General features: G+C 56.9%; 4 protein-coding genes across 11 annotated transcripts; 2 read left to right on the forward strand and 2 right to left on the reverse strand.

Annotated features, from left to right (window-relative positions):
* Positions 1-27,442: 27,442 nt before the first annotated feature.
* Positions 27,443-32,760, reverse strand: FBXO2 (F-box protein 2). Its single transcript, XM_069477332.1, has 6 exons — positions 32,642-32,760; positions 29,421-29,789; positions 28,902-29,031; positions 28,744-28,839; positions 28,159-28,297; positions 27,443-27,921 (listed from the first exon to the last, which is right to left on the reverse strand). The coding sequence occupies exons 1-6, from the start codon at positions 32,661-32,663 to the stop codon at positions 27,787-27,789; spliced, it is 891 nt and encodes a 296-aa protein (XP_069333433.1). The 5' UTR covers positions 32,664-32,760; the 3' UTR covers positions 27,443-27,786.
* A 119-nt stretch (positions 32,761-32,879) lies between these two features.
* On the forward strand, positions 32,880-39,395 carry LOC138389154 (F-box only protein 44). Of its 5 annotated transcripts, XM_069477333.1 has the most exons (7): positions 33,194-33,242; positions 33,886-34,018; positions 34,166-34,460; positions 35,623-35,749; positions 35,892-35,987; positions 36,095-36,230; positions 38,295-39,395. In XM_069477333.1, the coding sequence occupies exons 3-7, from the start codon at positions 34,196-34,198 to the stop codon at positions 38,436-38,438; spliced, it is 768 nt and encodes a 255-aa protein (XP_069333434.1). In that variant the 5' UTR covers positions 33,194-33,242; positions 33,886-34,018; positions 34,166-34,195; the 3' UTR covers positions 38,439-39,395. The 5 variants fall into 5 exon arrangements, with proteins under 5 accessions (XP_069333435.1, XP_069333434.1, XP_069333436.1 ...); XM_069477334.1 differs by lacking the exons at positions 33,194-33,242; positions 33,886-34,018 and adding an exon at positions 32,880-32,907; XM_069477335.1 differs by lacking the exons at positions 33,194-33,242; positions 33,886-34,018; positions 38,295-39,395 and adding an exon at positions 38,046-38,284 and having other exon boundaries at positions 34,037-34,460.
* An 805-nt stretch (positions 39,396-40,200) lies between these two features.
* LOC138390451 (F-box only protein 6) lies at positions 40,201-46,978 on the forward strand. Of its 2 annotated transcripts, none has more exons than XM_069479349.1 (7): positions 40,201-40,263; positions 41,491-41,579; positions 42,472-42,767; positions 44,726-44,852; positions 45,375-45,470; positions 46,399-46,534; positions 46,738-46,978. In XM_069479349.1, the coding sequence occupies exons 3-7, from the start codon at positions 42,503-42,505 to the stop codon at positions 46,975-46,977; spliced, it is 864 nt and encodes a 287-aa protein (XP_069335450.1). In that variant the 5' UTR covers positions 40,201-40,263; positions 41,491-41,579; positions 42,472-42,502; the 3' UTR covers position 46,978. The 2 variants fall into 2 exon arrangements, with proteins under 2 accessions (XP_069335450.1, XP_069335449.1); XM_069479348.1 differs by lacking the exon at positions 40,201-40,263 and adding an exon at positions 40,491-40,907.
* A 605-nt stretch (positions 46,979-47,583) lies between these two features.
* Positions 47,584-60,351, reverse strand: MAD2L2 (mitotic arrest deficient 2 like 2). Of its 3 annotated transcripts, none has more exons than XM_069479354.1 (9): positions 60,205-60,351; positions 52,613-52,664; positions 52,408-52,526; positions 50,344-50,415; positions 49,713-49,813; positions 48,846-48,940; positions 48,448-48,521; positions 47,872-47,964; positions 47,584-47,645 (listed from the first exon to the last, which is right to left on the reverse strand). In XM_069479354.1, exons 2-9 carry the CDS (start codon positions 52,650-52,652, stop codon positions 47,604-47,606), a joined length of 636 nt encoding a protein of 211 aa, XP_069335455.1. In that variant the 5' UTR covers positions 52,653-52,664; positions 60,205-60,351; the 3' UTR covers positions 47,584-47,603. The 3 variants fall into 3 exon arrangements, with proteins under 3 accessions (XP_069335455.1, XP_069335452.1, XP_069335451.1); XM_069479351.1 differs by lacking the exon at positions 60,205-60,351 and adding an exon at positions 53,115-53,166; XM_069479350.1 differs by lacking the exon at positions 60,205-60,351 and adding an exon at positions 53,097-53,152.
* Positions 60,352-67,723: the final 7,372 nt, after the last annotated feature.

Here is a 67,723-nt window from a genome sequence, read left to right on the forward strand (position 1 = left end):
GAGTAAAAGTCTCCTCCACTTAATTAGAGTCTCGAACATCACAGGAAAAGGGGGCAGACCGTATCTAGCACTGGGGAGAAGGAGGCAAGGAGTACAAATCAAAAGGAAAAAAAATCCTCCCGTGTCTACGCGGCGGCCTGAGGAGCGGGCCCGGCACCTGTCCCTCTTCTGCAGGGACAGAATCCAGCGCCTGCAGTCACCGCAGGGCTGAGGCTGGCAGGGGAGAAATATGCAAAGATACCGGCATGTCATATCCATGTCCTCAAGACACAAGCGATAAAGTCTAATCTTAAACTACAAGGGAAGCTGGAAGGCGGAGGCGGAGGCAGTGAGTGGGGAAGCAGAGGTGAGGTTAGGGGCTCCAGGAGGAGGAGGGAAGAGCTGAGGCGGGGAGGGCAAGAGAGACAACTGCGTGCTCTCTCCCGTACCGATGGCCTGGCCTCACTCCCTCCAGCCACTTTGTCCTGGGTGCCGGACACTTGGCATGTGTGATCTCCTTTAGCCTCACAGTAATAACCCATATTTGGTACAGGTGAGGAGATGAGCCTCAGAGAGGTTAATGAATTTGCCCTGGGGTTGCCCAGCCAGTGAGCGACAGAGCTGGGAAGCCAGCTCAAGTCCCTCTGATTGCTGCCAGGCTGAGCCACCGGCGCCTGCCATCTGCACAGCAGCTCTGCTGGGCTCGTCCTCCCCTCTGCCCTCTGCCCTCAGCCAGTGAAGCAGCCTTCATCATCCTCGCACTGCACAGATCTGGAAACTGAGGCTCAGAGTAGCCAAAGGCGAGTCTTGGCCAGGGCCAGGGCTGGGAATTGAACCCAGGCCCTGGGACCCAAAGGCCCATGCTTGCCTCGTTCCAGGGCACAGACATCAGGATAGTTGATGGTTGAACCAAAACACACGGGGTTCGGCTGAGGCCCTGGGGGCGGCATCTGCGCCTGGGGCCCTGCAGGTCCTCTGCCCCAACGGGTCCCTGCCAGGCTCCCCGGGGTCTCTGTCTGTCCCCCATGTCACTGCCCCCCAGCTGGCTGGAAGGTCCAGAGCCCACCTGCACCCCTCCCCCTGGAGCTCACAGGAAGACGTGTGGGTGACACTGTTGACACACAACCCAGGTCAGCCACACACACAGCGACACCAACTGCTGCTGTTTTGAGTCTTTCCCACGGGCGAGGCCCCATCTAAGCCCGTAACCCGGATCACCCTGTTAAAGACTCACTCTAACCAAGTAGGTACTATCCTCCTTTCAGAAGTGAGGAAACTGAGGCATGGGGAGGTCAGGCTCCAAAGTCACTCGGCCAGTCAGCGGCTCAGCGTCCACAGCCGGCTCCTAGCCCGAGTGTGCGTGGGCCCCGCGCTCATCCTGTAACAGCAACAACCGCGGCCAGGTGCCCGCCGAGCGCCGAGCACCGAGCACCATCTACGCCCTTCACCTGTGTCGCCCACAGTCCTCATAGGACCCCCGAGGGAGGTGCTGTTGCCATCCCCCGTGTTATAGGAGAGGACTGGGGCACAGAGAGGGAGCGTGGCTGGCTCAAAGCCACACCGCCGGAGGCAGAGCTGAGATGCAAACCCAGAGAGAGCAGCTCCAGGGTCTGTGTTTTTAGCCCCTTCGCCCTCACGCAGGGACCCTGGGACCCTCGAGTCACCCTGTGGCCCTCCCAGGCTGTCCAGCGGAAGCATTTCCGCCTCATCCGCCCCTCCCCTCCTGAGCTCTTGCTCCCCTACCCCTGCCCGCCAGCTGCCCACTGACTCCTGCAGGCTGAGCCCCTCCGCCGCCGCCCTCCCTCCCTCTCCCCTGTGTGCCCCCTTCCCGCTGCGCCCTCTCTAAGGACTGGAGCAGACTCAGAATGTCTGAGCTACAAAGACCTGGCAAGTCTCCACGCCCACGCCCATTCTGCAGGCAGGAAGACCGAGGCCCCCAAAGAGGATGACCTGACTTGCCGAAGGCCACATGCCGCTCCCACTCTGCTGGACTCAGGCAGCCTGCTCCACAGCCTCCTGGTGCCACCAAAGCCGGCACTCTCATCTTCCCTACAGCTCATCCCCAACAACAGCATGGAGTGAGACCTCCTGCCAGGGTCCCAGGAAGAGCTCCCAGCAACAAGATGCTCCACCGGCTGGCAGGGCCGGGTCCCCATATGGGCCACCTGCCGCATGAGGCTCGCGGCCCAACCTGGGCTCCACAGCTACGGTCTCTTGCCAACTGTTTGCAAGACATGTCCTGTTAGCTTTCAGGCTGGCAGGGGAGGCACGCCCAGGTGTCTCAGCCAGGAATCAGTTCCTGTCCCTTTTGAGGGACCAGATTCCTTAGGCGGTGGTTCCCAGGCTCTGAACCAGCCACCTTGGAATCACTCCTCAAATATAAAGCTTCCTGGGCCCCACTCCCAAAAGAGTGTGACCCAACAGGTCTCGGGGAGGGCCCAGGAATCTGTATTTTAAAAGCCCCTGTCACCACCCATGTAATTCTGGCAAGTGGGCTTTGGAACCTCTGCTCAGAGCTCTTTACTCACAGGAGGTCAAACTTAGGGGCAGTTTAAGGACCTTTTAGCCCACCCATTGTACAGATGGGAACACCGAGGCTCATAGGGTTTGTCCTCAGCCACAGAGTGACTCAGTGACAGGGCTATGACCCAAATCCAGGTGTCCTGGCTCCCAGGCCAGAATGCTTACCCTTTTGTTAAGACTTCTTGGGGGACAGCAAGAAAGTCCTAGCTCAGGGCAGGAGGTCATGCTTGGCACAGAGCAAGACCTTCATGGAAAATTGTCACACAGGAATGGAGAGCATTGAATTAGGGACAGATGCCACCTCTTTCTGCTCATCTCTCCCCCATTCCATGAGGTCCTGGTGGGGCTTAGTCACAATGCTCCGCACAACCCATTCATAGGAACACATGCTGTGTGGGTGTGACGCTAGGCCAGGCTGCACAGAGCTCTCAGCCCAGATCATGCTGATTGGCTCAGGCACGAATACCTGACCCAAGAAGACCAATCAGAGTCTCTCCTGAGATTTGATATTTGAACCCTGGCAGGGAAGCTCTCTCTTCCTTTTGGGGAACAAGTTGTAGGGGTGAGACTTGGCGCTACCAATGCCCTTCTTCCCTAACACTTGGAGAAAGCCCATGTCAGAACACCCACAGGGAAGCAGACTCAAAACATGGAAGATGGTGTCCTGCGAATAGCATCTGGGCTCCTGGATCTAACCTTGCCTGAAGCTGCACAAGCCTGAACACGGAGTTACATGAACTGATAAATTCACTTTTTGGCTCAAACTAGTTTAAGGCGGGGTTTCTGTCACTAGCAACTGAAAGAGTGCTACCAACAGAGAGGCTCTGGGCAGACCCGTTTGGGGGCAGGAAGTTTAGCTGCCCTCAGCCTCTTCCCATGTGACTTTCTAGGGAGACCCTCCACCCCCCGCGCTGGTGAGGCGTGTGTCGGTCCATGAGGAAGGCACGGAGTCTTGGGAGAAGCCACCTGAAGACAGACGGCCAGAGGGAAACGCACCGGACTGACAGCCAGAACCTCTGGGTTCCTCCGCTCCTAAGCGGCGTGACCTTGACCAGGCAGGTAACGTCTCCGCGTTAATCATGTCTTTTATTTGCTGTGCTCTGACACTTTGACACCAGCGGCCCTTGCTGACCCTGGAGGGTTAGCCGGGTCCCAGAGACGGCAGACAACTTGCCCGTGAGCCCACGGCCTTTAAATGCAAACCGCCCAGTCCAGAGCCCACACCCCGTCACCTGCTCCATCAGGCTGTCATGCTCCACATCACTGTCCAGCTGGCCTAGTCACCCAGGGCCAGCCCCCTGTGCCCCGGAGCCCACTGAAATTATTCGAAGTAGCCGACCGTAAGCCGGCTTACCCCGCCTCATCCGTCCCTCCCCCTGGAAACCACAGTACAGGCTCTCCCCGCAAATGCCCCCACCCCTCTGCCTCCTGGCTGGCCCCTGTGCTTCCCTATGCGGCACCCCCCCCATGGCTACAAGTCCCCTCCCCTTGGGATCTGTGACTATAACAAACTATCCTGTCAACAGCAGTTGTCTCCTAATCTGCTGGCCTCACCATACCTGAATAGTAATAAAGCCTGTATTTGTAAAAGTCCTCTGAACCTCAGTTTTCCTATTTATAACCCAGGGTGGCAGCCACCCACCCCGCCTCATACAGTCTCGGCAGGAACCAGGCGTGATAATGTTGTAAAAAGCCTCAAAACTACAGAGGGCTCTGCCCGCGAGAGACGGTACGTTCAGCCCCAAAGACGGTCTTTCAAGGACACCACCGTCAGATTGCCTTGGAGCAGGTAGGGCTGGAATTATCATCCCACTCTCCAGACGGGTAAACAGAGGCACAGCAAGGTAAATGACTTGCTTGAGGACACACGGCTGGTTTTCCAAATATCCAGGACACGGGAGAAGTAATCGGGGCCAGCTGGGGTTAACCAAGGAGAGCGTCTTGGAGGAGGCAGAGCAGTGGGTAGACAAGCACACGTCACATACATGCATATGCATGTACGCACGCACACACACGTGTGCACCCTCTCTTCTGCCAGCCCTGGCTGAATGAAGAATGCATGCGGTGTAGAGGACTGGCTAGACAATTTCCCTGTCACTCCCGCTCCTAATTTCTCCCGCCTCGTCCTTGGACACAAACGGGAATCTCTCTTAGGTTCACAATGAGGCCCCTTCTGCAACGGGCATTGTTGCCACAGCTCCCCACGTGACCCTCCCTCTCCCCCAGCTTCTCGGTCGCCGTTCTCTCAGCCCAGCGAAGCCTGACAAATCCCTCCTGCAAACGTGCATGTCTCAGGCTCAGCACAACCTCCCAAAATAAAATACAAACCCTTATGAAGTGATTTCAGGTGACTCACAGCGTTCTGTTTGCAGCGGCATTTCCCGCGTTGCTTTCTCCCCAGATCCCGAACATTCCTCATCTGCAGCAGCCATGCAAGACAAGTCCAAAGACAGCCAGGGAGGCCCGCTGCTTCAAAGACCCCAAACAACCGGACCCCGATGATGAGACGCTCCCCTCCTTCCCACCAGGCCTGTGCTGGAGGCCGGGGAAGGAAGACATCCGGTCTCTTGTGCAGACAGTGACACCACTTGTAGTCATCGTGGGTGCAGGTAATCGCTGCTTCCCATACGCCCACACTGTTCTAAGCACTTTGCATTTCTTCGCTCATCTAGTTCTCACACCAAATCAGTGGGACAGGTATTGTTACTGTGCCCATTTTACAGATGGGGACACTGGCAAAGACTGAGACATTCTGACGATCCAAGATCAGCACCCTCCCACGGCAATGATCACTGGAGCAGAGAAGTGGCTGCCCCGGTGGGTGGGGCATGCTATTCCAATTTGCCACAGTCCCCACCACCCCCTATTGTGTTACACCCGTCTGTCTGGCTCATTTAAGTCATTTGCTCTGGCCCCATGGGTGTCTGAGTTTGCAGCCCCTACACCACACTGCTGCCCCCCGTGGTTCCTCCACTCCCATCTGGATCTTAAGGAATAAGGATTCAGGGCTGCAGATCTATAGAAAGCTCCACCCTTCCTCTTCCTCAGACCAACTCCTCCAGGAAGCCTTCCCTGCTTAGTCTTCCACTCCACAAATGTCTGAGCTGAAAGGAGGTCGTCTAGTTCTGACCCATCAGTGACAGATGAGGGCACTGATGCTCAGAGAGCCGGGAAATGCTGCTCCCCTTGGCCACACCCCTAATGGCCATCAAGTCCTGTCCGCCAGCAAGGCCTCCTTGCCCGTTCCTGTCTCTGGGGGAAGCAGGGCTGGTGTCGTTCTCGTGCCCATTTTACGGATGAAGGAACTGAGGTAGCACGCTGGGCCTCTCTTTGCAACGCTTGAGGCTGCTCTCGCTTCCAAGGGTCAAGGCTGTTTTCCCTCCCATCATTCCCGGCTCTTCTGTCAGTCCCTGAGCTCTAGGACCAGGTCTGGGCCCCTCAGCTCGCCTGGCAGAGGGCCTCAGGGAGCCCTGGCCCGGTGTCGCCCCTAAGGCTCCCGCCCGATATTCCAGCCCGCCGTCCTACCTCCTCCTTGTCACATCTGCCCCAGCTACACGCCCCCTCCGGGCCCAGGTGGGGCCTGGATTCTGCCCCTAATTTCCCAGCTGAAGGAGCACCCCAGAAAGGCTAAGTGTGACCCAAGGTGACACAGTGACTTCTGGCAAAGCTAGGATTGGTACCTGACCCCAATCCCTATCTTACCATGTTTTTCCCTCCACTCTGTGACCATTCCTCCTGCTTGGACCTCCCTCTGGGGACCCTGACCACCTGGGAAATGTCCCCTTTTCTGAGGTGGGCAGTGGAGTCTTGGACCCACCCCAAGACAGTCATAGTCATTCTCTTAGGGCCTTTGATACACATGCCCTGGCGGGTCCCTCAGCGCCCCCTCCCTCCTACTCCCAGCACTCTGTCTATCTCTGGGTACCCCCAAGGCTGTCCATACAGCTGTGCATGTTGTGCACTGCTCGCCCGGCATGGCCACGTGCTGCAGTGCTAATTGTCACTCACGAGGCATCGCCACACGTCCTGTGCGGTGTAGCTGCCAACTGCAGGAAGTGCCACAGCAGCTCGCCGCGCCCGGGGACCGGGGAGCCTCTCCTTCCCCACCACGAAACTCCCTCCAGCAACCCGGAGGGGCCACCAGGACTGGCAGGAAAGGTCCCCTGAGTAGGGGAGACCTTGCTTGGCCATAATTAAACTCCACTGCTGTGCAGGCTGCAGACAAAAGGGAAGCCATAATGGGATTACAACTGTCATAAATTAAAATCATAAATTCAATAAAAGCCGCCTCGGCCTCCCTCTGGAAATGGTTGGCCCACAGCAGCTGGCTTTGATAGGCATAATGGAGGGGCCGAAGGAAGAGAGGTCAGTGCCACCAGGCAGGCTGCAGGCTCAGCTGCTGCAAGCCCAAACTGGCTGGCGCCAGATCAGGGGACCCTTCTCCAGAGCACACTCCCACAAGTGCGGGCCACGACAGCCAGCAGTGCTCCGGAACCAGCAGTGGCTCCCTATCATCCCTCAATTTAATCCAACCTAGCTCTTTACCAACTTCCTGCCTTAGGATTTGCTGGCACACACCTCTGCCACCCATCACCTGGGCATCCATCAGATGGCCTTTGGCCTCAAATGTATGGGGAGGTAGAAAAGGCATATTTGACACAGGTAAGTTCTGGGTTTGAATCCCAGCTCCAGCACACGCAAGCGACAAGAGCCTGGACAGGCATGTGTGTCCGGGAGCATCCTCCCTCCTTCCCACCCCGAGAGCACCACCCAGCCACCCCTTGCACGTCCTCTCACCCTGCACTGTTATCGGGTGCCGGCGTGCGCAGACTCCACGCTCATCACTGGGGAAAGGGCAGCGAGGCAGCGAGCTTGTGCCGCCGACGTTCCAACAGGGAGACAGACATAAATCCATGAATAACGGACTGTAATGGCCGAGGGGCCACACAGGAGACCCAACCACGTCGGGAAGGAGGCACGTGGTGAGAGAAGATTTTCGTGAGGAACTAAAGGCTGGAGCTGAAAGCTGAAGGATAAGACAAGACAGAAGGGTAAGGGGGCCGCGGAGACTCCCAGCCCGGGGAGAGTGCGTGCAAAGACCCAGGTGGAGCCGCAGAGGGTCCTCGTTTTGTGCAGCCTGAAGTTTATACAGCTTGGGTGGGGGGCGAGGGCTTTAAAAAAAGAATGCAAAATTAGGCATAAAAGTTAGTGTTTACTTAGAATGGAAAAGTGTTAAAAATGACACTTTTTTTTTGAGATAAGGTCTTGCTCTGTTGCCCAGGCTAGAGTGCGGTGGCGTCATCATAGCTCACTGCAACCTCGCACTCCTGGGCTCAAGCGAGCCTCCTGCTTCAGGCTGGGACTACAGGTGCTGCCACCACGCTCACATAATTTTTTATATTTTTGTAGAGACGGGGTCTTGCTATTGCCCAGGCTGGTCTCAAACTCCTGGCCTCAAGCGATCCCCCCACCTCGGCCTCCCAGAGTGCTGGGATTACAGGTATGAGTCACCTCGCCCAGCCTGATGATACATTTTCTAAAGCTGACATATACCACAAAATACAGAAAAAAATTTTTTTATTAACCGCCTGACACACTTCTGTAATTTTTTTTTTCTTACATTTTGGCTGCATACTCTTGGATTCCCTCTTGAAATGTCAAGATTTTGTAATATTATTTTCTAGAGAGAGAGAGAGATAGAAGACAGATAATTCCTCCAGCACGGTGGTGTGAAATACACACACATGTATACATAATACATCTATGTACATGTATGATAAGCATATTTTGTGATGCAAAATGCACAAAACATTTGGCCTCACACACACATGCAGTTTTGTCGGTGAAGCTGCCCTGGGTTTGCGCCCGACTGTGGCTGGCAGCGCAGCGCTCCCCGGAGCAGTCCACGCCCTAATGCCCGGCACGCGTGAGGCTGTTGGGTGACTCGGCTCAGGGCAATTAAGGCTGCAAATAAACTGACCTTAAAATAGGGCGATTCTCCTGCATGATTATCCAGGTGGGCCAGTGTCATCACAAGGGTGGGTGCCTAAAAGAGTGAGAGACAGGGAGAACCAGAGAGATGGCGGCACCAGAGGGACTCAGCCCAGCGTAGATGGAGTCGGGCCCAAGCCAAGGAATGCAGGTGGCCTCTAGAAGCCAGACAAGGCGAGGAAATGAATTTTCCCTTTAAAGCCTCCAGGAAGAAACGCGGCCCTGCCGACACCACACCGTGGCTTCAGCCCGGGGAGACCCATTGTGGCCGTCGGACCTGCAGAGCTGCAGGTTAGCACATTCGCACGTCCGAGCCCCCGCGTGTGCTACGGCAGCAGTGGGAGCCTAGTACACCTACAAATACGAGAATTCTGGTCAATCCCATTTTACATGATTACCACTGAAAAAAATTATATGTATCTCACACGTACGCTTGTCCATGACGCATCCTCAGCTCCCGTTTAGAGGAAAGCCTGATGGGAACCAAATCCTGCGCTTGCAAATGTCCACAATGACCAGCTCCCCACTCCGTACACATCACACCTTCTGGGCCGGGCACCGTAGGACGTGATCACCTCGTGCATCGACCCCTGGCCCTGCGTCTTCATGTCCTGGCCTCGAGCAAGTCACGGGTGGGTGGTAGGAGCACTCCTTACATAGACTCGGGGACTGTGACTCACATACGTTATCCTGTTGAACCCGCACTAATTCAATCCCCTGCTCAACTCTGCCTTAGATGGACTTGAAAACTGCCACGGTCACTCCAGCGCCCCAGACCTGACGGCACTAGAGTAAAGGTGGAGGACGACGGTGGAGAAGCCTGCGTGGACAGACAGTGGTCTTCACGGGCGACATCTGCAAATTTTGCAAACACACACGACCTTGTGGACCCAGCGCTAGGGCTCCTCTCAGGGCCTCGGAAGGGACCTGTACAACAGAAGGCCCCGCGCCTTGAGGGCCACCAGAGTGTGGCAAAGCCACACCTGCCTCATCCAAATGACCCGAAGCAGGTGTGGTAGCAGGGGCACAGAGCCTCGGGGCGGGACCAGACCAACCAGGGCTTCGTAGCTCAAAGCGGGGGCTTGGCCCCGTCCGATTCCCCAGTGGTGAGCGGGACAGTGCCAGGGTCCAATCGCAGTGGCTGCCAGGTGGGGGGGCTGGAGGAGAGGGGTGGACGCTGGGCAGGTCACTGCAGGAGTCCCAGCGAGGGCAGGGGACGACTGGGGCAGTGGGGAGGGTGAGGAAGGAGAAGCATGGAGAGCCGCCGAGCAGGTGGCAGCCACAAGACTGTGACAGGCTGGAGGTGGGCTTGGGGAGGGGCAAGGTCACGGGTGACTCCAAGCTTCTGGCTGGGAGCTGGGGGGACTCCAGGGGTGGAGTGGGTGGGGGCGCTGAGGGAGAAGCCCACAGGACGGAGACAAGCAAATCTGTCCTCACTTCCCCACAGCGCCAAACCGCCACACTGGGACAGCACTTGCCCAAGGATGCCCCTGCAGGACCCCACCTGGCCCCAGGCCCCTGCTCACCCTACCTCTTCTGTCCCCCCACCCCAGCCCTCTGGGGGTCTCCATCCCTCCCACCCCAATGCCCAAGCCAAGCCCAGAGTCGCTGTGAGCACTTATTAAGCCACTAATTAATTGAATTTTTCCCCCTCATTGCATGCTGTTAATTAGTTTCTTGTAGTAACAGAGACTATTATTCTTGGAAGTAATAACTTGGTCCGGGAGGCAGTTTTAATGCTACTTATAATTACTGGAGGAGGCAGGGTCCTGGGCTCAGGTGGGCAGGGCTAATTCAGGAAAGAAAAGCAGTGAAGGCAACACAGTTCTCTCTTGTCTAAAAGATGACTTTCATTTTCTCTCAACATTCTTCTGCATTTTTCAGATTTTCTCCAGTGGAAAGCATTACTTTTATATTATCAAAAGTAAATTTTTTTAAGGCAAGGAAGACCTTGCCAGAAAAGGTGTCCAGAAAAGTTGTCCCTTGGAAAATGGAACTCCAGGGGGCTGGGTTGGGGCCATTTGCTCCACAGCTTCTGTTCCAGGCCGTCCTTTCTGTTTCCTCCCTGTGGTCCCACAGCTGGTGGGCACCAAAACCAGCATGCAAAGTCAGGGCTCTGGCTCCAAGTCCGGGGACCTACACTGACGCTGGCTTTCTGATGGGTACCGTGTCAGGGGAAAATCCTCCAGGAGTGAAGTCTTGCCCAGATCAGACATCAGGAGGCCACGGGGAGGAGATGCTGAACAAGCAGCAAGAGAAATTACAAATTGCAGGGCCAGCACGGTGACCCGTGCTGGTAATCCTAGCACTCTGGGAAGCCAAGGTAGGAGGACTGCCTGAGGCCAGGAGTTAAAAACCATCTCTAGAAAAAGCAGAAAAACTAGCCAGGTGAGGTGGTGAACGCCTGTAGTCCCAGCTACCTGGGAGGCTGAGGCAGGAGGATCGCTTGAGCCCAGGAGTTGGAGGTTGCAGTGAGCTACGATGACACCACTGCACTCTACTCAAGGCAATGGAGTGAGACTCGTCTCCACAAAAACAAACAAGGCAACTGAGTACCCCTCCTCACAACTCCCCACCCTTAAAAAAAAAGAAACAAGTCAACAGAAAATAAACTAAAAGAGAAAATCATGGAGGCAGAGAAATGCACCATAGATAGGATGATCAGAGTCTCCTTGAGGAGGTGACATTTAAGCTGGGATCAAAAGGATGAAGGAAGGGAAAAATGCACCAGCCACACGGAAAGTGTATTCTCGAGGAAGGGCCTCTCCAGCCCCGGCCGGGTTCCCGCCTCTTTCCCAGAGCCCAGCGAAACACATTACTCACACCGATAAAAGCCCTTGTTAGCCTCGAGCAGACCTCGATTAGTAACAAGGTCTTCACTTCATCATTAACCTGGGCAGTGGGGGGTAGTGGTGGCAGGGAGCCACATCTGATTCTTAAAACAACCTGTGATGTTAAAAAGTGGCCGAACAGGCTGAAAACTCCTGACTTCTCAAGGGGAATTAATCTGACTCTTCCTCAGTTCTTCCAGAACGAAGCAGCCCCTTCCCAGCAGGAGGGGCATCCTCTCCTGCTCCAGTACGACCAACCGTCCTTTGCTGCTGCTCCAGAGAGGAGCAAGGGTCCACACACACAAGTGCAGCGGTGGCCGGACGCGCTGAGCGGGCAGCTCTCCAAAGGGGAGAGGCCTGATTGGCAGCATCTGCCAATTTCCACGGTGTAAATGCTCCCACCCCGGCCAGCCTCAAACCGCTAACCTGCAGTCACAGGAGACAAGTGGAGAAGAGGCGCACGCGGGTGCAAGCCGGCCCCAGCTCACCACTGCCTTCCCCGCACTGCGCTTTACAGAAGTGGGATCAAAGCAGATACGCAGGTAACCGCGGCGAAGGGCCCGGCCCCCAAGGAAAGCACAGGAGTCCTGGAACAGAGTTGGGAAATGTCCCTGGAGCATTCAGGGAGTGAAAATCTTGTTTAACCCTCTGGGCAGAGGTGGGATGGGTGGATGTGGGGGTGGGAGGGGACTGGACAGAGAATAGGAACCTATTCCCACCCCCAGCCGGCGCCCAGAGCAGCCTCGCCTGCTGGACCGAGGCAGAGAGCGGGGAACAGAGCCTAAGCTCCCAGCACAGGGACGGTGCACCCTGCACGCCCCGCCCCCGCCCAGCGCGCAGCAGGGAACAGCAGCTGTTCCATAAATGTCTGCCCAATGAACGAATGAACGAATCCCAGCGTCCTCTCCAAACGGAGGGTGGTCGCCTCCTCCCCTCTCTCAGCATCCCCAGCACACAGACGTGCCCACGCATGTCCCTGTCGGGCAGCCCGAGTTGTGGGCCGGGCTCTGGAATGATCTCCAGGCAGCCACCCCCTGGGACACTGGGAGAGTGTCTGGGAGCCTGCGATGGCCAGCGGTGCCTTCCGAGAGCAGCTTAGAGACAGCCCTGTGATTCATGGCAGCAAGTGCCTGGGAAATAAATATCACACTGCCCCAGCCCTTCCCACCTCAGCCTCTAATATCCGTTCCGCGGGAAGAGGCCTGATTATTCAGTGCCCGTGGTGACAGCTAACGAGTAAATCAGTGGCCTGGCGATGGCTCCCTGGGGAAATTGGCTGTGGCTCCTGGTGACAGCCACTCCACAGAGCTGCGAGGGAGTAGGAGGGGTCCTATGGGGGCGGGGGGGAGCAGAACCCCCCCCCATCTTCCTGCTTCCCATGAAGTGCCCCTCACTCCACCACCCCCAGTGTGGTCACCGAGAGCGGGAATGTCCCCACCTTCATGCTATCAATGGCATTCTGGAGACAGAGCCAGCTCACAGGTGAAACACAGAGGCACAACTCTAAGGGGGCATCATATGGTCTTGTGGGCGCTGGTCCCCCAGAGCCTGCCCCCCGGCCCCAGATCCTCCCTCCGAGGCCGGGTGGGTGGGAACCAAGTTCACCAGTGACGGTGATAATAGGTCACGTCTGCTTTCCCAGTGTGAACACCTTAGTCTTCACTATTTGCCTGGCACGTAATAGCCCCTCAATAAATACTTGCTGACTAAATAGATGGATAAATAAAGGCATGAAGAAACGGCTACAGAACAGAACGGGCTTGGGTGTGCATTTTTCATCTATTTCTCTGCCTCGTTATGTTCCAAATCTTCCCAAGGACGCACCACCCCTTTTCATCACAGCGGCAATGTAATTCACTGGGTCATACCAATCTCTTGCTTCAAGCGCTGCTCGGTTCTTCGTCCCTTCCTCCTCCTGTCAAAATGACACTCCCTGAAGTCCTCTTCCCCGCTCCAGATGGTAGGCAAGCTGACCCCTGTGTCCGCTGACCTCCAGGACAGCACAGTGTCTTTCCACGTCCCTGGGAGGTGCCGGGGACAGCCTCGGGTCAGAAACCCAGATGCCGGGGCAGGCAAGGAGACACTCTGGGGGCAAGAGGGCTTTCCTGTCGCCGGAACCTCACGCAGGAGTGAAGTTCTGGGACCAGTGCCTACAGGGCTTTGCGGAGAACAGGAGCCACGAACTTGGTGAGAATTAAAGGCCCAGTTCCAAGCCCTCCCCAAGGTCAGCAAGATACAGGAGCACCAACCCCGCTGCCTGCCACTCCGGCAAGTCTTTCTCCTAATTATATCTGAATTATGCAAATCAATACCAATGTCGATAGACGATTTCCTCTAACAAGTTGAGAACATGCAAGAAGTGAAGACCTGGGGAGACAGAAACCCACCTAATTAGGAGTGAGTTTCTCTGGTTTTCTCTTGGCTCAGGGAATAAATGGCCGCACGACAACCCCAGAGAAGAGAAGGTCAAGGAGGCAGCAGGGCAGAGGCCACACAAAACAGGAAGACGGGCTGTGGGGCGGGGTAGCGGGGGGACCGGGGCCATGCTGAGAGCGTGACAGGTGCAGCACCAACACGGAACAAAAGGTGATCTTGGAAGCTCTCTTTCCACTGAGTGGTTTAAAATGCCCCAGAGCTGGACGTTGGGGGCCCAGGATCACAGGGCAGGCACAGTCTCTTATCCCTGGACGTGGGCTGAGAAGGAAAGAATGAATGAACATCACAGCTATCATGCGTTGGGCCTTTGCTGTGTGCCTCTACTAAGCACTGTACCTCCATGACCTCACTTACTCCTCAACACTGAGTTAGGCGTTACTGTGAGCCCATTTCGGAGACGAAGACAGCGAGGTCAGAGGTGGAATGTCCTGCCAAGGGCCCGTGGCTGTCAGCAGCAAAGCTGGGGCACCAACGGTGGCTGTGCCACTGCACGCCACTGCTGCATGACGTGCAACTGGGGGATCACAGGCAGAGCACGGGCCAGGCAGAGAGTTGCCTAAGGGGGGATGGAAGAGGGGACAAGGACACCCCCCTTGAAGCCCTGGAGGCTTAGGAAAAAGGGGCCTCCTCTTGAAAGCTCCTCGTGCAACAGCGCAGTGCCAGGACCTGGTTCCAGGAACAGGAAGGTCATCTCGACGGCAGCTTAACTCCCCTTGCAGTTTACGCCCAATCCCTCGGTTACGGCATCTCCTCCCGGGTAGTGCCCAGAACACACCTGACAGGCCCTTTATGTGTTCAGCGAACTAATATTGCCTATGCTGAGGGCCCTGGAGGAGGCGTTACAGCGTAGAGGTTAAGAGCCTGGCCTCTGGAGGCAGACGGCCTCCGTCCAAGTCCCAGGAAGTGCTCAACAAATGTTAGCTATTGTCACTGCTCAGGGCAAAGGACTGGGTCTCAGAAGAACAAGGCACCATCACTGTCCTTGGGGGGCTCATAGTACACAGAGCAGGGAATAGACAGCCCCTGGCAAGTCAGCTGTGGAGATAAGCAAGGGACAGTGGGAGACCAAGAAGGAAGCACTTCACCTGGCCTGGGTCAGTGCTTTGGAGAGGCCCCGGGGCACTCAGGGAAGGCTTCCTGGAAGTGGTGACACTAGGGCTGAATCATGTAGTGGTGCTCACCAGGTGGGCAAGAAAAGCCATGGCTTTCCAGGCAGAGGACTCAGCCTGTGCAAAGGCCGGGGGGCATTCAGGATGTCTGCAGCAGGCAGCAGAGGGAGCCAAAGCCAGAGAGGAAGGCAGGGCCTTGCCTTCCAGAGGCCTCGAATGCCAGGCTAAGAGGTTAGGATTTCACTCCAGAAGGGCCAGCGAGACCCTGAAGAGGAACAAATGAGTCTTGCCCTTTGGAAAGGTTGCCCTGCAGCTGGGTGGGGGATGGTGCAGGGGTGTGGAGGGGGCGAGGCAGGAGGCGGAGTCCTGGAGCCCAAGCCCCAAGCTCCCAGCTCCCAGACTCCCTCTGTGGGGACGGCAGTGGGATCCAGCGCTCAGCGGGACCAGAGGTTATTAATCGCTCCACGATGCTGCAGGCCATGGTCCATTTGCTGCTTTTCCTGGTCTGTTTTGAAACTGTGAAATGAGCCCCAGTCTTCAAGGCGGCCGCAATAACCATCCCGATTCTGACATTTAAATTACAGATGGCATTTTCAATTAAACAGGAGCTCTCAGCAGGTTTAATTTAGCTATCAGTTCTGGTCTGTTCTTTAAGTGCTTAAAAAAAAGGCCAGCAGTGAATTCTAGGTCTCCTTCCAACAGTCGGGAGGAGGGAGGGTCTTCAAGATGTGACACCAGCTCTCCTCGTCTGGCTCCCCCGGGGACGCACACGGTCCCCTGTAAACAGTCACGCTCCACTAAACTCACCCTCATGCGCACCCAGAGGCACTCACAAAACCAAACCCGCGAACACAGGTCCAGGCCCCCAGCTACGAATGTCAGCAGCTCTGAGGTCATCATTGCCCCAAGCGTTCCAAGGCTGTGCCTCTCTCGTCTGATTACAGAAACAGCAAGATGGAGATGCTGGAGCCAGATGAACTTGGACTGAAGTCCACGCTCCACCACTAACTGGCCGTGTGACCTGGACAACCTATTCAACCTTGCTCAGCCTCAGCTCTTTTCGCTGTAAATTGAGAATAAAGATGAGGCCGGATGGGATAATGTCTGAGAGTGCCCAGCACCAGGGCTGATGTAAGCGCTGGCAGCCCTTGTGCCTCCCCTCTCTCCTTCCCTGAGGGCAGGGACTGAGTCACCCCTGTCAACCTGGGGCTCTCCCAGTCAGGATTTCTGTTCCTCGGGTCCCCGGGTCTTACAGGCTGGCGGGGCGCTGTCCGCGGTGCTGAACCATACCTGTCTCTTGGTCTGGGTTCTAGATGGGTCATCTTCCTCCTCCAACCTGGCCAGCTCACTCTAACATCTCACCCCACCCACGGCAGCCACTGCAAGTGACCTGAGGAGCAATGGCTCAGATTTTTCTCTAAGGTTCTGCCTCCCGACATCCCAAAGTGACTAAAACCCAGGGGCAGAGGCATCCAAAGGAAAAGCATCGCTGGTCCCTGACCTCCGGCCCATTTTTTCAAATGAAACCCCCCACCTTCAGCTAAGCAGAAGCGTGGCTTCTGGGTTCCAGCAGGTCCCGTCTGAGGTTTCCGTTGTACTGGCTGACGCCCGCCCTCCTTTAGGCTTCTGGACAGGTTGTACACGGGCTGTCTTCTCTGGCCACAGTGTGTGCTGAGTTCCAGTATCTCAGGGGGGAGCTGGCCTTGCAGAAAGCTCAGGTGGCCACTTGGTGTGTATCTGCATGGCCTGCCTGTCCCCGCACCCAGACCAACTCTTGTTCAGGCAGAATTAGGGCAGAGGGAAGGAGAAGGCAGGGATTATCACCTTCACCTTATAGTCTGGCTAAAAAGGCCCAGAGAAAACCAGAAATCCACCTAGTGTGTCAGGTCTGGAGCCCCCGCCCACCCACAAGGCTACCAGACTGAGTGAATGTCCTCCCAGAGAAATCGGGGGCTGGGGGTGGGGACACGAGGCTGCAGCCCAGAATCTGGTTAAAACCGTATCCCCGAGTCTCCATGTCTGGGGCATGCTCAGAGCATCGACAGAGGGTTTTACAAGCGACAAAACTCTGAGTCTGGCAAGCTTGCAGCAGCTGCATGTGGCAAGTACGACCGCCCCATTCCACAGGGAGGGAAGCTGAGGCTCCTAGAGGAAGGCTGACTTGCCCAGGGCCTCCCGGGGGGGAAAGCGGCAGCATGTGGACCTGAACTCCGGGCTTGAGACACCCCATTCTCCTTGTTCCCCTGCCCCAGGCCGCCTGACTCAGGAGGGAAGGGGAGCTGGGGGGAGACAGGGGGAGCCAATGCCCGCTCAGGGCACAAACACGGGGGCCTGAAACTGCAGCTCCAGGGATTCAGGCCCGACTCAAGAAGGCAAACGGTGTGTGCGCCCCCAGCCCTGCACACCTGCAAGTGAAAAGGGCCCTGGGGTGTTTCAGGACTGCGTGCAACTGGCCTCAGGTAAGGCTGAAGCTCCGTCTCCCCAGGCAACTCACCTCCTTTCACCCTCTCGCTGACCTTCCCAGCATTTCTAATTCGAGCCTCTGCCCTCTGTTCTCCAAACCTTTGTGGCAGCTGTGACCAGCAAGGCTCCACCGCCCTGCCACGTGCTGCACCCCGGAAGGGCATGACCCCCACTCTGCACCCCTCAAAACCAGATCAATACCAAAGTCTTTAGCGAGTACCTGCTGTGCGCCTGAAGTTTTACACAGAATAAACTTAACCCTGTGGGCTACACATTCTATGTCCATTTAAGAGAAAAAAAAATTAATTGGGACTCAGAGAGGTAAATAAGCTGCCCGAGGCCACCCAGCTTGCTAGTGGCAGAAACCAGAGGTGAAGGCAGACGCCGCCCTCCCGCTTTTTCCAGCCACAGCCACCGCTCGACCAGTGGCTGGGAGGTGGGGGCCGTAAGAGAGGGCTGAGGGGATTCTGGAAGGGCTTCCTGGAGGGAGCACCTTTCCAGTTCCTCCTGCCCAGGGCCCACCCCTCCTCGGGCCCATCGGTCTGCCCTGCTCCAGGTGAAGCCTCCCCTCTCCCGCCTCCTCCTCCCTGGGAAGCAAGCGGCTGGGAAGGGCCTGGGGGAGGCGTGATGAGGGGCGCAGAGGCAGGAGCTGCTGGGGGGCATCATGGCAAAGACCTGAGACACAGGGTGGGGTGGGGGAGGGAGGAAGTGAAGTGCAGGGGCCGCTAAGAACGCCAAGAAAAAGGAGTTGGGACCACCCTTAGCAGAGACACTCTGTCTTCCCAGAGGGTTCAGGGACGTCAAGGAAAGATGGGAGGGGGTCATCCCCCCAAAGCTCCCCCAGCTCCGCCTCCCCCCCCTCCAGCCCCTCCCTCCTCCTCCCTCCTCTGCTGCGCCCCCTCTGCCTTCCCCACTGCCCTTGTCCTAAGTGGAAACACTCGCTCAAATTTCCAATAGGCAGTAAGAGGGTCCCTCCTGAGTTCCTTTCCTGGGTCTGGGGACAGACAAAGCATGGCCAAGGGCTTGGCCCCGCCGGCATCCCGCCAAAGCCCTGTGGGCCACAGGAGGACGCCCTGGCCGCCCCGCTGCTGGTCCGTCACAGGGCCTCTTGCCCGCGCCGCTCTTCCACGGAGCAGCCTCTGCGTTTCAAGGGTAAATGCTGATAAAATCTAATGTTTGTTCCGAGCACTGACTGTGCTGGGGCCGTGCTGAGTGCTTCGCACTCCGTGTCCAGTTTCACTCTGGTGACCGCCCAGCGAGCGAGGGCCAATCCGTATCCCCATTTCACAGATGAGGAACTGATGCTCAGAGAGGCCTGAAGCCTGTCCCAGAGTCACGCAGCCAGGAAGATACGGAGCTGGGCGCGCTACACCCCGGCCTCGGTGGGCACTTCAGTGCTCTGCTGCTGCCTCTCAGAATCCCAGCTCCTGGGAATTCCGTCTCCGGGGGTCCCCTGTTCCCTGGTGGGTAGGGTCCAGGCAGTCGGATCAGGCACTTGAGGACCCCCGAGAAGCCACGTCCCTGCTGGCTCTGCCACTTACAACGACTTCATTTCCTGCCTGGCTCCAGAGCCCTCTCGATGCCTGCACCTCCCTCCCCAGTCTGGGTTCTTCTCCCAGCTCCTCTCTTCCACACACACCCCCACCCACATACACACACACACACACACACACACACGCCTGACGATCCCACAGCCAAGGGCAGGACCCAGGAGCAGGCTCTCGAGAGATCCGTGTTCATTCCTCCCCAGCACAGCCTGGTGTCCTCATCAGCACCCGGGCAGGTGCAGCGCAGGGCACAGGAAGAGAAAGCCCCTAAGACAGAAGCGCAGGTGCTCAGCAGCGAGCGTGAAACCAGACACTCTCGTTTCCTCGGCTCCATCTTCTTCCTCCTCCTTCCTGATGGCAGGGGGCGAACATTCAAGCACAGGGTAGAGCAAAGCGGAATCTCTCTGGATTGGTGGGGGTGGGGCATATAATATAAAAAGGCAAGTGCAATATTATAACATGACTTTATATTTGGGGGAAAATAAGCCAGATCCCCAGGTTTCACAGCACAGGCTGGAGATAATAAAGCTTGGCAAACTCGTCTCGGCCATTGGGGACATTTCCTGCGTGAGGAGGCGGCGGCAGCGGAGTGAGCAATGCCTCTGTGGGCTGAGCCAGCGAGCTGGGGGCACAGGGCCCCCCATCGTCCCCTCCCTAGGCCCGCACTCGCTCCCCTCTCACTGGCCAGACCTCCAGCCCCTGCAGAACCAGAGCCCGGACCAGATGCGGCCCCCTCCCTCCCTCCCTCCCTGGCAACTCCCTTGGCCCCAGCTCATTAGCCCTGAAAAACCTGCTCAATCCAGGGGGAGGGTTTTCAGCTAAAATAGCTCCATCTCGGGCTAGTTTCTTCCTCTCTTCCCCACATCATTAGTGAAACTGCAGCCTCTGCAGCTCCCAGGCTGTGTGGGGTGAGGTGTGCCCCCCTCCCTGGGGACCCCTGGCCAGGGAGAGGCCGAAGCCCAGCACCCAGCCTGGGGAAGGGGCTGAGGGAACAGATGCAGTGGAGGCCAGGGAGGAGGCAGGGGGAGTCCAGGGAGAGCCCTTCACACCTGCCCAGGAGGACGCTGCATCCCCCTCAGTGGCGATGGGGACAGCCATTGTCAGTGGCTGGCTGAGGGCTTGCCCTGTGCCAAGCACCGAGGTGCATATCACCCTACCATGCTCGGGGATGTGAGGGTGGGACCGTGTTGGGTTTCTGACCCAGCACCCATTCCCTCTTCTTCAAGCCCCACATCCTCAGCCCCCTTCTCTCAGCCATGTGGCTACGTGGCTCTCACTGGGTGACCCCGCCAGGCCTTGCCATCGGGAACTGGCTCGGAGGTTGTCTCATGAACCCACGGGGCTTAGTGTGGGAAAGATGTAGGCCTGGGGGTGGCCGACCCCTTCTGGAGTGAGCCTGCCTGCGATGAAGCCACACGGAGATGAGAGACAGAGAGAAAGTTCTGAACACGGCATTGGAGCCTCTCGATCCAGCGATACCTGAAAGAACCCTGAGATGAATCTGTACTGAGCTTCTCCATTACGGGAGCCCAAAAATCTGCTTTTGGATGAAACCACTTTGAATTGCCTTCCTGTCATTTGTAGCCGACAGAGTGCCAACCGGCACAAGGATTATAGTCAAATCTGGATCAGGAGATTGAGGCCCAGAGAGGTTAAGCTACTTGTCCCAGGTCACACAGCTATGGAAGGGCAGAACCAGTGCTCCAGAGTGGAAAGTTCCCAACCCCAACTTGTTCAACCTGGGGTTCCCTGGGAGCAGGGGAGCATTTTCAGCAAGAGCCAGAGAACGGGGACATAAAGGTAACAGGTTGCCATGGCTACCAGCTCACTGTGCGGCCTCAGACTAGAAACATCACCTCTCTGAGCCTCAAGCTGGGAATAAAACATCTCACCCCTGCAGAGTGCTGGGGACCTGGGGCAGGCAGGATGGCCACGTCTCGCTCCCCACCCCAGAGGACTGCGGGGGAGGCTGGCAGAAGCCCCATGGCTGTCAGACACCCCCAGCAACACACGCACACTCCACCTGGCTCAAAGACCAGATTCAATTTGGTGTAACTCTGCCAGCCCTGCAGTGCAGAATTCATCGGATGAGGAGCCTGCTTTTCAGGGAATAATTCATTTTTCCGGTGTCTGAGAGGAAAGTAATTGATCCGGGGGGCTGACGCCGCCTTCCCTCCTTCTCTCCCTCCCCACGATGCTCTGATTCCAAATGCAGACCCGGCACCGTTAGGTCAAAGTCACAGCAGTAATAGGAGGGGGGCTCGGCTTTAATATATTGGATTATTCCACTCGGTGGTGACGAAAAACAAGATTTAATTCCCCGAGAAATGCCAGCCGAGAAAATCATTTTCCCTGCCTGCTTCCCCCTTCCTTTTTTTTTTTTTTTTTCCTTCTTTTTCTTTTTTTTTTTCCAAAGATGTCCTTGTCTTTGTGAGGCTTTGCCCCACTGGAGACCTCCCCACTCGCTGCCCACAGCAGCTGCGACCCTATTCTTCTGTCTTGGAAAAGGTAAAGGACCCCTCTCCTCTCACTCCCCTAAATCACGGGTCCCTGAGGACAGAGATTTCTATTCAAATCCAGATGCCACTGTGGTTCTTAGCACATTGATAAATTATGACAACAAAGACCAGTTAGAACCGCAGCTCCCGCTGACGGCACAGGAAGCTCAGAGCTGGCTTGGGAAGCAGTTCACCCTCCTACCGTCCCTCAGGTGAAGAGTCCACGCACTGCCTCCTCCAGGAAGCCTTCCCTGACCAAGTCCAGGTCAGATGTCTCTCCTCTGAGTTCCCAAAATATAACAGGCTTCCCCCTCACAGCCCTTTTACCATCAGACTGTAGTTCCAGACTTGTCCAATTTATTTATTTAACCAACTTCTATGTAGCACTTTCTATGTGCAGGCCCTGATCTAAGTGCCTTACAAATATTAATTCATTTGATTCTCATAACAGTCCTATGTGGTAAGTAATATGATCGTCCCCATTTTACAGATGAGGAAACTGAGGCTGGTTAAGTGACTCGGCCAGGGTCAGTCTCTAAAATGGGAATGATAATAGTGCTCGGGGGACTAAACAAAGCCACACACAAATGACGCTCTGAACACACCCAGCACATGGTGAACACTCAGCAGGCGTGAGATATCATGGACTACAAAATTGGGCTTTGGGGATACTTCTGCCACACTCAGGAAATAAGAAAACCTTATCAATCCAAGTAAATGAAGCAAGCTCTGAGATCTGGATGGGAGGGTGGATTTTTCATAATAGTAGTAGTGAGATAGGTGAGTTACCAAGAATTACCAAAAAGAATTTCACAAATCGCACACAGTCCATTTGCTTCTGGGAGTTATCAAGATGTGGAAACGTACGAGACAGGGCGTTACTGGACCAGAAACTGCACTTGCCGTGAGTGTCGTTCGTTCGGCAAGCACGTGCTGAACGCCTTCCACGTGCACGGAGCAACATGGCGCTGGGGAAGGCACAAGCTCTGGGGCCCTGTCAGAGGCCCTGTCCCAGCTAGCCCTGCAGGCTGCAGCTCTGTGACCTCGACCAGGAGATCCACCTCTCTGAGCCTTGGCTTCCTCTTCAATAAACTGGGATGACAAAATGCAGCCTCCCTAGGAGGGCTGCTGTAGGGGGCTGCTTGTGGGGACAAGATAACACAGTGTAGGAGATCAGCAAAGGTCAGTTCCCCCCAGCCTCACCGCCGTGTTCAGAGAATCGGGTGGGCGCGGGGAACTTCAGGCACATTAGTGCCTGGGAGCATCAAGCCAGGCTGGCCAGTGGGGGTTGCAGGTTCCATTTGTGCAGACAAGGACAAGGGACAAAGCCAGGTGAAGCCCAAGTGTTTCTGTCTCCAAACTCATGCTCTTATCCTCTCTGATTCCTGGGAGGAGGGAGAGCAAGGTGGGGAGGAGACCCCAGAAAGGCAGGGGAGGGTCCCAGGGGGCCTGAGATGGACATGACCAGGTGGTCCAGGGCCTCAGAAAGCAAATGCCCGGTATGTGCAGGGGTCCAGCAACTTCCATGGAGCCTCCCTCCATAACTTGCAAACGTCACCTGGGTGGGTGATTCCACGCTCCTCACATCCCCCTCCTTGGTGCCAGTCCCTTCCCTCATCCAGTCAGTTCTTCCTTACATCTGACTGAAGACTTTCCTGCTGCATCATCAACAGACCCCAGCTGAAGCACCCGAAGCCGGCCTCGGCCCGATCCCACCTTGTCTGCAGAGCTGGTAGCAGCTCCCGGCTCAGAGCACTAATCCTACTGGCAATTAATTGGCTCTTGTTGGAGGAGAATGAACACCATCTCATCTTAATCTTCTTCATTATTCTCCTTGTTCAGCAGAGTCAACACAAGATTAGGTTTAATTTTAATTTACGGGGGGGGGAGCGGTGGGGGATGGCAAAGTCATTACTCTCCAGGAGATCAGGGTTGGATCCACCTGGGTGCTCTGTGCTCACCACCAGCAAGGGGGCTCAAGGAAGGCCCAGGGCTCTGCTGAGGTGGGGACAAACTGGGGGGTCTGGGCCCCCAGACCCACTTTGGGCCAGACCGGCCCTTCCCGGTCTTACAGGCCTCAGGTCTCCTACACGTTTCTCAGGAGACTCTGGGGTAAGAGCAGCTTTAAAGCGCAGCCCTGCGGACCCAGACCCAGTGCCAAGCAATGGAAAGAGACCAGGCTTTGGATTCAAATGCTGGCTTCCGAGGGCCCTTGCTCTGCCGAGAACTGGACGGGATCAGCCCGGCTTGGGGACTGCCTTGACAATGCTGACACCTAGTGGCGCTCAGAGGAACTGGCTCTTCCTTCCCTCCTACATCCACAGCTGAATACACCGTGAACACAAAATCCAGATTTACAAGGTAAACACACCAGAAAGGGGAAGAGGGACTTTTCCCATTCCAAAACTGTTAAATAGAGCTATCCGCCAAGAAATCTAAGAGGAAATTCATTTTACCTTCCCTGACCCCTCAATCAAAACTGCCCCCAAACACTTAGCGCCCCCTCCTTCTGCCTGGGTAATGGTATACCCTTCCCACTCTTCCCCACCACGGAGCCCCTAGCTTCCAGCCCTGCTCTGTCCCCAGCACGTGCCCACCTCTGATCCGATATCACAACGAAGTGGTTAAGATGAGCCGGAGATCCGGTTTCAACTCCTTCTCCCTGTGTGAGCCTGGGAAAGTTACCCAGCCCCTCTGAGCCTTAGCTCTTCTATCTGTAAAATGGGAACATCTGCATCTGCCAGAGAGGGCCACTGAGCAGAATAAATGAGTCTGTGCACTCAGCACTGGAATTGGCACCGTAAGTCCTCAGCAAATGCCTGTCGTCATTGCCGTCATCACTGTCATCAGCATCACCGCCATCATCATCCTGCTCATCCTACTATCACTCTTGCGAAGTGTCATCAACCAGACAGTAAACTGCTGAGCCCTAACCCCCATCTCCCAGCTCCTGCTGGACAGAGCAAGGTTTATCCTCAACAGAAACTGATACACTCTACGGGGCTCTTGGGGTCACCTGCCTACACCTCCAAGCTCATATCAATCCCTGCCTACTTATTCATGGCTCCAGCCATGTTCACTGCCTTCCTGATCTGTCAATAAACTCATTCCCACCCCAGGGCCTTTGCACTTGCTGCTGCTACAATGCTCTGCCCTCAGATATCTGTATGGCTGGTTTCTCCCCATCAATCAATTCAAATGTCACCTCCTCAGAGAAGTCCTTCCTGATCAGCTCTCCCACCCTCACCTCTGCTCTGTTTACTGCACTATAGAGTGTCAAGTGCTGAAATGGCTGAGTAGAATTCTGGCTCCAACACTTATTAGCAGTGTGGCCTCAGGCAAGACTCTTAATCTCTCTTGTGCTTCAATTTTCTCATCTATAAGAATGGAATTATTAATAACAAGTTCCCACTTCCTGAGGTTATTATGATAAAGCAATAGATATAAAGTCTTTGAGTGGTGCCTGGTATGCAGACTAAGGGCTATGTCACGTGGGCACTTATCTTATTCATTCATTTCATTGCTTGTGTTTACATTTCTCCACCCAGGAGATCAGGGATCATGTCTGGTCCATCCCTGCCCAACACGTGGTGGGCACTCAATAAATCGAATGATGAGAAGGGATCTCAGGAGACATGCAGGCCCCCTGCTAGCTCTGTCAAGAGAGGGCCCTAGCGTGTCCGCTGCTGGACAGCACACCAATCTTTTCCTTACCATCTCAACGATCAATCCATAAATAAAATTAGCTGGTGTGCACCTGTAGTCCCAGCTACTTGGGAGGCTAAGGCCGCAGGATCCCTTGAGCCCAGGAGTTGGAGGCTGCAGTGAGCTATGATGACAACACAGGACTCCAGCCTGGGTGACAGAGCAAGACCATGTCTCAAAAAAAAAAAAAAAAAAAAGAGGCTGATATCTGCCTTCCCATAATGTTCCCATGTGGGCCCAGCTCTGGGCTCTAGAGGAGAGGACAGAAAAGCTGGGAGGGATTAAGAGCGTCCACCTTGGAGCCAATGAGCCTGGACTGGAGCTGGTGCTTCTGCAGCTACTGTGTGTCATCTGCCTGGAAAGCCTTGTTCTGAGTCTCCTCGTACGCAGAGGGGATGACAGTGCCCTCTCCCCCACGCCCACCTCTGACGGGACTGCATGGGTGACGTAACAGGAAGTGCCCACTCCATCCAGCCCTCTGATGGCTCAGAAGCAGCTGTCTCATTTTCCTGAACTAAACACCACTGGTGTATCGAATTGCCCCTCCAGTGACAGGCACTCGGGGGAACATGTCTGGGGCACCCATTATTTGAGCCCCTCCAGGGGCTCCTCCAAGGGCTCCTTGCCCTGGGGAGAGACCATAGCAGCCTTGAGGCCTCTGGACTTCTGGATCCTTCCTCTGAGACCAGGCAACGGGCCGGAGGTGGCCTTGCCAGGCTTTTACCCTCCTACCCACCCCAATGTCCCCCTCTGACCACCCTGCCTCCCCTGTCCCTTGTCTGTCCTTTGTGGCCAGAGGCCCTCTCCTGTCTCACAGTGCACTTGCTCCCACCCTCACCAGCAGCGCCCTTGGCCTTGGTTGCTGGCCACGTACATTGCAGCTCCTACAGCTACATCTCCAGCCCAGAGCCCCAGATTCCCCGGGGACCTCTTTCCTGGATGCCCCATGGGCACCTGAAACTCTGGGGAGCTCCCCCACATTCCTGCCCTGACACCCAGTCCTCTCACAGGCACCCTGACCCAGCCCTCGGCCCCTCATGCCCACTGCCTGTCCCCACCCACCCTCCTCCCACAGCCCAGCAAGGTTCTGGTCCTCCCCTCACCCGTCCCAGCTGGCTCCCACCTGTCCTCAAAGCACCACCTTGCCTGTTATCCACTTATTCAAACAGGGGAGCTCACGGGTGAACCTCTTCCTCCACAGCTTCCCTAGTCCGACTGAGCCTTCCCCATCAGACTGTGAAATCCGCTAGAAAGGACTGAGGGTGCCCTTGGGGCAGGGGCCATGCCTCCCCCTTTAGACGGAGCACGCTCCGAGGTCAAGGTTTTGTCTCCCCTGTCAGACTGAGGATGCCCCCAGAGCAGGCACTATGCCTCCACCATTAGACTGGAGGACCCAAGACACTGGACATATCCCTCCCCAGGGTGTGGCCCCCTGGATGTGGCCAGGCTTCAGGTTCTTCCTGGGACAGAAGACCCTGGGTCTTTCTCACCCTTGTAATTTCAGGGTCCTCACACAGGCTGGGGTTGGGGGTCTGGGAATTGTGAATGAATGAGTGAATGAACGAACCAATGAACAATTGCAGGCAGACCCCAGCTTGACCCGTGCAGGCCCACCTGAGCAGCAGGGAGCATCAGGGCTCACAAGCAAAGCAAAGCTGCGGGGTCACAGTGATCTTATTGGTCTCCACTTCAGGAGAGGAGGGCAGATGTTTCAAGCCCTTCAAAGGCCCCCAGGACCAGCGGCTGAGAGTCCTGGGAAGGGGCTGGGTTTGAGAGCTGCTGGGGAGGGCAGAGGAGAGTGCCCAAGCACAGAACCCGGCACAACACCCTCCCCTCCCCAAAAGCAGTGCCAGGGGCCAGCCTCAGGGCCAAGCTTGGAAAATGACCAATGAGACCAGATGCTAATGACTCCTGTCCAATCCAACACCAGGACAGCACGGAGTGGGCAAGAACGGAAGAGGGATGACAAACTGGTCCTTTCTGTGCTCCCCCCTGCAACTCCCAGACCCGGGCCCAGGAGAACTGGTACCCAGATCCAGTGCCACCACCACCTCACCACCCTGCCTTCAGAAAGGGATTGGGAGGCAGCAAGGCGTACGATAATCGCTGGGCCAAGAGAGGCCTGAGGGCAGCCCCCCCCAACCCTGTTCTGGCCTCTGGGCAGCTAGGGTGTCGGTGAGGCGCCAGGCCCAGCTCACCCCTCCTTGGCCTCACAATCCCAGCCTTTGTCCAGCCCTGCCGGCCCGGGCCTGACCGGCTCCATACCGGCCCAGGGGCCCCTGGAAACCGGAGCAGCTGGAGCCCCACCAAGTGTTTTTCCAGGCTGGGCCCTCAGAAGACAGAAAAGGATGGGAGGGGAGAGGTGTTCATTCATCCTTTGTTCATTCATTCCTTCCTTGGACAAATAATATTTATTAAGCGCCCACTTTGAGCTAGGCACTGTGCTAGGTGCAGGAGATTCAGCAGGGCCCACGCCCTCACCGATCGTACATTCTAGAAGCCGGCTGCCGAGAAGGTGCAAACAGAAGCAAATGTATGCCTGTAAACCCCTCTCTCCCCGCCTGGGGGCTGGGCATGTAGCAAGGGGCGTGAGAGAAGGAGGGTTCGTGGCTTGGGGAAGGCGAGGATGCTACGACTAAGTTAAGGCCTATCTACCCCAGCCTCTGCCCCTCCAGGCAGCTGGGGAAGCTTGGAGGAGGGTCGCTCAGGGCTCCACCCACACGCTGCTGTTGGTCACCCGGGCCCCAAACCAGCCCTTCCAGTAGACGGAGTCCTGCCCCCCGTGCTCGAAGCGGACGAAGCGGACTCCTGGCCCGTAGTCGGTGAAGGTGTGGGAGATCTGGGGACCGGAGGTAGGGAGAGTCAGCCCCAGGGGTCCCGAGTCCTCCCCCTGCTCCCCCACCCGGGCACGCCGCCCGGTCTCTAGTTCCCCTGGGTTTCTCCGCGGGGAGTACGCGCGTTTCCACCGCCCCTCGCCCCTCGACCGCCAGCCCAGGCGCGCCGTGGGTGGGGTCTCCACGGGCCCCACCCCTCGAGCCCAGGCCCCACCCCGCCGTCTCCGCCCCTCCAGGCTCACCTGGATCCAGCCCTCGCCGTCACTGTCCTGCGGCACTGCCACCTGCCCGCTGTTGAACTCCGCCAGCACGTCCTCGTGCTCAGACAGCAGCTTCACGGTGAGCTCGTACAGGCAGCCGGCGTCGCAGCGGCCTGAGTACCTGCCCCGAGGGAAGGAGCGAGCGCGTCCTAGGGACCTGGCCTTCTACCCAAGTCCTCATTTACACCCGGCGCCGGTACCGCCCGTGCTCCCATTTTACAGATAAGAAAAGCTAGACCAGACAGAGAAAGTGGCCCAAGATCCAAACGCAAAGACTAAATCCCAGGTCGGCCACACCCAACCTTGGGGCGAAAGCCAGCCCTGAGTCACATTTTGTTTGCACCGCAGACTGATTAAAAAATATATATACACACACACATACACTTCTATATATATTACAAACACGTGTGTGTGTGTGTGTGTGTGTATTTGCCAACATTTGAAACTCAGGAGGGGAGAAGCTGTCAACCCACGTGGCCAACCCCTAGCCGGGAGGCGGTGGCCCCCGCGGCAGGGCCCCTCTGCTGTGGCTCCCTCCTCGCTGTCCCGCCCCGCCCGCGGCCTCACCAGTCCTTCACCACGATGGCCGGCTGAGTCGTGTCCAGCAGCTCCTCCCAGTAGCCCTCCGCCTGCAGATCAATGACCTGCGCTTTGCGACACCACCTGGGAGAACGACAGTTAGGAAGGAAAGGACGCCCCCTCCCGCCCTCCCGGCTTCTCCTTACTCGAAGGAGGAGGCAAAGAACTTCTTGACGCTGTCATCGTGGGTGAATTCCACCCCACAGTCTCCAGGCAGCTCCTCCACCCTCCAGCCGTCCCCGCCGTGCTCCACGTCGCTCCAGCCCTCCAAGTCCTCTGTAGGGACAAGACAGGCCCACCGTGGTCACCCAGTCCCTGCTGAGGCTGGGGCAGGGCTTCTCTTGGCATGACAGAGGGGGGCTGGGCGAACGCGGCACTTCAGTGGCGTCGGGGTGGGCACGCGATGGATGGTGGGGCGGAACTTCCTGATTCTCCCTCCTGGAGGACTGTCGCCAGGGCCCGTCCTGCCCCAGCTCACGGAGGCTGGAAGGATCCGGGACAGAGACCCAGGGCGCAGACGGCCAGCGAGGTATGGTAATGGGCAGGAATTATTGGGGCCACTCCGTGCTGGGCACAGAGCCAAGCGCTTTGCGGCATTTAACCCTGAAAAGGCCGCCACGGCCCCTTCACAGGCGGGGACGCTGAGCTCCCGCGGGGCCGCTCACCTTCCCCGCACGGGTTGCGCAGCAGGTTGCGCCGCCGCTTGCTCAGGAAGTAGAACTGCTGCCAGTGGTCGCGCTCGTCCTCCGCGCCGCCCTCGGGCACCAGCCCCTCCTGCTGGCACTTGAGCAGCCACAGCGGGGCGCCGTCCACCAGCTCCTTCCAGCGCAGGCACACCAGGCGGCAGGCCCGCACCAGCTCGGCGGCCGGCAGCTCGGCCAGCACGCGCAGCAGCAGCGGCTCGGGCAGCTCCGCCAGGTACGCCGCCGCCGCCGCCGCCTGGTCCTCCTCCTCCTGGTCCTCGGGCCGCTCCTCCTCGGCGCTCGCCTCCGCGCACGCCTCCTCCGGCTGTTCCTCCGGCTGGCCCACGCTCTCTGCGGGCGGGCAGGCGGTGACTCCCCCAGCCTGTCCCCTCCACAGCGCGGACCGCAGTGCGCCGGCACCCGCCCCACCACCCACCCTGGGACGCTCCACAGCTGGGGCCAGGTGCCCAGGCAGGAGGCCCAAGGGACAGGGGCCACAGAGCAGCTCCTAAGTCCTAAAGAGTTGCCTCAGAGGCCTGTTTCCCCCAAGGGCCCGTAAACACCATCCCTGGGCAGATAACAGCAAGGATAATGTTAATGGCAGCCATCTAGACCATTGTCCTAAGGCTTCGCACATGAACTCCTTCAATCCTCCCAGCCACCCTCTGAGAGCCTGCTCCCCTCACCTCCTCAGGAAGCCCCCCTGGACTTCCCCCCATTCCACCCTCTCCCAGCTTTCTAGCTTTTGTCCCCAGGTGTGGTCGTTTGATGAGCGCCTTTCTCCAGACAAGACCAAGCCTCACGAGGGCGGGAACCGAGTCTGGGAAACCCTCTGCTTCACCCCCGGTGCCTGGCGCGCTGTCGGGGCGCACGCTTAGTGGGCACTCAGCAAGCGCCAGGCACTGTCCTGAGCATTTCAGTTCCCTTTACGCTAGATCCTCACCCCGTGTCCTCCAGGCGGCCCTCAGCCATTGCTGCCCCTGCTTCACGGAGGAAGCGCTGAAGCACAGGGACGGGAAACAGCTGGATCACACTGCTAATAAGTGGTTGGAGCCTGGCTTTGAACCCAGCCGGCCGGGAGCCACCCTAAACCACCACAGCCTCGACAAAATAACTCGTGGAAGTAGGCACTGTTAGGATTTTGATTTTGCAGATGAAAATGCTCAGGCTCAGAGATGAAGTGACTTCCTGAAGGACACACTGGTAGTATTTAGGGGAGGGGACACAGGACTTGAGGCCTGGGGCTGGGGGGAAAGAGGGAGCTGCAGGCCCAGCTGTCCAAAGCCAGCCTCTGTTGTGTGACTTGGGGATGGAGAGGAGCTTGTTAAAAGAAACTCTGTATATCAAACGGGGGCTTTGGAAAGGACAGTTTCTTCACCTCTTCTCCCATCCCTGGCCCTCAGTTTCCTCATCTATAAAATGGGGTGATCATTTTGTAGATGCCAGGTTCACAGTGCTGATGCTCAAATCCCCTGGGGCGGGGGCAATGGCATCCGAATCGTAAGGAGGTGGGCATGTCAGCAGCACCGTCCCTTGGATCCGGGCCAGCTTCAGCTGGGCCACCGGAGCCTTGAGTAAGCAGATACGGAGTGCCCAGTATCTCTGGAGGAGGGAGCGTCAGTGAGGAGAAGATGGGGCCACTCTGGGGGATAGGGGAGGCCACCGCTCTCAGACTAGGATGGGGGCTCCTGAAGGCTGGGCCCCAGAAAGCCATGGCAGTGGTGGGAACAGGCCGGACCCTGGGGGAGGGGACAGGTGGCAGGGCCCAGGCCTTCCAGCCCCGAACCTCCCCACATGCAGCAGCCTCCTCACACACACACAGTCGGGCCCTTAAGTGCCGACCAAGGTTTACCTGTTTCTCAGAGCCCAGAGCACACAGTGAGTCCTTAGTATGCCTTACTGAGTGAATCTCACTCAGCACAGCACTGTCCCTCCATTAATAGCATTTTTGGGCCACATCTTTATGATATGGAAGTTTACACCCTCCCTTTCGGCAAAGAGGAACCAGAGGCCCAGAGAGGCTTAGCGGCTTCTCCCAGATCGCACAGGAGAACAGCAGGAAGGCAGAGAGGAAAATACTGGGCCCTGAAGCCACATCGCCTGCCCACCCACATGCCTACAGCTCTCTGGGGAGCTGGGCCCAGTGTCCTCACCTCTCCACCCCTCCCCCTGCCCTGCCCTGGCCCCAGCGGACACCTGATGCTCCCCCGAAAGGTGTACCTCACCCAGTCTGTTCTTCTGGCCCCCAGGCCTGGCATTCGAGGCCCCAGATCCGATTACAGCCCCCCCACCCTCTCTCGCACACACAACTCCCCACATTGTTGCTGTTGGAAAGTTATCTGGCCCCTGGAAGTCGCCTCTGAGGCTGATTCACTCACCTGGATGGGGCCCCAGAGTCCCAGGAATAGCTGGGCCCTGGGAAAACGCAGGGGCCGATTCTGGGGCTCTACAGAGGGTGTGGCAAGGGGGCTGCAGGAGCTGGGATTTTCAGGGCTGGAGACCCCCAGGCAATGCCCACCCTCAGCTGGGCCAGTGAGGAAGGGGGAGGGCAGTCTGCAGGCAGGTCTTGTTCCCACCCTGACTCAGCAGGCAACCCCTACAGGCCCAGCAGGGAGTTGGAGGGATGGGGGGGCCCTTGGTGCCAGAGATGACTGGGCAGTCTCAGAGGGCCAGCCAAGAGCTGCCCCCAACTCTCCCTCACCGCTGGCCTGGTGCCCACTGAGCATCCTGCCCCCCAGGTGAAGGGCAGCCCCTCCAGATGCGGGAGCCCAGAGGGAAGGCTGGCATGGGTGGAGAGAGGCAGGTAACCCCAAGAAACCCATCAGGATTGAGGCCACTGAAGGGCCAGGGCTGGCAAAGGGAGGAAGGTGAAGAAGGCGGCTTGCAGCCTCCATCCCAGACCGCCCCAGCACCCCCGCCTGACAGACCCTCAAGAAGCTGTCCTCCCATGCTACTTCCTGGGCAAATGGGACCCAGGAGTCCTTCCTCCCAGCCTGTCCCTCTCAAGGCCTCCCGCCAGACCAAGACACCGGGGAGAAGGCTGTGCTCTTTTGAGATTGTCTCAAGGACTCTGCTTGCGTGAAAGTTTGCGGCGCTGGGCCTCCGGGCCCCTGGCTCTCTGGTGATCCCGCTTTGTGGTACCCGCGCGCCTGCCCCGGTCCCCCTCCCAGCTGGAGCGAGCGAGACCAGGGGGCGCCGGCTACCTGGGTCCCCGTCTCCGTCCATCGCTGCGGAGGGCAGTCGCGAGAGGAGGAGGAGCCGGAGCGCTGCGGGCTGCGAGCGGCGGCGGCGGCGGTGGCGAGTCCCGGCGCTGCCCGCGTCTGGGTCGGTCCCGGCGGCCGCGCCTCTTAAAGGTCCCCGCTCCCGCCCCGCCCCGCCTTTGGCCCCGGGCCCAGCCGCCCCGCAGTCGCAGCAGTCGGCCGAGGCCTAAGGCTCCGGCTTCCTCGGCGGACCCAGGAGGCCGGGAAAGGTCAGGAGTCGGGTTTTCTCAAGTGGGGGGTCCGACTGGGTCGTCCCTCAGCTCGCTCCCGGGGGGTACTAGGAGGAGGAGGCGAGGGGGGCAGCGCGAGTCCGGGTCAGACGGAGGGCGCGGGAATCGCGCGGCCCAGGCGGAGTTGCGGGGGTAGGAGGCCCGCTCCGCCCCCTCCCCCCAGGTAATTTTCCTGCGATGCGGTGGGGGGCGTGTCCCTGGCCCGGCGCGGGGCGGGGCCAGGGCCGCGGGGGCGGGGCCGGGGCGGGGCGGCTTCCCCCGCGACCGCAGGCCCGGGTGGCTGAGCCCTATCGCGCCGCGGCGGCCGAGCGCAGGTGACCGGCGGAGGGGCGCGTGGGAGCGCCGGGGAGGGGACGCTGCCGGGCCGGGGCCTGGCGGGCGGGCTCCGCGGCTCCTGGCCCCGCCGCAGTGCGCCGAGGGAGGCCCGGCGCCACCAACGAGGCCCGGGCCGCCGAGCTTACCCCGGACGCACTGCGCGGCCGCGAGCCGCGGCGGGGGCGGGAATCCGGGCTCGGGTCGCCATAGACGCGCGGGGGTCCGAGCCTCGACTTTCGGGGACATTTTAAGGCCACAGCGTGGAAGGGGAGGCGCAGGCGCGTCGGCGGACCTGGCGCTGGAGCCCAGCCGCGGGGATGGGGGTAGGGAGCTAGGAAGGGCCCTTCCCTGTCGCCCACCTCTCGCCAGTTCCAGCTGGGCAGACCGTTTCCTCTGTGATCTTGAGAAAGTCGCTTGAGCCCTTTGACCTCCGTGAAAGGCAGTGATAATTATTCCCCAACCCCCAACATCACGTTTTGAGAACGGGAGGGAGGATGGTGGAGACGGAGCAGCCTGGAGTGCTCTGCGGGGCTGCGCGTTATTTCCTCTCTAAAGACTGGCCTATTTAAAAAGGCTCGTTCTAGAGTCAGAGAAGACCCCCAAGCCGCTTCCCCCCTGCCCCTGTCCGTTTGACCTTGGCAGTTCCTTCTACCAGTCTGGGCCTCCTAAACCTCCTTAGAGGGCGTTGAGAGGTGCCATTGAAAAATCAGAGCTCAACTTTTATTGAGCAAATGCTGTGTCTGAAACTCCTTGGACGGCCCCAGTGACCCTGGAGGTAAGAGGAGGAAACAGGCTTGGGGAGGCATAGTGACTCCCCCAGCTAGTAAACGTTAGAGCTGGCATGGGACCTCCACCACCACCAGGTGCTGCAAATGAAATGGTTCGGAGAGAGGGCCGGGTCTGTGGCATAGCTTTTCCATAGCCACAGGAGGGTGTCCAGAAGCCACAAGCCATGGCCGTGGGGAACATCAACGAGCTGCCCGAGAACATCCTGCTGGAGCTGTTCACGCACGTGCCCGCCCGCCAGCTGCTGCTGCGCTGCCGCCTGGTCTGTAGCCTCTGGCGAGACCTCATTGACCTGGTGACCCTCTGGAAGCGCAAGTGCCTGCGCGAGGGCTTCATCACCGAGGACTGGGACCAGCCCGTGGCTGACTGGAAGATCTTCTACTTCTTACGTAGCCTCCACAGGAACCTCTTGCACAACCCGTGTGCAGAAGGTGGGGCACAGGGGGTCTGGCGTGCCGTCAACACACACACTGTCATGAAATCAGCTAACATTTATTGAGCGCACACCATGAGCCAGGTACTTTGGATGCTTAGCTTCTTTAATCCCCTCACAGTAACCCTAGGAAGTAGATACTGGTAGTGCACACATTTTTCAGATGGGCAAGCTGAGGCCCAAGAGTATTGTTTCTTATTCCACTCTTAAGATTATTTCCCCAGTGACCTTGCCTAGGAAGGGGAATGTTGGCCAGTTGCGACTAATTGTGCTCAGGACACAAGACCAGGAAGTCAGAGTCACATTTTCTTGGCCTCCCAGACTCCAGGGCTAGGCCTACTGAAACTGTCCCAGATGGAAAGGGCGGTTTTGCTTCTAGAAGAATGGGAGATCCAGTCTTCTTTCCAGCGTGTTACAAAACCAGGTAAAACAAGGCATCTACAGTCATCCAGAAGCCCCTTCTTCCCTCGCTATGGTGCAATTCGTCCGGTGGATGCAGGGATGGGATGGGAACCTCATTCTCCCTCTCATGGTCGAATTCCAGAGCAAAATTATGAACTCCTCCAAGCTCTCCAGAGCTTTCAGATGCCTGCTTCACTTGACTCGCCAATAGCCGTGCTCTCGACCAGCATTTGGCAAACGATGGTCCTTCCACGTGCCAAATCTGGCTGAGGAGTTAAGAATAATTTTTATCTTTTTAAAAAAAGAAAACAAAATAACAAAAACTATGCAGTAGAAACAGTATGCGGCCCACAAAACCTAAAATATTTTGGCACTCTGTAGAAAAAGTTTCCCAGCCACTTTTCTTACTCCAATTTACAGAGGAGAAAACTAAGGCTCAGAGAGGGAAAGCAACTTACTAAGGCCACACAGCCCAGTATTGGTACAGCAGGGACTAGACCTAGATCTGTCTGGCCCACGTCAGAGCATTCTCCATCACGGAAGGGGTCTGCTCGTTCACATCATCCTGTGTCTCAGGATTCCCAGGGAAACCGCTTACCTGTGCCTGGGACGCAGGAAACAGCGAATACAAGGTAGGCAGTGTCTCGTGGCATGGGCAGCCGCCAAGATCCAGGCAGAGGAGCAGGGAAGAAGGGACACTTGGGAGAAGGTGGCCACTGAGGGGCTTCCCTTCAGTGCGAACTCTGCTTTCCCACCAGAGGGGTTTGAGTTCTGGAGCCTGGATGTGAACGGAGGCGATGAGTGGAAGGTGGAAGATCTCTCTGGAGACCAGAGAAAGGAGTTCCCCAATGCCCAGGTCAAGAAATACTTCGTGACTTCTTATTAGTAAGAGCCGGGTCTCTTGGGGTGGAGGGAAGCCCAAGTCACTTCACCCTGGGGTCTCTCCCACCTGGGGAGGGGCAGTCCTAGCCCCCCCAGTGCCCTAGCGGTGAGCCCCAGCCCCTCCCACCCCTCCGCCCACCCCCAGCACCTGCCTCAAGTCCCAGGTGGTGGACCTCAAGGCCGAAGGGTATTGGGAGGAGCTGATGGACACCACACGGCCGGACATTGAGGTCAAGGACTGGTGAGTGCCTGGGGGGAGGGTCTGGGGGGGGGCCTGCCGCTCAGGTGCCCCACCTCCACCCTGCCCCCCATCTCCCAGGCCCTGATGGGCCTTCCCTCTCCCTGCAGGTTTGCAGCCAGGCGGGACTGCGGGTCCAAGTACCAGCTGTGTGTTCAGCTCCTGTCGTCTGCGCATGTGCCTCTGGGGACCTTCCAGCCAGACCCGGCAACAATCCAGCAGAAGAGCGATGCCAAGTGGAGGGAGGTGTGTGGGCCCCGGAGGGGCAGGGGACAGGGGGAGACTGCCCAAAGCTGAGACTGCTGTCACACAGGCCTAGGTTCAGACCCAATCTCTGCTCCTTCTTGCCTTGGCTTCCCCTGCTCCGAGCTTCAGTTACTTCTATAAAATGGGTATGATAGTGCTGCTCTCACCAAGCTCGAGAAGAAGTCAGTGACATGATGCTGGGAAGGCCAGGTCCAAAAAAATGTTCAAAAGGTTAACTGTTACTAATTATTAGTATCAGTTATTACTATTTTCTGGACCAGAGTCAGCAAGTGTTTTGTGTGTGTGTGTTTTGTTTTTTTTTTTTGAGACAGAGTCTCCTTTGTTGCCCAGGCTAGAGTGAGTGCCGTGGCGTCAGCCCAGCTCACAGCAACCTCAGACTCCTTAAGCGATCCTCCTGCCTCAGCCTCCCGGGTAGCTGGGACTACAGCATGCGCCACCATGCCCGGCTAATTTTTTCTATATATATTTTAGTTGGCCAGATAATTTCTTTCTATTTTTAGTAGAGATGGGGTCTCGCTCTTCCTCAGGCTGGTCTCAAACTCCTGACTTCGAGCGATCCACCCGCCTCGGCCTCCCAGAGTGCTAGGATTACAGGCGTGAGCCACCGCACCCGGCCTTGTTTTGTTTTGTTGTTGTTGTTGTTGTTGTTGTCGTTGTTGTTTTTGTAAGTAGCATGTATTTTTTATTTTTATTTTTTTTTAATTTTTTATTTTTTGAGACAGAGTCTCGCTCTGTCACTCCCAGCTAGAGTGCAGTGGCGTCATCATAGCTCACTGCAACCTCAAACTCCTGGGCTCAGGTGATTGTCCTGCCTCAGCCTCCCGAGTAGCTGGGACTACAGGTGCGTGCTACCACACCCAGCTAATTTTTCTATTTTTAGTAGAGATGGGGTCTGGCTCTTGCTCAGGCTGGTCTTGAACTCTTGGGCTCAAGCAATCCTCCCACCTCAGCCTCCAGGGGGCTAGGATTATAGGCGTGAGCCACTGCTCCTGGCCAGTAAATATTTTCTTAAAATGGAAGATACAAATATTTTAGGCTTTGCAGGCCACACTGTCTTTGTCACTACTACTCACCTGTGCTGTTGTTGTGTAAAAGCAGCTTTAGACAATCTGTAAAGAAATGGACTTGAGGCCGGGCGCGGTGGCTCACGCCTGTAATCCTAGCACTCTGGGAGGCCGAGGTGGGCGGATCGTTTGAGCTCAGGAGTTCGAGACCAGCCTGAGCAAGAGCGAGACCCCATCTCTACTAAAAATAGAAAGAAATGATATGGACAGCTAAAAATATATATAGAAAAAATTAGCCGGGCATGGTGGTGCATGCCTGTAGTCCCAGCTACTCGGGAGGCTGAGACAGGAGGATCGCTTGAGCTCAGGAGTTTGAGGTTGCTGTGAGCTAGGCTGACGCCACGGCACTCACTCTAGCCTGGGCAACAGAGTGAGACTCTGTCTCAAAAAAAAAAAAAAAAAAGAAAGAAATGGACTTGAGAGTGTTCCAGTAAAACTTTATTTACATAAACAGGCAGTGTGCCTGCAGGCCATAGTTTGCCGACCCCTGATCTAGACCAGCACTGTCCGATAAACTTGCAACAGTAGAAAGGGTCTGTGTCTGCGCTGTCCAGTAAGGTCGCCAGCAGCCACTTGTGACTATTGAACACTTAGGAAGAGTCAGTTCCTAACACAACTGAGTACCTGAATTTTTAGTTTACGTAATTTTAATTAATTTTAACTCAAAGAGCCACCCGTGCCCAGGGATGACCATGTTGGACATCCTTTAGCAGCCCGCGGTGTCTTTCAGTTCCACATGGTAATCCTGTGGCGTGGACCCAGCATGATTTTGCTGCACGTTACAGATGAGGAAACTGAGGCACAGAGACGGAAGGTGGTCTGCTCAAAATCGCAGAGGGAGGACTAAAACAACATTCCACTGATTCCTGCTCCAGCACTAAGAACTCTGCCCCATCTTGCTCCCCTGGCCCCACAGGCAGTGCCACGCTCAGGGTCAGTGCCCTTGACCTCTCCCCCCTCTGCCTGCTCCCCACCCCAGGTCTCCCACACGTTCTCCAACTACCCGCCGGGCGTCCGCTACATCTGGTTTCAGCACGGTGGTGTGGACACTCACTACTGGGCCGGCTGGTACGGCCCCAGGGTCACCAACAGCAGCATCACCATCGGGCCCCCGCTGCACTGACGCCCCTGTACCCCCGTCCACCGAACCCTGACTGCTAAACTGCTGTCAGAGAAGGGCCGGGCTTGGGAAGGGGAGGTGGAGACCAGGCGTCCCCAGCTCTGAGTTCACCCTTGCCCCCTGTCGCCTCTTCTTTGTGGAGCCCCTTAGTTTGGGCAGCCCTCACGAGCTGTGGGGGGCCAGCTCGCCACCCAAGGTCTTGACCTGAGTGATGGCAGGGGAGGCCTTCGTGGGCCCCTTTAAGGGATGAACCGCTTGAGGTTAGGGCAGTACAGCGTGTTCCCCGGGCTCCTCTTGAGAGTGGGTCTCCAAGCTTGGATGCCACCTAGATCTGTCTCTACTTTCCCCTCCTGGGACCTTTCTCCCTGTGTTGTCTGGGGGCCCCTGGAGCAGGGACAGGCAAGACATCTGGCAAGCTAAGCTGCCCTAAATAGTATGGACACAGGGGTGACCGACCATGTTACTCAGAGAGATCTGGGAAGTAGGAGCCGGGCTCTGCCTGCCTGCTCAGCAGTGGCTTTGGTCACAGGCTCAGGCCCAGTCTGAGATGGGCAGACCCAGAGTGGGATGGGGTTCAGGCCCAGTGTGGACTGTGCTCACTATCAATGAAGCCCCACAAGCCAGATCGATACCAGGTGGGGATAAGGCTCCCAGAGGATCCAAGGAATCCTGCACAGGGTGTTCCAGGGTAGGTGGGGGGCAGGACGAGGCTCTGATTTCTGAGAGCTGAATGTAGGAGCTCTCAGAATGAGATGAGTCGGGTAGAGGGTGTTCAAGGACCACCTGTCCACCTCCAAGGCACTCCCTGTGGCTTGGAGGGCATTCCAAGCCCCACCCTACCCTTGGAACTGCCATTCCGAGGACCTCCCCACCCCACCCTGCTTCTGCCTCTCCCTCCTGCTGGAAGGACAGCAGTGTTCTCCTGACTTGTCCTGTTGCATGTGGCCAAATAAAAGGTGTTCCCAGCTCAGCCTGTGCCCTGTGGTTTCTGGAGGGGAAGGCAAACTCCCTCGGTGGTCCTGCCCAGACCTGCAGGAGGTGCGATGGTGTGGCTTCTGTTGAAAATACCTAGAGGGGCTGACATTTCAGGAGCCAGACCATCACAGAACCAGGGTCGTGGGACCCTCAACAAGCTGCAGACATCTCGCCCGGCAGCCCTTCGGTACTGCCAGCTTTCTCTGGAGGCCAGGCTGGGGGCAGGGTGTGCGGATAATCCTGGGCAGCCCTTGCATCCACGTCATGCTGGGTCTGCAGTGCCACTCGGACACTGCTTCCTGGTTTTACTCTTCACCAAGAGCTTTGCTGACATGAGATGAGGCCTGGCACATAGTAGGTGCGCAATAAGTACTCACTACATCTAATTATCTCACTCAACGGTGAGCTACATTAGGGCTTCTGCCCGGCTGGGACCACCACCCACCAACTGTATGGCAAACTGGAAAAAGACGCCCTTCCACCGAGAAGATGCAGCCCTGACTGCAATTAACAATGCAGCCTGGGCCAGCCCCCTTGCACAGTGCACAGCCTGCACAACCTTTGGTGGTTGCCTGAACGAAGTGCTTGATAAATATGTGTTGAATGAAGGAAGGAATTCAAGACTAAAACCCGAAGAGGTTTTTACTTTTGAATTAACTGAGGCCTGCCGAGGTCTCGCCCTAGGGAAGGAAAGGGCGGGTGTCAGCTGCCTCCTCGGGGGTGGGGCCCGGGGTCCAGCCGAGCGCCGGCCCCGCCCCGTGCCTCCCTCGCGTGGAAGGAGCAGGCTGGAGCAAGTGGGAGGAGGTGGGAGCGGGCGAGAGGAGCGGCCGCGCGGGAGGCGCGGAGGGAAGAGGTGGGTGCCGGCTGCGGGGCCGCCCGCCGCCTGGAGGGGGAGCCTGGGCTTCAGGGAACGCGGGCTGCGGCGAGGCTCGGGCTTCCGGAGCGCGGCCGGCCCCAGGACCCGAGGCTTGTCTTCCCGTGCTGGCCCCCGGGTGGCGGTGGCGGTGGCGGTGCGGACGGAGGGGGAGGGAGGGGGGGCGTGGTGCGTGACGCGGGGCGGGGCGACAGCCGACTGCGCCAAGGCCGCAGGCTCCAGGCCGACTCCGAGCTCTGGTCCCGGGCCCAGGTCGCGGCCCAGCAGGGGACCGGCAGTGGGTGGCGGACGAGAGGCGCCCGGGTTTCCGGCGCGGGGCTGTGGGGCTGAGCCGAGCCCGCGGACGCCGTGCCGGGCGGCTCGGACGGGGACCGGTCGCCCGAGCGGGGCCGCGCTGTGCCGGGTCGGGAACGCCGGGCCCTGTCTCTGACTCGGGCCCTGGCCGCGGGGCTGCCCAGGCGCAGGCTCGGTGTCCGTGACCACCCGGGCCACACCCCGCGGCGGCGCTCGCCTGCGGGATCGGAGACAGCTTCTGCTTCCCAGGGGCGGGCGTAGTAAGAGCCTCGAGGGCCCGCCCGGAGGGTCCCTGCAGAAATGGAGAGCGTGCGACACCGGTGTGAGGAGTGAGTGAGGTGGCTTCTTAGGGCTGGCGTGGGCTTTACCACTAGAAAATGCCCTGGTATGGCCGTCACCACCTGGTATGGCCCTGCCCCACCCCTCCGCTGGCAGGCTTCTCCCTAGGTGACAACAGAAACTGAAATGTCCGGGGAGGGTGATAAAATGCGACCAGAGCCAGAGACCAGGCTTTGGATGCCACGGTGGTAAGCTATTTGTACCTAAAATGCCTCTAACTTGAAGCCTAATGACCTGTATTTGGTCTAGAGGATGCTTTTGGAAGTTGTCAACATTTTTTAATTGACAGAGTTCATATTTTTAAGTGCTTACAGTTGCTCCTGAAGAGAAGATCTGGCCACACTCAGGGTTTTTCCCATCAAAAGTGTTTTTCACAAGGCATAAGTACCTTTCTTACCGGTGGTTTTTCTTTGCCATTTTAAAGTTCCCTTCCCGGGGCAGCAGCCAGAACGCGTTCCCACCCGCATGTTTTGTGGGATGGGCACTTTAACAAGACCGTGCCCTGCTTCTCTGGCCAAGTCGCTACAGAAAAGCGGAAGCAGCCAGCAAGTTTCTCTGTCTCCCTACATGTAGGTGAACGTCCTGCCCACATGTGAGCAGATCCGGCCCATCTGAGTGACAGTGCAGAGCCCTGGCTGCCAGCCCACTCCGACCGACCTGGGGCAAGTACCTGGGATTCCCGTAGGGCAACAGATTCACGTGAGGGTGGTGGCACTGTTTGGAAGTTTCCCAAAACCTGTGTGCAGTGCAGAGGTGCAGAGCGGAAGGTGTTCTTGGGGGCAAGTTCCTGCCCTGGTGGTGGCAGCGATGTGAACAGCTCTCTGTGCCAGCCTGGGCCAAGTGCTTCACTAATACTCAGTCCTCCCGGCCCTTCTGGGGTCAGGACAGTTCCCACTGCAGGCCAGGATTCGAGCCCAGGCAGGTGCCTCAGGCACCCTCCATCTGCTCCGTCTTCCGGCCATTTCCAAGTGGACTCGCCAGACACCCAAGGCAGCCCGGCCCGGAGCTGTGTAGCCTTCTCATTGCGGTGTTTTATCACATCACATCTGGCTTCCGGGCCAAAGCGAGCATTTGAAGAGAGGGAGGAGGGTGTTTCTCAGCACTGGCCCCACCACTGAACGAGCATTTATGAGTCTGGGGATGTAAAAAAGATGTCATATTCTCACAGTTCACAGCGTTAAAATAACAGATTACCAAAACCTCACAGAGCTTGCAGGACTCGCAAACAACAGAGACTTCAACAAAGTCTTACAGTTCACCCGGCCCACTGGCTCTAAAATTGAGCATTTTTTTTTAATGGGGCGAGAGACCTTTAAAAGAATTTGTCCCTAAAGACTGTTTTTATTGTACTCTTCCAAATGTGCGTGACCTGTGACCACTCTGTCGGTTGAGGGCCTCCTGTGTACCAGAAGGACCCTCACAAATGCTGCTTGTCTAGCCCCTCTGGTTTTCACGGAAGATGAGACCATTAGCGAGGAGTCCCCGGCCGGGTTTCCAGCGATCTCAGGGCCCACCTCCCTGGTCAGGGCTCATTTCCACTGTCGCCCCCCGCAGGCCTGTGGGTGCGCCCCACCCCCGCTCAGCCATGGCCCTGGTCAGCATCAACGAGCTGCCCGAGAACATCCTGCTGGAGCTGTTCACGCACGTGCCTGCCCGCCAGCTCCTGCTGCGCTGTCGCCCGGTCTGCAGCCTCTGGCGAGACCTCATTGACGTTGTGACCCTCTGGAAGCGCAAGTGCCTGCTCGAGGGCTTCATCACCGAGGACTGGGACCAGCCTGTGGACAACTGGAAGATCTTCTACTTCCTGTGCAGCCTCCGTAGGAACCTCCTGCGCAACCCGTGTGCGGAAGGTGGGCTGGGGGTGACGTGGGGCTGCCACGGGGCTGGTTCCTTCCCACCCTGAGCCTCGGGGCTTTTGCACTACCCGGAATGTTCTCTTACACCCCTAACACCTACCCCACTCTCTTGGTTCCTCCTTTTTCTTCAGATTTCAGTCCAGAGACCTGCCCTGAACCCCCAGTCTAAAAACAGCTCTCCCCACCTCCACGTCACCCCCATTCAGTGCCCGATAGCACTTTTCATAATTACCTTACCTTGCTCTGTCACAAACTTCAAGTTTCAGGGGCCTGATGGACCTTGTCTGCCACTCTACACAATGTCCACGGTGACACCTTCACATAGCAGGTGCTCGGGAAACGTTTGTTGAGTGAACGAACACACGGCAGATCCAGCTGTCCCCGTAGTTCAGTCCAAGCTGCCCAGTGTTCATCGAGGGCCTCTTGTGTCACGTCTGTGTGAAGTCTTTACAAATGAATTCCCCACCCTCCCATGATCCTCGTTCTAGAGGATTTAGAGGTGACTGTGATCATATAGTTTGAGGTCCCTGTTTAGCCTGGAATATTCTATTTGCCAAGGGTTTTTCCCCATCATTCATTCAGCACCTACTGTATACCAGGCACCATGCTTCTTGTTGGGGCCACAGCAGCAGCAGATCATGAAGCATGGTTTGTGCACCAAGAGTCCCTTTTCCCCCTTTAGCCTCATGAGAATCCTGGGAGTTGGCCAAACAGTTAGGATGGGCTCCATTTTACAGATGGGAAGCTTTAGGCTCCAAGATGAGGACTTGCCCAGCTTCCAGGGCCTGGTCCTGGCCAGTAAAGGTCTTGAGCTCCTCCCAGAGACCCCGTAGACAACACCCCAGACAGTCTCTCTGCCTGCCCCAGGTCCCACTCAGAAGCTGCCCGCCCAGCCCACACTGCGTGACAGCTGCCTGCGGCCTTGCCTTGCCCTGGGCCCGGCAATGGTCAGGTCGGGCCTTGCCCAGATTTCTCCCAGGGCCCGTGCTCAGCACCAGCCCAGCTCCTGCATGTGACTCCTCTGGCTGTCTACTGGGGGTGCCCAGGGCTCCTGGCATAGGGAGCAAGTCAGTCATTTGGAAAAGCGCCCCAGTGATTGTTCAGGACAGCCTAGGTAGAGAAGTGCCACTGTTTTCTAAGGTCCTCTAAGCTCAGTTTGAAGGGGATAACCCTGAAACCTGCCGAGCCCGCTTGATGGAGGTCCTTTCACAAATTGGGGGTTACCACAGCCACCAGCCCAGAGGGCGCCTGTCCTCCTACTTACCACTCTCACCCTGGGCACAGGCCATCTGATTCATATCAGAATAGTAGGTCCCCACGACCCTCCAACAAAACTGCAAATCAGTCCTCCCAGGGTCCCCATCCAACCCTGGTTATGTAGTTAACCAGGGGCCTCTCCCTCCTGGACGTCGGGGGATGTCAGCGGTCAGGGAAGCAGCCCACACAGGGATGAACTCGCATTAGCCACTGAGGACAGACAGTACTGTCAAAGGCCCTCAGCAATTTAATTTTTCAAGAACTGATACTTGGGTATTTCCCATAGCTCCACAACATGGAAGTGAGGAAAGGTTTGGTTCAGAATTTCTGGTGATGCGTGTTCTTTTTTTCAGCCTCACATTAGGAGTCAAGCCAGTTTGGGACTACGTGGGAGGGAAGGGTCCCAGTAAGAGATGATATGGGGACAGGAGGGAATGTGTTGGAGGAGGGAGCTTTGTGGGGGTGCTCCAAGGTGCAGTTGGAGTGCACTTGGACTGGTGGGTGCTGACCTTGGCCACATAATACCCTCAAAAAGGAACTAGCTGGTTAACCCTTTGGCATCCATACCCCTAGACATCTGAGTCTTCCCCCCACCCCACCGTCCCCCAAGGGATTCGATAACGCCAACCACCCTCCCTCCAGTCCTCCCAGCACCTAGTGGGGAGGGGATCTCACCTCTGCTTCCATTTTCCTAGAGGATATGGGATCATGGCAAATCGACTCCAATGGGGGGGACCACTGGAAGGTGGAAAGCCTCCCTGGAGACCATGGGATGGATTTTCCTGATCCCAAAGTCAAGAAGTACTTTGTCACATCGTACAGGTAAGAAAGCCTGAACCCAGGAGGCTTATGTGGAGGGGTAGAAAGTCAGGACACCTTTGCCAAGTCTCAGGCCTAAGGGAGGGTCTCTGCGAAGCTCAAGACAGGTGTGTGAAGGCCAAACCTGCTCAGGGTCCCCTGCTTCCTGCAGCGAGTAACTCAGTGGCTGGGTGGTAGGAATGGATGTCATTTGAAGGAGGCCAGGCGCCGACTGGGCAGTTAAGTCAGGGGTGTCTGCAGGCGTCCCTAATCCAGGCACGTGAGTTCACAGAGGTGCCCTCCTTGGTATCCTGGGAGACTGGGCCTCTGGACTGGAACCAGATGCCACCCAGGCACAAGTGGGTCACACTCCATGCATGTATTCCTCATGGGCCTGCACCACGGTAGGAGCCAGAGGCAACACCAACCAGTGCTGGTCCTGTAGCGGTCAAGGGACACCCTGGGTTCACCAGGGCTGCCGAGGCCTGGGCGAGGAAGGGCCTGTGGAGCACACCAGGGGGTGCAATCTCTCTCCCCGCTCCCCAGCACGTGCCTCAAGTCCCAGCTGGTGGACCTTAAGGCCGAGGGCTACTGGGAGGAGCTCATGGACACATTTCGGCCCAACATCGTGGTCAAAGACTGGTGAGTGGGGCGCGTGGCCTGTATCCCCACACTCTACATCTGTCCCTCTTCTCTTACTGCGATACCCACTGGGTAGGACAACTCATACCGAGTGCCCGCTCTGTGCCCAGCAGTGTGCTGGGGCCGGGGCTGCCCCTAGAGCCAGCCAGACCTGGCACACCCTCCCTCTGCCATAAGACCCAGTGCCTGCTCACCCAGCGGCACCTCTAGGCTCCCCACTACCCTGTGACCACCAGCAGGACACAGTAGCCCCCGTTTGCAGATGGGAAGACTGCGGCGCCCCCAGGTGTGATGTCACTAACAGGCCCTGGAACAACAAAGGACCCTGGACTTGGTGGAGACTCACAGGCCTTCCTGCCTCCCTTCTCCCCAGCCCCTTTTCCCTGTTCACCCCACGACTCTTTCCCGAGCTCCTACTCTGTACACAGAGCTGTGCAGGGGTCTGCCTTGGCCCAAGGCAGAAGCAGGACCCCAGTTCTAGCCAGCCCCCAAGGCCACCACCCGGAGGGGGGGAGGCTAGAGGGGTATGCAGAGGGGCAGCTGGGCTGAGCAGAGGGTGACTGTACCGGCCCCATCACACAGGTCACCCTGGAATCTGCCACTGAATCTACAGCCCAGTCCATTGTAAGTGCAGGCGACACAGCTTCCACAGTCAGGGACTCTATCTCTGTGGAGGGCCTTTTGCTTTCTAAGGTCACATCTTGAGTAGAACGGCCAAAGGAGTTGCCCTTTTTCTCAGATAGGGTAACTGAGGCCCAACACGGACAGACTGCTTACCCACGGGCCACAGTGAGGCCAAGGGGACACTGACGCCAACTGGGCCTGATGGGCAGGGCAGCGCCAGCACAAGGGGGCTCCAGCCAAGCTCAGGGAAAGGAAACTCCACCTCGTGGGCCCCTGGGGCAGCTCTCAACCGCACCCTCCCCAGGTTCGCAGCCAGAGCAGACTGTGGCTGCACCTACCAAATCCGAGTGCAGCTGGTCTCCGCCGACTACATCGTCTTGGCCTCCTTCGAGCCCCCGCCTGTGACCATCCAACAGTGGAACGACGCCATGTGGACAGAGGTGAGGCCTCCTCTGCTTGCACTGGCACCCCCTTCCCCCAGGGCCAGGATGGCAGGAAACAAGGGGCAGCCCCAGCGCCTGAAGCCCCTGCCTTCTGGCCTGGGCAGCTTTCTCCCACCGAACAGGCTCCTCCCTCCCTCTCTCCAGTTGAGGGGTCATCCCACCCTCTCCCCAGTCTCAGTGGTCACTTCCTCTCCCCTCAGGTCTCCCACACCTTCTCAGACTACCCTCCAGGCGTCCGCCACATCCTCTTTCAGCACGGGGGCAAGGACACCCAGTTCTGGGCAGGCTGGTATGGGCCCCGGGTCACCAACAGCAGCATCATCATCAGCCATGAGACGACCAGGAACCCGGCTGCCGCCACAGCTCTGCCCGAGCCTCGGCAGGGGCAGGAGGAAGCTGCCCACCGGCCCTCCCCACTTCGTCTCCACCAGCCCTTCTGACAGTCTGTCCTCTGACAGCCATTCATCCGTCCCCTGTCTGCTTCAGCCAAGTCCTTCCAGGCAAGAGCTGAGCCGGGAGTAGGCAGTGAGGCACCCTGTCCCAGGAGCCAGCACCTTGCCCCACTTTCAGCCTTGGGCAAGCCCGCCAGCTCGTGGTACCAGAGCTCTGATGTTTTGTCATAATAAACGTTTTCAGTAAAGCCAGCCTGGGTTGGGTTTCCAGGTTGGGGAAGGGGTCTGTGGTACTTTGGTAGAGAAGCAGCCCCTCCCCCAGGTTAATGTGGCCACACCTCTCCCTCCTGCTCCAGTTAGTGACAGCCCAGCTCAGCCCAGCCCTTGGGGCCCCTTTATTGAAACAACTCACAGCACAGTATCTGAGACAGACAGTGTTGGCCGGCTGGACCCCAGGAGGCTGAGGAATCAAGGTCCCAGCATCTTTCACGGCCCTGGGGGAGGCTTCCTCCATGAAGGCAACCTGACCTGAGCAGCCCTGGGCTGGAGGGCGGGTGGTCCTTACATAGAGGCAATAAGAGCACTTGGAATAAGGGTGACCCTGCAGCGCTGCCCTAGGCTGGGGGCCCCCAAAGTCTGACAGTTCTAGCATCAGTGGGGTGGCAGGTGCATCCTCAGCTGCTTTTATGAGCTCGCTCTTCCACGTAGAGCTGCATCTAAGGGACAGAAACAAACAGCCATGGTGAGCCAGCCAGCCAGGGCACCTACCCTGGGCCCAGCAAGGTTAAGGGAAAGGGGAGAGATGGGAAAAGCCTTACACCAGGCGTTCCTTAGTCCTCGCCCCCAAGCCTTGATCTGCAAGCTCCCTGGCAAGGCCTCAGCACCAGCCTCACCTCCTAAGCATCCTCTAAATAAAGGTTCTGCGGTCCCCATGCAGCTCACCTTTAAAATGTCTGATGTCATGGTTTTTAGGGGTATCAGCCGGGGGTCATGCATGTGGACATCCTGCTCATCCGCCAGGATCCAGGGGAAGTCCTGGGGAGGGGACCAAGGTGAGGGATGGAAAGGGCTGGACCCTGGCCTGCCCTCACTTTGCTGCCCCTCCCCCTCCAGGTGGGGGGGGTGGGGGGAGGTGGGCCTCTGACTTGAGGGAGCATCAGTATCACTAGGGAGCTGCTGGCGGGACAGGTTGAGTCTCCAGAACCCACATGACTTAACAAGTCCCAAGCGCCAACTCTGAAACTAGTGGGCCAGGACTCCCTCCCTGGAGAACCCCCCCTTCAGAAGAGCCAGGATGAGCCAGTGTCCCCAGCATGAGGCTCGATCTGTGCTGCTCTCAGCTGAGTGCCCAGATGGAATAATGGCCAAGCGTGTGGCCATACAGTTAACACACGAGAACCCGCTGGGTGCCAGGCCTTGGCCACAGGCAACGCCCCTGCCTTCCCAGAACTGTGGCATCATGTCTTCAGAGCCTCCCAGCGGCCTCCCTGCCCGCCCCCCAGCCCAGTCTCTTTTCACCTTGATGACCTGGATCTTCTCCATGTTGCGAGTGGCAGCTTCTCTCGTGTGCACCAGGACTGTGAAGGTACAGCCTGGGGAGCAAGAGGTGGGTGGAGCTGGGCCACCTGGTGCTTGCCGCTGGGCCCAGCCTCTTCCCACCTCCCTCACTGGCTCAGCAGCCCCCGCTCCAGAGCAGAGTGTAAAGCAAATGCTAAGAAAAGGGACAGTCAGCAGGGAGATTAAGGCCAGGTAGAGTCAATCAGGGAAGCTTCCTGGAGGAGATGACTCTCAGAGGGGTTCTGAAGGGCAGGAAGGAAGAGTCGAGGCTCAGACAGCCAAACGGGGACCTGAGAACACAGACCAACCCCAGGTAACCATGGAAATGGCAAGGGAAGAGGGGAGGGGAGTGGGCACACCTGGGGGATTGTGGTCCAGGACGGCGTCGCACACACTGATCTTCAGGATGAAGGCTCGGAGCAGCTGCTCCACGTGAGACAACAGGGAGTCTGAGCTGGGAGTGAGAGGTCTCCCATCACAGGGTGCCCGCCCTCCCACCACCAGGAGCAGCACCCAGCCCTGGATGCAGACCTGGGGTCCAGAGCCCCTCCAGTGCCTCTGAGTGTTGGCTTCTAGGGCCTGGCTCCCTATATAGTCCACACTGTTAATGTCATCGGAGTTTACAACCCATGCCCGGCCCCACTCCAAATAAAGGCAGAATGTGCAACCAGGCTGGACAACAAGGACACCAAGTCCAGAGGGGCAAGGGCTTGTCTGAGGCCACACAGCCAGTAGCACAGGCTGGTGCCAGATTCTAGTGTCTTGACCTCACTGGAGGAAGCATGCAGTTGACCAGCTAACCCTTGTGCCCAAGGTCAACTTCTAGTTGACTGTGGACTGGACATTTGACTGAGAAGTCAGGAAACTAGGTCTGTGTCCTGGGCTCTGCCACCACTCAGGCAACCCTGGGTAGTTCACGTCATGTCTCTAAACCTTGGTTTCTCCATCTATAAAATGAGGTGCCATTCACCGATGCTGTGATTTTCCAGGTGTGACCCAGGGTGGTATCTGTGTAACCTGTGTACTGTCCACAGAAGCCAGTGCACGGTTTTGCCTCAGCCACTAACCGGGTGAACCCTTGGCAGGTTGGCACATCTTGCCCTCTCTCCTCTCAGACCTTACCAAGTTATTCAGGGACTGTCTTAAAGAGGTGGGGACGGGGGGCATGTATTGCTAGAGATGGACCTCACATCAGCTAGCAGGCAGAGGGGGGACAGGCAGCTCACCTGATCGATAGCAGCGGAGGCTGGGTGATCTCAAAGACGAATTTCTCCACTGGGCGGTGCTCTTTATCCAAAATTACCACCACCACTTTCTCCACATCATTCTGCAAGGACAGGAATCCCCCCACTGCAGAGCTGGACACCCCACCCACCTCAACCCCTCCCTGCCCAAGGAGGGATGAGTAAGTGTGTACCCACAGCCCTGCTCACTGCTCAGGTCCCTGAGAGCCCAGAGAGCAGGTTTGAGGTCAAGTTGGCACCCTCGGATGTGAGTGATACAGGTTGAGAGAGGATGCCTGGGACCCATGGGGGTCTTGGGAAGTCTGAGACTAGGCAAGATAGGAGGAGGAAGCCCAGACAGAACTTTCAGGGTTGGGGGCAGAACCCAGAACCCTCCAGGCAGCCCCTACTCAGAGCCATCTCCACTAACCCAGGCTCCCAGGCCCAAGGTACCCAGAACATATGCCTTGGGACCTGTCCCTGGGTGGGGGTGGTCTACAGAGTGCAGGAAACAGGCTTCTGGATGTTAGAGCCATGGGGACCCGTCATGGACTCCCCATCCTGGAGCTACGCCTATGAACATGGAGGGACAGATTGGGGGTGAGGTGGCTGGAAGGGCTTGGTGCCTCCTCACCTTCTCCAGGAGCGGCTTGACGCAGTGCAGTGTGTCCTGGATGTACTGATTCAGCTCCGGGTGGCAGGACATCTGCACACAACCCCACGTGGCTGGTGAGGCCCAAAGCACAGATGTGGATACCACCCAACACCCCTCCAGGAGCCCAAGACCCCACCTGCCTTTAGACAGAGTCCAGCAGCTCCCTGGGGCTCTCTACCCAAGAGACCACTTGGGTAAGAACTGTGAATTTACCCGTGGAGAAAGAGAAATTAGAGGACAAGAATTCAATCTCAACACTAGCATTTAATATAGGATTAGGGGTTCCTAATGTGGGGTCCATGGACTCCTCCAGAGTCTGAGAAGTCCCTAAAATTGTACAGAGTTTTGTGTCTTTTTTTTTTTTTTTTTTTTTGAGACAGAGTCTCACTCTGTTGCCCAGGCTAGAGTGCCGTGGCGTCAGCCTAGTTCACAGCAACCTCAAACTCCTGGGCTCAAGTGATCCTCCTGCCTCAGCCTCCCGAGTAGCTGGGACTACAGGCATGCACCACCATGCCTGGCTAATTTTTTCTATATATATTTTTAGTTGTCCATATAATTTCTTTCTATTTTAAGTAGAGACAGGGTCTCGCTCTTGCTCAGGCTGGTCTCAAACTCCTGAGCTCAAACAATCCACCCGCCCTGGGCCGAGTTGTGTGTCTTTGTGCATATGGGCACTTTTCCAGAGAATGGATCCAGAAATTTAATCAGATTTCACAAGTTAAGAACTGGTCTTAGGCAAATTACTTCTCTGAGCTTCAATTATTTCATCTGTGAAGATCTCATCAAGTGAGGATTAAATGAATTAAGTATCTAGTACACAGTGGGTGTTCAGTAAGTGTTGATTCTTTTTTCTTTTTCCCCCGTACAGATGCTCCTTGACTTACTATGGGATTATGTCCTGATAAACTCATCAAATAACCTAAGTCAAAAATGTATTTAATATACCTAACCTACATCATAGCTTATCTGAACCTGCCTTAAATGTGCTCAGAACACTTACATTACCTACAGTTGGGCAAAATCATCTAACACAAAGCCTATTTTTATAATAAGGTGTTGAATATGTCATGTAATTTACTGAATTTATTAAATACTGTACTGAAAGTGGAAAACAGAATGGCAATACAGGTATGCAAAGTACAGTTTCTACCGAACGAGCATCACTTTCGAACCATCATAAAGTTGAAAATCATCTAAGTTGAACCATTGTAAGCTGGGGACCATATGTATATCTTTTAACCTTCTACTATCTGCCAGTAATTGGTCAATTATTCTTTTTTTTTTTTTTTTTTGAGACAGAGTCTCACTCTGTTCCCCGGGCTAGAGTGCCGTGGCGTCAGCCTAGCTCACAGCAACCTCAAACTCCTGGGCTCAAGCGATCCTCCTGCCTCACCCTCCTGGGTGGCTGGGACTACAGGCATGCACCACCATGCCCGCCTAATTTTTTCTATTTTTAGTTGTTTGGCTAATTTCTTTCTATTTTTAGTAGAGAGGGGGTCTTGCTCTTGCTCAGGCTGGTCTCAAACTCCTGAGCTCAAGCAATCCTCCGGGCCTTGGCCTCCCAGAGTGTTAGGATTACAGGCGTGAGCCACCGCGCCCGGCCCTCAATTATTCTTATGTTTACTGAGTGCCTGCCAAGGGACAGGCACTTCTAGGGACCGGAGATACAGCAGAGGCATGTTTACTGCCTGCCTTTGCCTTTCTACCTTCAACAGCCCATTAGAGTTTAGGGTGAATGGCAAGAGGGAGAAGGTGCTGGAGGTTTTCAGAAATTCCCTCTCCACACCATGGTTCACCAGTTTCAGGAGCTCTTTCAAAATACCACCATGCCCCCACGGCAACTATAATCGAGGATCGGGTCCCTGACTTCTGGCCAGGGGAATTCCCTTCTGAGGGGATAGTAAAAAACACTTCAAAACTGGAAGGCAAGGGCAGGCCGAGGGTGGACTGGACCTAAAAGTGGAAAAGTTCTCAATAATCCACTTTCTACCACTCTGTGGTTCGGAGACGACCCGTGGCCCCAGCCCCACCTGGGAGGCTCACCTGGACCGGCACATTGTACTTCTTGCGCTTCTGGAAAATGCCCACCGGGTAGACCTCGCGCACATAGAGGATCAGGTGCACAGCCACCTCCAGGAACTCGCAGAGCACGTCGGCCACCACTGCAGAAGCACAACCCGGCGCGCTCAGGGAAGTCCACGGGCCCAGGCCACCCCTCCTCCCAGGCCCAGAGGTCCAGCCTCCCTACCCTGGCCAAAGTTGAGGTCCTGTCGCGTGAGCGTAGTCATCCTTCCTGCTACCTGGGAGGTGGAACAAAGTAGGGGGTAGTTCCAAAGGCCCAGGAGCTGCAGGGCCCGCCTACTTCCACCGCCCCTCCCTTCCCTTCCGTCTTGGGGGGATGGGACAGGACAGCCACACACAGGGCAGCTGGGAAGGACCCCCCACGCTGGCGTCATAACCTGGGGGCATCAGCGGCGCGCTGACCAGCCTCTGCCCATTGGCCCCCCAGTGTCCCCTCGCCCCGCTGTCTTGGCGGGTTAGGAAAGACCTGTGTGCCCACAAAAAGGACAGGGCCGCAGACGCGGAGGGAAACAGCGGGATGCGCAGGGCCGCGAGCGTAAAGCAGGACACCCGGAAAGCGAAGCTAGGTTGGGATAAGACTCCGCCTCCTGCCCGGCTGGGTTCCCCGCCACGCGGCGGGAATCTCTCCCTCTCCTCCTCCTCCCCGGTACCTTCTGCAACCTCGGTACCTGCCCCGGTTCGGGCCCCGGCCCGGGCACGGGGAGCCACCCACTGCACCGCTCGCGCCTCCCGCTCAACCCGCGGCGCCGCTCGGTGACGTCGGCGGCGCTCCGACGGGTCCTAGCGCCCGCCTCAAGCCACGCCCTCTTCCCCGAGCTGCCCAGCCTGGGCCTCGCACTAGGCGGCTCCGGAGCGCGGGGGCGGGGCGAGCGGCTGCCGGGGGCGGGGCCAGGCAGGGGGCGGGGGCGGCCTCCGTGCGCCGAGACGGCCGGGCTGGGGAGTGGGCGGAAAACGCCGCGCAGCCTCCCTTCCACTTCGGATGAGGCAAAAAGCACAATTTAGGGCTCCACTTGGGTTCTGATCGCTACGTCTTTTCCATTCAAGGGCCTTTCTCTTACTTTAGCAGGCGCCGGAAGCGGGCGGGTAGGGGTTGCTGGCGAGGGCCAGGTGCAGGGCACAGCTGGGGGACTAAGGGCAGCCGCGTCTTCTGCTATCGCCGAGTCGCCTACCCGACAGCTGCCCAACCGCGGACGCATCCGCTGGCTCGGGGGCGGGGACAGGAGGACGCAGGTGCACTGGGGCTGCCCCCGCCCCACCCCCACCCCCACCCCGAACCTAAATGCAGCCTGGTGAGACTGCCCAACCTTCATCACAATAGCTGACCTTTATTGAGTTCCAGCCTGAGCTAAGTGTGTCCGTGGGTTATCTCAGAATAACTCCATGCGGCAGTCACTGTGATCATCTCCTTTTTACAAATGAGCCAAATGAGGTTCAAAAGGGACAAGTAATCTGCCAAATATCACAGCTTGGGGGGCGGGGAAGTAGGGGGGACGCGGAGGTGCTTTACTGCTCCCGAGCGCCCCAGGCATGGACTCAGTCTGGGAGAGCTGAAAGGGCCCTCAGAGATGATGATGATATTAATATTAAAATAATTACCAACATGATCGAGCACTTATGTGTCAAACACTGATTTCTTTAATTCCCTCGTTAACCCCAGGAGCTAAGTATCCATTTTACAGCCCCATTTTATAGATGGTTAAATAGACCCAGAGATGTTCCCCAATTCACCAAAATCACACAGTTGAAATACAAACCCAGCTCTAACGCCTATCCTGATACCAGGGCTTCAACTTACTTTACAGCCCCCTTATTTTACAAATGGGAAAACTAAGGTCACAGAAGTGGCCACAGTTATTTGTGACAAGTTAGGACCAGAAGCCAAGGGGACTTTGTCTCTGACCTCCAGGGACATAAGAGCTTGTTAGGAGTCCTGTCCATCTGTACACAGATCCAGCCAGGCATGTTTACCGTTTACAGCTCAGTATTGGAGACCTGCACCCTGCCACCACCACCACCAGAAGCCTCAAACCTGCATTTACACACATCTGACAGGAAGAAAATAAGTAACCTGGCTGATTAAGTCAGGAATGTCAGCAGAGCATTTCTCCAAATGCAGCCCTAGGAAACCTGCATTGGAATCCCCGGGGAGCCTATTAAACACACAGCTGCCTGACCTACCAGATAGAGTCGGGGTGCACAGCAGGGCACTCGCCCTTTAACAAGCTCCCCAGGGGCCCGGATGCCCAGGAAGGTGTGGGGATCACCACAGAAGTTTGGGCTGTTCGCAGAGAATATCTGCATTTTGTAAAATTGCCATGCTTGACCCAAAGGGATGGGTGATTTTGTTTCAGGAATTGATGGACCTGGCAGCACGTTTTGAGCACAGCAACCCTTCTCAAGACACGGGGACCCTGCCCCCATCATGCCATTCCCCACACAGCCAGCTGAGCCGCTCACCGGCTTGTAGACAGTGTCCCCTGGCTCCTGGAGGTTTGATTGTTCGACATGTTTGGTAACTTGGGGAAATTGAGGGTCCTTCTTTCTGGAGGCTGCTAGAGCAGTTTTTCCTTGGCTGTAGGCAGTAGCAGTCTTGTAAAAGGGGTCTTTGGACCGGGGCCTGGGGTGAGGAGGCTCAGAGCCCAGCTACTCCTGTGGGGTGGCCTCCAGGACACAGTGTGAGGCACATACATGGCCCCCAGCCCCAGCCCTCTGTCCTGAGAAGACACAGTACAAGCCACCCACAGGTCTCCTGACATACAGAGCTAAGAATTTCAGAGAAACCTTGGAGCACAGAAATCCAATCCTCATTTTTCCTATGAGGAAGGACAGCTTTTTTTTTGTTTGTTTGTTTGTTTTTTGAGACAGAGTCTCACTCTGTTGCCCAGGCTAGAGTGCCGTGGTGTCAGCCTAGCTCACAGCAACCTCAAACTCCTGGGCTTAACCAATCCTTCTGCCTCAGCCTCCCAAGTAGCTGGGACTACAGGCATGTGCCACCATGCCTGGCTAATTTTTTCTATATATATTTTTAGCTGTCCAGATAATTTCTTTCTATTTTTAGTAGAGGCAGGGTCTCGCTCTTGCTCAGGCTGGTCTCGAACTCCTGACCTCAAGCAATCCTCCCGCCTCGGCCTCCCAGAGTGCTAGGATTACAAGCATGAGCCATCGTGCCTGGCTTGGAAGGACAGCCTTTGACACTGGGGTACCCACCTTGTCACCTAGAAACCCATGGATAAAAATGTCTGGGTTTGGGGTCTTGGACTCAGAGCCCGTCACAAACAGGTTGGCTGGGAGGCAGATGAGGAAGGATCCAAACTGATCTGACCCCTAACCCCAAAAAGGCTTAAGTCTCCTCATTTGTGAAATGAACAGGCTAGACAGATGTTCCCTAAACCTCTAATGGCCTCAGGTCCCATGGGGGCCAAGAAGCTGGGGATGAGGCAGGGCCTGAGTCAGCATGGGGCCATCGGGGGAGCTCTGTGGAGACTCATCTATCCATGGGGCTCCACAGCATCTGGTTTTTCATATCTTAATCGCATCAGCATGATGGATGGTCATGGGATCCAGATTACATTATGGGGTTAATTTATTACATTTTGAAAACCTATTTGCTGGGAGACTGTTTTTCAAAGTTATTTGCATATTTTTCACCATAATGACAATATGTAGGAAGGCGGCTGGGAGGGAAGGATGGATGTTTAGGAGGAGAGAGAGCTTATTTGCCAACTGGAGCAGGTCCCTGAGGACCTGCAATGGGGATGGAGAGAAAATCACTCCCAAGAGACGATTAAATGGAAACTGAGAAGCTGCAGATAGTGTGAGCACCAGCCCAGTAAAGACTGAGACCTGCAGGGGCACAGGAGGAGTCCTGGGGTTTGCTGAACCAACATACAAGGAGCGAACTGGGTAAAACAGGCAATGAAGTGCCCAGGTGTCCAGGTCCCTAAGATGCTCCCAAAGCCCCCTCCCATCCCCACCAGCCTGATCACAGGACAGATCATCTATCCTACCCCTGCCTAAGGTTCCCAGGACACCAAACACATGGCTGGGGTGGGGACACATATAGTGAGCCACATATAGCCTGGTGACAATCCCTCTGATAGATATCCTGATGTTCAGGGACCCAGCCAGTTGGAATGCCCCTGAACAGGGACCCAGCCTCATTCATTCTTCAAGTCAGCACCTCATCCAGTGCCTGGCCAAATTCAAGTTCTCAATGTGTGTGTTAAATGAGTGGATGAAAGAATGACAGAGGAATGAAGTGCCGGAGAACAGGGCCTCATTACCACTTGCCTGACTTGAATCCCAACTTAGTCTGGATGAGGAGTAGAGACATGATTTCAGTGCTTGGGCTTAGGTGGTGGTGTGCAGAGAAGAGCTGTTTTCAAAAACAAAGGAAGGCTTGTGGAATGTTCCCTATGGTGCCCCACACACCCACCAGGCCTGCTCATGTGTCCAATCTGCTCCTTGTCTCCTCAACACTGCTCCTTAACCAGCTTTGTGGCCCTTCTCTCTCTAAACCTCAGTTTGCTCATCTGTAAAATGGGATAATTGTAGTTCCAACTCCATAGGGTTGAGCAAAGAGTAAATGACACTATTTTGTAAAAATATAAAGTGTACAATGCCTGGCACATAAATGCTCAATTAATGGCTGATGTGACAATGATATTAAAGATCTATACACACCATTTAAGCCCCCAGAGCAAACACTGTGGATAAGCCATTATGCTTTTCAAAACCCTATCCAAACCATCCTTAGCTGCACCCCCCTCCCCATTGCCATTTCCCAAGGCAGCAGGCAACCCCTAAGGTGCCCTAGAGAGGACAAGCATCCTCAGGGCATGAGATGCCTAAAAACAAGGGGCTTCAGCCAACAGACAGCTCCTCTCCTCCCTCATCTGGCCTTCTGGTATGAGTCCTGACCTGCAAAGCTGTCCCAGATCGTGGGGTCCACTGCTGACCTGGACCCAAGCCAGAGCCCTGACCGTAGGCCAGTAACACGGGTGGCTTCCAACACTTCAGCCAGAGCAAAGCCCCCACGTGTCATCCCCTCTGTGGGGTTCTGCTGACTTCTCCGTGTTCCTGACCCCTCATTGGTCAGGGAGACCTTAATGATAATCTATTCTTAAACATGGAGCGTCTACCTAGGGAAATGCACAGAGACACTAAATGTCTCACAGTTTCAGGAGTTTCCACATCCTTTGAAGCCATCGTGGATCACCAGCTGATCCAGCTCAACCACCACTTTTAAAAAAGAAACAACTTCTTTACTGAGATATAATTCACAAACCATAAAGTTCAGCTTTTTACTGTGCGCAACTCAGTGGTTTTTACTATAGTCACAAAGTGGTGCATCAATCACCACTATATAATTCTGGAACATTTTCATCACTCCAAAAAGAAAACCCCATGGCCCTTAGCAGTTACTGCCAACTTTCCCCCATCCCCTGGCAACCACTAATCTACTCTCTGTTTCTATGGACTTGCCTATTCTGAACATTTCATATAAATGTAATCATGCAATATATGGTCTTTTATGTCTGGCTTGTTTCACTTAGCATATGTTTTCAAAGTTCATCCAGGTTGGGTCATATATTGGTACTTCATTCCTTTTTATAGGCAAATAGTATTTCCTTATATGGATATACTGCATTTGTTTATCCACTCATCAGCTGATGGATATTGGGGTCCACTTTGGCCAATAAAGTACAGCATTTTACAGATGGGGGAACTGAGGCCCAAAGTCACCATAACCTGGATGGTCCAGGCCTCTCCTAACATCCACCTTTTCCTACATCATCACTCTGGGAATACCCAGAGAACAGAGTCCAAGCATATCAAAAGCTCGCCCAGCCAGGGACCAGCCAGGGCAGCAGCTTTGAATGTTTTGCTTCTGGCTCAGTCTCCAATGTTTTGCTTCTGGCTCAAGAATGCCAGGATGAAGAAGAAAATCATACCCACTAACCCCCTCCCAGGCTCAAGCCACCACCACCTCTTCTCTGCCACAGTTTCTAACTGGTCTTCCTTTCACCTTTGCCCCACAGCAATCTGTTCTTAACAGAATCAGTGAATCTGCTAAAACCTAAGTCAGATCATGTCTCTGCTCTGCTCACCACCCCCCAATGATTCAACAGCAAAAGTCCTTCCTCTGGCCTTTGCAGGATCACATCCCAGCTCCCCCTCTGACCTCACCTCCCTCTGTTCCAGCCTCCCTCTTCTTCCTAAAACACACCAAGCACCAAGCATGCTCCTGCCCCAGGACCTTTGCACTGGCTCTGACTGCATCACTCTTCTCCCCACAGCCCCACCACGGTTCATTACCTCACTTTCTTTCCTAAAAAAAAAAACTGCCTTACCAAAGAGGTCTTTACTAACAACCTCACAGAAAACAAAACCTCTTCCCTTCATCCCTTCTCTCCTTAATTTTTTTCCTATTTTTCTCTCGTTATTTTTCTCCATAGCACCAATTACCACCTGACATATATATTTGTTTATGTTCCGTCTCCTTCTCTGGAATGCAAGCTCCATGAGAGCAGGGATTCTCCTCCAGGTGGTTTACTACTGTATCGCAGGTGCTGGCACATAGTAGGTGTTCAACAGGCATTTATGGGATGGGTGACTCAACCTTCCAGTAAATAAACAGCTCAGTCCTTTCACCCACCCATCCTGGCACCTATCAGGCTAATAATATTACAATAACACTGGCAGCTAATTTTTCTGGACCATTTCCTGTGGGCCAGGAACGTTATCCCCTTACCCAGGCCACTGTATTTCATCCTTGAACCCTGAGAGTTAGCTATGATGATGAGCTCAAAGAGGTTAGGCAGCTTGCCCCAGGCCATGGGGGATGGCATCAGAGGAGGAGCACAGGCATCTAGCCTGAGGGCAGACCAGTGCTCTTAAAAAACGCTAAGCCACAATTTGCCACACTCTGGAGAAAGAAAAAAACGAAACAGTGGAAATGGAAGCCACCTGGCGAGCTCTGGGCGCCAGGCGAGACTGCTGCTTCCCACGTGCCGCAGTCCCGCCCCATCGCTCTTTGATCTCTGCAGCGCCGGCGGCCCCACTGGCCCGGTCATGAGTTATGGGGGCCGCGGGACCCATAACCCAGCATTCTCGGACTCCCGGGGTCGTCAGGACACGGCGCCCCGCGTGGTGATGGATGAGCCGGCCCGAGCGCTGGCTTTGTCCGGGTTGGGCCGGGCTGAGGAGCTTCAAGCTGGTCGTGGCGAGAGGCGGATCTTGTGTGCGTGAGTGCGTGTGTGCGTGTGTGTGTGTGTGTCTGTGTGTCTGTGTGTGTTGGAGGGGTTGTCTTTCTCCCTTCCCTACCAAGAAGGGGGCACAGGTGCGCCGTCAGAGACCCAGGTGAAATGGTAGCGCTTTGAAGAGCCCCAGTATCCCGCATCCCAGAGCGACCTCTCTGAGAACCCCGCACACCCAACCCCAGCCCTCTCGCGCGCACTTTCGGAGACTACAAAGGCGCCGCCGCTCCCCGTCGCGCCTCCTCCGCCCTGGGCATTTCTTCCGTCCCATTTGACAGCCTAGGCGGAATAATCCTTTTGGGGACCGGCTGGCCCCTGCCCGGCCAGACGCTGCCGCAGCTGAGCGCGCAGCCTCGATCCATTGTTGGGGTCCGCCAGGGACCCCCAGCCGCGGCCCTTTGTAGCCCGCTCCCCGCGGGGCGGCTCCAAATGCGCCACCGCTGTCGGCGCCCCTCCCGTCCCACGCGCCCTGGGCCGCGCCGAGGCGGCTCTTACGCACCGGGAGGAATGGGCCCGCCTCGCCCGGTGCCAGCACGGCCGCTGGGCTGCGCCCGCCTTTGTCTGCCTCCTTTGTCTGCCCCGCGCCTTCGCGGTGGCGGCGGCTAGGCCTCTGGGGAGCGGGCCCGGAACGCCGAACGCAGCTGGCGAGGGCTAGCTGGCCGGGAGCGCGCGGGCGGCCCGGGGCTGCCCCTCGGCGGGGGGCTGTGGAGCCCGCTGCCCGCCGCCCGCCGCCCCTCCTCCGTCCCCTCCCCGCGCTCCCGCCCCCTCCCCTCCAGCCCGCCCCCTCCCGCTTCCTTCCAGCCCCGCTAAGCCTGGGCACATCCTCCTGCCGCCCGCGCACCTCTCTGCGCTGTCCCGGCTCCGCGGCTCTGCCCTCGGCTGCGCTCGGCTCCCGCAGGCGCTCAGCCTCACGCCCCTCGGCCCCCGCCCCGCCGGCCGGACAGGTAAGGCACGGCCTCGGCCCGCCCCCGGCCCCGCCCTCCGCCGCACCTGGCTGCGCGCCCGGACAAAGGTGGGCTACCTGGCGCTCTCAGGGGCGGGGCGCGCTGGGGACTGGGGTTGGAGGTGAGGACGCTGCTTCCTTCTCCGCCCTCGGACCTGTCGGTCGGTCGGTGAGCCAGTCCGTCCGCCGCCTCCGCTCCTCCCCGCGTCTGCCCTCGGCTCCTGGCTCTGCTCCCGGCCTCCCCGTCCGCCCACCTGCCGCTGGACGCTCACTTTTCCGCGCTCTGACACTCCGCCTCGCGCGCGCCCTCGCCGCCCACTCGGGGTCCGGCTCTCGCTCACTCTCCTCCCTGGCACTAGCTTTCTCCCTCTGGGACCCGATCTCTCTTTGTCTCTCTGTCTCTGAGTCTCCGTGTGGTCTCTCAGGCTGGGGACCCCCGTCCGCCACCATTGGAAGAAGCCTCGAAGACTCCCTGCGCCCCGGGCAGAGCTGGTGGAGTGCCCTCCTGCCCCTTTGGAGGCCGCCCAGGGGCTAAGGTGTGAGGGGGGCGCTGAGGGCTCCGGGTGCGAACTCGCGCCCTCCCCTCTGGGCCAGTACCCACCCTGCAACCCCGACGGCTCTGGCCTCTCTCCTCTGGGCTCCCACTCATGATCCCTCTCCCCACCGCTGGCTTTTCCCCTCCGCTCCCCGAGGGTCTCAGCCTCCCCGAGGGTCTCAGCCGCCTTAGGGGAGCACCTGCGCTTCCCGCCAAGTCTTCCATCGGCCTTCCCCTCGGTCAGGTGATCCCCCCGCCCGGTATACTCCTTCACGCTGCCCACCTCCCAGCCTGGTGACACGCCAGGTGTCCGGAACCGGTTCAGTACCATCCCTCTGCGGTCGTGGGGACAGGGGCTCTGGGAGTGATCTTGAACAAAAGAATGCACCTCTCTGAGCCTCAGTGTTTCCGTCCTAAAACGGGGACACTGCTAATCCCTACCTATGGGGATGTGTGCGGAAACAGTGAGAAAAGCGTGTGGGATGGAGCTCGCGCTGGTTCACACCCCGGGTGGGGGAGGGGAGGGGAGTCTGCAGTGCCTGGGTGGGTGGGGATAAGGGGTCCACAGAAATGGATCACAAATTCCAGGCTTAGGACACTTCAGAGTAACCAACCACGGTTCCCTCCCCATGCCATTGCCTGTCACTTCCTACCCAGACAGGCATTTACATCCTTACAAGCTCCCTTCTCTCTCTCTCTCTCTCTCTCCCGCCCCCTGCTTGTCCTAAAATCAGTTAAAACAATCAGCGTGAAGGGGGGCACTTCTTCCAAAATGAGATTAGTGTGGCCATGTCGGTGTTGCCAACAGCTGGCCATCCATCGGGAAGCCTCCGTGTGACTCATCCCTAACTCTGAACCTCTGCCTTGCACCGATTTCTTTTATAATGGCACTAGCCACGAGCAGCATCCTTTTCCCGGGGGGATTGTCTTGCTGGCCCCTGGACCTGCTGTGTGATTACCCCAGCCCCCGTCTAGGTCTTCGTAACAGGTGGCACACCACCCCAGGAACCCAGCGTGATGCAGGCTGAGTGGCTTAATGAGGGCAACTTTGGAAGAGGGAGACCTTCTGGCTGGCGGGTTTTGGGCTCCCCGGGCTGAGTTTTTGTTTCAACCACAGCCAGTGCTGACAACTGGAGCCTTTCTCTTTCGAGGCAAGAATGGGACTGCCCCCCGCACACACCCCATCCAGTCTCCTGCTCATGATCCTGCCTAGCAGACCTGCCCTGCTTTGGCAACCCTGGTCCTCCCACCATCTCTGCCCTCTGTCTCCCCAGGAAAGCCGGCTCAGCAGCTCCTGCCACCCCTAGGAACCTTGCTCAGATTTGCCTTGCCTCTCACCCACGTGAAAATGATAGTACCCCCTCTGCTTCCTCCCTCCACTCATTCAATCCATCCCCTCTCCCCAACCCAAAGCCCCTCAGTGGCTCCCTGTGGCCAGTGAGTTACCTGCAAAGACCTCTGCCAGGCCCAGCCCTATCCTGAGTCCCCTCTGCACCCCAGGTCTCAGCCACCATGAAGAGCTGATCATATCCATGGCTTGTCTTCCTCTGAGCTTTTGATAGGGCTCTCCCTTTCATCTGAAATGTCTCTCTTGCCTAGTTCTATCCAAGCCCGCCCATCCTTGCAGACCCAGGTCAGATGTCCCCTCCTGTGGGAAGCCCCCCTGCTCTCCTATGCTTCCCTGTCTCTCATGATCTGCATGGCATGATCTGTATCTGGAATCGTCTGCTCCTCCCTGGGTGGGGGCTGGTCTCTTTCCAATTGTGGTCCAGTGCCTGGCACACAGTAGGTGTTATACTGAATGGCATCCTTGGTCAAAGAGACAGGAATGAGCAGAAAATTGCAAGCCACAGCTTCTCTCTGAGTTCTGCTGGGTCCTGCTGGCTAGGCCAGGGCAGAGTTGGCAGTGGAGCAGTGGGCTCTGGCTGGGAGTTGGGGTAGGAGGGAGTAAGCTGCCCAGAAACTCCTGTGGTACAGGGCTCTGCCCCACCCTGGAAGAAGAGGATGCTCTCTGCATGCTTATAGGGCCAGCAGCTGAGAACAGAGAAAGTGCCTCGCCTGAGTCATGCAGTGGGCTGGAATCCCAGCTGGTTGCCTAGCAGCTCTGTGATCTGGAGGGACCCCTTCGCTTGTCTGACCGGGAATGTGATGGAGCAGGGATTGCACCCTGGCCTCCCCGACCCCACAGCCTGGGAAGATCAGGAGGTCCCTTCAAGGAGGGGTCCTGGACATGTTCCCGGGCAGTTGGGTCATATGAACGTCCCTGTTCTGGCCCATTCAGGGGGTACCTGCCTCTCTCTTGCTCTCCTGACCCTCTCTGCTTGTCCTGCTCTGGCCCTTCCTCTCAAGGGTGAGCCACTGTGGCCACTGATTCCCAAGGAGACTCATGGGAGGTGGCTGAGTCCTTGCCTTTAGAGCCCCTGCCCCCTCAGGTCCCAGCTTTGGCAACCCCCCACTCTCCAACACCATGGACTGTCACTGACCACCTGGTACACATCCCTTGATGGGGTGCATGGTAATGTCACATGAGGTCCCTGCCAGAATCCAGAGCAGCTGGGCTGAACTCACTGTAGGATTTATGGGTTTTAGGTATTCGCTCTGTGCCAGGCTCTGGGCTGGGCCTAGCAGATCACCCACCCTGAGAATCACAGCAGGCGCACTGGTGTTGGTTACTGAACGGTAGCATGTGAAGTGGTCAAAGCCATGTGAGTCAGATGGCTGTGGGTTCAGATGCCAGCGCCACCACTTGCTCTGCTGTGTGACCTTGGCCAGGTCCCTCAAATCTTCATTCTGATATTCCTATGTAGCCATTGTTGCTATTATCGTCTGAAAAATATCCACTTAAAAAGGCCAAATGAGATAACTTATATAAAACTCTTGGCCTAGAATAGTGGATGCCCAATAGATGATACTGAAACAAACATATTAATTTTTCAGATGTGGAGTTGAAGCTCAGAGAGGTTAATTAACTTGCCTGGGGTCACACAGCTATTAAGTGCTAGAGCCAGGATTCATGCCCAGGCTTGTCTGGCTCCAGGTGTCTTTCCACTGCATGAAGGCCTCTGCCAGAGCCTGAAAGCAGGCATTTTGTCACTTGAAGATGAAGTGATGGGTCTGACCAAATGGCAAATGATGTTAGATTGTCTGGGCACCAAGATAATGAAGTTTGGGGAGTATGGAGGAAGAGGGGTGGTGAGTACCTGTAATCCAGCAGGAGGAAGGACTCAAGCTCAGAAGGTGGGTGGGGGGTGCTGAGGGAGGGGGGCACAAAGCTGGAAGCCTCTGGGTGGGTGGGGCCTCTGAAGAGCCCCCCAAAACCCCTATACAGGTTTCTTAAGGTGTGAGGCCTGCTGGGAGGCACAAATCCCAAGGCTGCTGTTGGAAACAATAAAAGCAGATGGAGCCGCCCCTGCGGGGCAGCCACGCCTCATTCGCTAAGATAACGGTCCCCTCCAGGCTGGCCTGGGCCTGTCCTGCCTCACCATCGATCACCCCGCAGAGGACAGAGGACGGCCACCTGTGCCTGCCCCTTTGCACACGCAGGCGCAGATGCACAAATGCTTCCAGAAAACCCCTCAACCCACCACCCCACCCCAGCCCAGCCACTGTACGCCCCCTCTTTCCCCTCTCCATGATGACAACTCTTGATTATTCGCCCTCACTCCCCCACACACATAGACACACACAGACACACACACGGATACACACACGCACACACACACACCAGGGCCGTCCCACTCACTCTATATACCTTCACCTCCCCTAATCTTCACAACCACCGCATTTTACAAGAGAGGAAACTGAGGCTCAGAGACTTGCCCAAGTCATGTAGCTCTGTCCACACTGCTCGGTGGAGGTTCTGCCGTGGCTCAGCTCAATGGGTTATCTGTGTGTAATAGACCTGTCCCCTCTCACCAGGACTGTGTCTCCCCTGTCGGTGGGGACACCTGGTGGCAGGATGTGTCTTTGCCGGCAGATTAGAAGCTCCGTGTTGTGAGAATGTCCCAAGGCCAGAGCTGTGTCTCTCCTGTCAGACTGGGAAATCCCTGAGGGCACTGACTCTGGCTCCCCCATTAGACTGGGGGCTTCCTTTGGGCAGGGGCTGCTTCTCGCTTAGACTGAGAGCACCCTGAGGGCAGGACCTGTGTCTCTCATCAACCTAGGAGTCCTCCCGGGCGTCACCTGGAGCCCTCATATCACCATGAGCCAGGGCTGTGTGTCCCCCATCAGACTGGCGGTTTCCAGGAGCAGAAGCCGGGTCTCTGCCATCAGACTGGAGCAAGTTCCCTTGCAGGACATCCTGGTCCTGCACCTAGCAGGGCTCAGCCGGTGGCAGACAGCTGGTTTCACTCTCGCTGGAGCGCTCAGCAGGTCAGGGGCAGCGTCTGTGCCTGAGAAAGGCCTGTGGAGGGGCAGGCGGGGCTCCGGCTGCTCTGAGGCCCCTTCCCATTGGCCAGGTGGCACTTTGAGGGGTGCAGAGCCACAGGCAGGCAGGGAAATGGGTAGCAACTAGCCCAGGACTGTCGAGGCACCAATATGCCAGTGGGCACCCAGCAGGGCAGCCTACCACCAAGCTCTCCCTCCCTGCCCTCCACCCCACCTGCACTGCCAGGCGCATGCGCACCCAGAACCCCAGCACCCACACACCCCACACAGGAGTCAAATCTCACAGCAGGCTAATCATCCCATTTCTCAGACAAGGAAAGTAAGACTCGTGAAGAAGTGCAATTGGAAAAGGGGTTAGAAGGACAAAGTCTGATCCCAAATTGCCTGGGAAAGAGCCCAGCCCCGGAATGGATTTAGAATCAATCCCATCCCTCCCCGACTCTCATGTAGGATGTGACTATTTTGATTGAACAAGCAAAATTACCCATTTTCCAGCTCCCTCCAAAGAAGACAAGAGGGGCCAGGAGCTCCAAGATGGGCTGATCTCAGGGAGGCCACACTGTCCTAAGAGCAGACGGGGCCTGGGGACTGCCCCTCCATTCTCCCATCCCAGCCATTCCAGGAAGTGTCCGCATGGGTGAGGAGGAGCCAGAGGGAAAAGTCGGGCAGATCAATGCCAAGTCAAAGTGATCTTAAAATCTTCATGGAAATATGGAGACATAGGAGCCGAGATGATTCCTGCATCCAACAACATCTGTCCTGAGCACTACTGGGGATACAGTCGCTGCCCTGGACCTCCAGGGCTCTCAGGCTGGGAGTGTCAGGAAGGGGAGAATATTTTGGTGGCAGGCAAGGACAGAGGGAACAGCAGCATAGGAGGCTGTTTCGGTGACACAAAACACGGCAGGGACCGTAGGGAGAGTTTTGTGACCAGAGGGGCCACCCACACAGAGGCCAAGGTGCCTGAGGCTGCTGCTCTGAGGACAGAGGTCAGCGCTTGGTGCCCAGGGTCCCTGGAGGGGAAGCTGTGAGCTGCCCGGCTGTGGCCCAGCTGGCCTGCAAGTCCCAGCCCCGCTTCCCCATGAGCAGAGCAGGGAGGGCTCGTCACCTGGGCCCGAGACCAGCTCTTGGCCTCCCGGAGAGTCCCAGCGTGAGTCAGGGTGCTGGCGTGAGTTTGGCATGTTCTCCCCCAGCTGGTGCTCTCAGAACAGGATTTCCCTGCAGATGTCTCCTGGCCTCTCAGGGCTCAGCGTCCCTTCCTGCCCAGGTTTAACAGAGGGTGGCTGCCTTCAGGTTCCTTGTGAGCCCAGAAGGGTTGGAGTGTTTCCATGGAGAGGGGCATTTCAGCACTGAGCTGCCAGGGGAGAGGCAGGAATCGGGACCCCTCCCCGTCCAGCCCCCCTACTCCAGCAACTTGCATCCCTTTCTGAAGAGCCCTTGAAAGATGGAAGTGCCCCAATCTCCCCAAAGAGGCCCTGTGCTGGTTGATCTCAGGGTGCCCCTCCCATCAGCTGAGCCAGTAAGGGTCTCACCTGTACCCAAGGGCCAGCTGGAGTTAGGGATGGACAGAGAGCAAGGCAGGGCCCCTCTGAGGGCCAGTGAGGGGGACGGCTGGCCCAGGAATTGGTTATTATTGTTGTGTTGTGGTTTGTCTTTTAATATTCACAAATATTTCCCCTGAATCCATGCTAGCTCAGTACATGTCCCTAGTGCCTGGAGGCTCAGCCTAGACCCTACAGGATATTATCTGTCACCCCTCCCCATAGGGGCTGGCAGTTGGACAGATAGACAGATGGAGGAGTCTTCTCATCGTGGACCCTAAATTCCCAGGCTTCCCTGGCAGACAGGGCCTCTGAGACCACCTAACCCAACGGTCCAGGGGTCCTCCTCCCCTACCACATGCCAAAAATAAATATGTTTGAGCAGTGCAAATCTTTTCCCAGATGAAATCTAACCCACAACCCCAGTATGCAAAACCAACAAAAACTGTGTTTTATAAGCAGCGTAGCACCCCACCACCACCAATTAATTCTTCCCCCAAATCAAAATTTCCTCTGTTTTATGCAGACACAGCTTTAAGCCCTACTCATAAGCAGACTGACCCTCTTCAGCCTCTCTACACGCATTCTGTGCAACCACTGTTATGCCTCAATT

Source organism: Eulemur rufifrons, chromosome 8 (genome assembly GCF_041146395.1).
Source record: "Eulemur rufifrons isolate Redbay chromosome 8, OSU_ERuf_1, whole genome shotgun sequence".
Taxonomy (NCBI): Eukaryota; Metazoa; Chordata; class Mammalia; order Primates; family Lemuridae; genus Eulemur; species Eulemur rufifrons.

Coding starts and splice junctions, on each gene's coding strand:
- FBXO2 (XM_069477332.1), bottom strand. CDS start 32,663: ATGGACGGAGACGGGGACCCAG. Junction 28,840..28,901: donor TTCTTTGCCTCCTCCTTCGA/GTAAGGAGAAGC, acceptor TCGTTCTCCCAG/GTGGTGTCGCAAAGCGCAGG. Junction 27,922..28,158: donor ACGGCGAGGGCTGGATCCAG/GTGAGCCTGGAG, acceptor TCCGGTCCCCAG/ATCTCCCACACCTTCACCGA.
- LOC138390451 (XM_069479349.1), top strand. CDS start 42,503: ATGGCCCTGGTCAGCATCAACGAGCTGCCCGAGAACATCCTGCTGGAG. Junction 44,853..45,374: donor TACTTTGTCACATCGTACAG/GTAAGAAAGCCT, acceptor CCCGCTCCCCAG/CACGTGCCTCAAGTCCCAGC. Junction 45,471..46,398: donor AACATCGTGGTCAAAGACTG/GTGAGTGGGGCG, acceptor CACCCTCCCCAG/GTTCGCAGCCAGAGCAGACT.
- LOC138389154 (XM_069477334.1), top strand. CDS start 34,196: ATGGCCGTGGGGAACATCAACGAGCTGCCCGAGAACATCCTGCTGGAG. Junction 35,750..35,891: donor TACTTCGTGACTTCTTATTA/GTAAGAGCCGGG, acceptor GCCCACCCCCAG/CACCTGCCTCAAGTCCCAGG. Junction 36,231..38,294: donor GCGATGCCAAGTGGAGGGAG/GTGTGTGGGCCC, acceptor TCCCCACCCCAG/GTCTCCCACACGTTCTCCAA.
- MAD2L2 (XM_069479354.1), bottom strand. CDS start 52,652: ATGACTACGCTCACGCGACAGGACCTCAACTTTGGCCAGG. Junction 50,416..52,407: donor AGTACAATGTGCCGGTCCAG/GTGAGCCTCCCA, acceptor GGTTGTGTGCAG/ATGTCCTGCCACCCGGAGCT. Junction 47,965..48,447: donor AGAAGATCCAGGTCATCAAG/GTGAAAAGAGAC, acceptor TCCCCTCCCCAG/GACTTCCCCTGGATCCTGGC.